Source organism: Netta rufina, assembly GCF_964035555.1.
Source record: "Netta rufina genome assembly, chromosome: 3".
Taxonomy (NCBI): Eukaryota; Metazoa; Chordata; class Aves; order Anseriformes; family Anatidae; genus Netta; species Netta rufina.
This window is the reverse complement of record NC_140125.1, coordinates 57,423,479-57,479,951: the sequence shown is the minus strand read 5'-3', so window position 1 is coordinate 57,479,951 and position 56,473 is coordinate 57,423,479. Positions and strand designations below refer to the sequence as shown.

Here is a 56,473-nt window from a genome sequence, read left to right as displayed (position 1 = left end):
TGACAGGAAAAAACAATCTTAAAAATCTCCGTTCTTATTTACCCATCGAATCAGGCAATCTAGCTAGCTAGCTACCTTGCACAGTCCGCTAACCTCACAAAGCCCAGCACCTTCTTTGTAAAACCAAAAGTAACAGCAACCTGGTTAGTAAATACCACGATACTTCTTCCTCTTCATTGCAAAGCTCACAAAGTATTTTGTTCACACGTTATTTTAAATCATGTCTTTAAAATAACCCTAGTGTCAGACAGATGGATGAGTAGCTTTCTTAGAATATCATCTCAAGCTGTTCTAAAGGAGATGAGAAAACCAACATGGTCACTTCTTAAGAGAGGGAGGTGTGCACGCGTACAGAGCAATCTGAGAAGACTGCGCTCTTCTCTCTTAAATCAAACTAAGGTGGTATGTAATTGTGTAACTGGAGGTTAATCAGAAGGCCTAGGACAAGTTAAAGTGCAAAAAGCAGCATATTTTATAAGTTTTTAAGCTTACAAATGCTTGACTTAACAAGCTTCTTTCTCTCAAAGCAATTTTGCATGTAATGTGATATTGAACTTCTTTCTCCCTCCTTTCAGATCCTTAAGCATTAACAAAATAATGACCAATAAATAAGTACAAATAAACCAATCTTCTAAAGATTCACAGAGCCTTTACTGACCTGAGGTAATTGGATTACTCTATCCATTAACCCAAAAGACAGATGTAATACATCAGTAGCTAGGACACCTATTCCGGAGGTTCAGAATAAAAACGTTCACAAATGCTACTGGAATGTATGGCTATTTTACATTTTGTAGAGGACAATCAAATACATTTAATCTTAGTTAAGAAAATTATAAGCATTAAAGACACTATTTTAAGTAGCAGTTGTGGTCTTTCCATAAAATATTTGCAGTCTAACCAACGTCATTTCAGTAAATAAAAACGCATTCCCCTATGTAACGTCATATAGGACAGTTAAAAAAAAAAACGTCCTTACCTTTTCAGCAGCCATCAAAGAAAGATGCGTGGAAGTAAACGGCTTTTAAGAGATGAGTTGCACTCTTACTATTTGTTTATCTTTCCTTAAAGAAAACTGGTAGCAGTTCTCCACCCCCTTTCCTTCCTTTGACACCAAAATTAGACTGAAGTATGCAGAGAGGAGCATCCCCAAAAGAGATAAAAGCAAATGCAATCAAAGAGCAGCTCTCGTGTTACAACAGCTTCTGCAAAGTCTCTGGTTTTGTTCCCAGCAAGAGCAACTAATAATCAATGGGAAGTTATTCGTTTTTCTAACATCAAAAAGAGACTCAGCACAACAGAATATGAAAGCTGACTGATATCAGCAAAATATACTCAGTTTTCAAGCCGCACACAGGAAGAGAAGTGGCTTTTAGTTCTACATAATTTCTTTTTCTGATACTATAGATGTGAAAATACTACTAACCTCAATGTCCCCAGAACTCGCACAGAAAACACCACCCGTATCACACATGGTTCTTTCTTGAAAATAAATTTTGCAACTCTGAATAAAAAAAGCAATTAACATAGACAAACAGAGGAAAGCACACAGTTCAAAAGAATTCATTTTTATAGACTAGTGAAAAGCAGAAAATTAGTCTACCTACCAGTAGTAAACCTGACGTTTGGATGGGATATCCTAGTTCAGTCTATTATAGAACTAAGCGTGAGTAATGAATTTCAAAGTTTTATCCATTTAATTCAAAGTCTGGGAATTTGTCTGGAAGGTCCTTTCCTACAAACTAGTTCTACCAGATAAAACTGCACATAGACTACAGAAACCCTTATTAGTGTTTTGAGTGTTACAAAATATACTGCTTTTAGTTTAAAATACAGCACTACAGTTTTACTCACACGGCAAAAATTGACCAGCCTTCAATCTTACAAACTCATTACTTTCCATAGATTCAAATACTTCCACCTGTGCTCATCAAACTTAATCATGTTCTTCAACTGCATTGCTAAAAAGAGAGCAACTGCTGGTGGGTCACAGAACTAAGCCAAAAAAAAAAAAAAAAAAAAAAAAAAAGGATGATTTGGGCCTGCATTTCAGGCAAAACTTTAATTAAATGAAAGACCACAAATAAACCAGGGAGTGTAATCACCTTCAGTGACAGGCTTGTAAAGCTGGCCTGGGGGAAGAAAGTCACAGTTGTCCTGTCCATCTTTATGCCTGGAGCCAACATTGTTACATCTACCAGAGTAGGTCAGAAATAATTATCTAGATTACTTTTGGAGACTTCCAAGGAGGACTTCACATGCTTTGTTATCCACACTGCTCTCTGCCAGCGGGAGCAGCCCTGAGGAGCAAGGCAAGGGGGAGCTGAGGAGGAGCACAGGGACTAGGGGCCATCCCAAGGCATCCAAGCAGGGTGGGAGCTGCCAGCAGGTTCCATCAACAGTCCCAGTGTGAGGTGATGGGGCAGGATCTGTCCCAGGACACCGGTCAGGAGCACCAGGAGATGGGGCTGGACACGGGTGGGGATACAGGGCTGAGGTGCACCGCAGAGACAGGCCTGGTGCAGAGGCTGCAGTGGGGTGACAGGTGCAGCTGGGACCCATTTGTGTGCTCTCAAGGCCTCAAGACTGTAACTCACAGTGGTGTTAGGTGGAAAAATAGTTTGGAAATTCGATGTTTCTTCTCAGAAAGAGCAGTCAGGCATTGGAACGGGGTTGCCCAGGGAAGTGGTGGAGTCACCATCCCTGGGGGAGTTTAAGGAAAGGTTGGACCTGGTGCTTAGGGACATGATTTAGTGGGTGATATTGGTGGTAGGGGGATGGTTGGACCAGATGATCTTGGAGGTCTTTTCCAACCTTGATGATTCTTGAAATACAATGTCTAAAATTAGACACAGTATTCCCTGTGACGCCTTAGTGCACAGAGTACAACAGGAATGCTGCTTCCACTACTTCCCAGCATGGCACCTCCTTTTTTAACAGCAGCTTCACAGGTCAGACCAAGGTAAATTGTATCTGATATGCCCCTCTACACCCTGCTCCATGGCACTGCCACCCAGTCAGCTGGTCTGCACCCTGCCTCATTCACAGGGCTGATTATTCCTGCCTCAGTACAGGCCTTTGGGCATGCACCTATTAATTTATTTTCTGCTTTCTTCAGAGCATTTCTCCACTTCACCTGGCCCCTTCCGAACCTCAACAGCACTGCATATGCAGCCCCCCAGAAATTCGTATCATTGGTAATTTGGGTTATGTGTAAAAATTGCATACACGCAAGTCCATAAACTCTAAAAATAAACTGTAAAAAGGGTACCCTTTAATTCCATTGCCCAAATTTCGATTCGGGATGTTAAAAAAAAATAAGAGTGAGACAGAGAGTGGCTTGGAGCTGTAAGAACACACAGACTCTTTATGCCTTTCCCTGTTTTTTTATTCCAGTTTGTGGACGCACACGATGACCGCAGCCCTTCCTTTCAAGGTTTGCTTTCAAACCCACCAGGTCCCTCCCTCTGCCCCCTCCACCCAGCAGCTCCCAGGACACCGCCACAACCCAGCTGCCTGAACACCAGGGCGGCGCTGGGCGCCTCAGCCCCCGGGGCAGCGCCATGGCGGCGCCCACCACCCCCGGGCCGTCGCTATGGGGACGGCGCCATCTTGGGCGCGGCCCGGGAGGCGGGGAGCGGAGCGGAGCGGAGCGGAGGGGCCATGGACGACTTCCAGGCGGGGGACGAGGTAACGGCCCAGGGGGGCTCCGGCCCCGGTGCGGGGTGCCGGGGGGATGGCGGGGTGTGGAGCCCTGCCGGTGGCGGTGGCGCAGGCTGAGACAAAGCCGGGGCCGTGCCGTGCCGTGCCGGGGGTGCTGCTGCTGCCGCAGGGGGGCCTTTGCCTCGCTGCGGTGGGCGATAGCGAAGCAGCCGTGGGCCTGGCCTGTGTCGTGCGGCTGCGTTAATAAGAGATAATTAACAATTCGAACATCATTGTGATACCTGTTTTTAGAGAAGTGTTCAGGATTACGGAAAAAAAAAAAACCCGCCTTGCAGTTGGCGCTTGTTGCCCGGGAACACCCTTTCCAAACACGGTGTTGGGAACGGAGGGGTGGCTCAAATCACCAAGCTTCTGTGCTCTTCCCTTTTATTTTTGAAAGAAAAAAAAATATTTGGATTGTCTTGTTAAAAGGTGGAGCACTTGTATTGTTTGGCACCTTATTCACGACACACAAATCGCAGTGCTGCATATCAGGGCTCAGTGCCTCACGTATTTAATCCCATGTATGTTTTCATCCTAAACAAGGGGATGGTTGTGGGAAGTAGCAGAGCCCCCCGAACCAAATTCTGAAATTTATTTATGTCTCTCCCTTTCCCACTTTTTTGATAGAAAAACCAGAACTAAATACTCTTGGGAATGTGGTCTGAATTTAATTCATCAAACCAAACTGAATTATGTTTGCTTACTCAGGCATTTCAGAGCAAAGTTCTAGACTTCGTGGAGAAAAAACGCATACAGCTTGTCATCTGGCCTGGCAGCATGCTGCATGTCTGCCAGCGTCTGGCATGCATGTTCTCAGTTTCTGCTCTGTGGGAAAGTATACAGTGATAAATCTAGCTCTTATTTGGGTAAATACAGTGATGCTCCTTAACGTGTAAGCACCTGTAAAATTAAGTAGTGTGAAAATGAATGCAAATTATTAAATCAAAGTCAAGAAGCTGAAAATAAAAGCAAATTTGCTATGCAGTATATGAAAGCTTTGAGGTGTGCTAGCAGGTCAGTGCCTCTGAACAGTTATTAAAAAGGCGTTGCCTGCCCTTCTCCCTTGGCATGTTGCTGCCTTTGTCATGGAGAATACTCAGCTGCTTGCATCTTTCTGAAGTCGAGCATCTCTGAAGCTGTCTAGAGAGTTCACCATCTGACCAAGGCCTGAGTAGGTATAGATGTGTCATCCCTGAACACCCTAATTGTGCTTTTATTCGTGATTGCCAGCTAGAGAAGCTGCGAGACCTTCAAGCGAGAGCTTGGTCAAAAAAGAGAAGTCAGAAGTAAAAGCCTGGGCGCGCACGAGCGTCAGCGGGACTTTGTGGCAGAGCTGCCGTGCCCAGTGTCACCGCGCCCCCATGCTGTTGTGACCAGGGCAGGAGGCTGGCTGCCTGGCTGTGCTGCTGCCAGCATTTGAGAGCCAACAAAGGGCATGGTAGCAGCTGAGGGACTAGAACAGAAAGGTATCCTAACCGTGCGGGAGAACAGGTACCAGTTTTAAGGTCAGTAAAATGCTGGGGCCTTCCCTGTGCAACTTCCCCTTGCTTCATCTCTGCTGCCTGAAGCCCGAGAGAATGATGAAGGTGGTAGGAAATGCAGAAGCTAGATTTCCCCCTCTTTTCAAGCAGTTTTCTTTGTATCCCAGCTGAAATTGTAGTGACAGCTTTTCCTTGAGCTGGGAATCGATGCTTTGTCCACATCACTGCCCTGAAGATGTGGGTTTCACTTAACCGTGAGCCGTGTCTGTGCACTGAGGTTATCTCTGCAGCCCGGTCAGTGAACCATAGGCATTAATGCTTATTGTAAGATGGGCTTATACGTGTATGGAAATGCTATACGTATTATTTTAAAGTACTTTCTAGTTAAAATTGGAAAACTTTGACTTAGAAGTCCAGCCGGCGTTACTTCGTCTGTTACTTTCCATTATTTTGTTAAGAACGTTCACTTGACTGGATTCAGGTAAGTATGGTTAAGTTATGAGCAAAAAAGGAAGAGTAGGCATCATCTGACTTGCAATCAACCTATCAAGCATGAATTAAGCTTGAAGTCTATTTTCTTTACAAAGCTTGAACTGTGTAAATGGCAGAATGCGTTCACTGATGATTTACAATTTTGCTTCTTTGTAGACTTCCTTTGTCGTTGATGAAGTCAGTAACATCATTAAGGAGGTAAACTAACATTCTCACTTTGGTGTGAAAGGATGGTATGTTGTGTGCTGTGTGCTAAAAAAGCATTCAACAAAATCTGGTGACTAGTTAGAGGCAGGTTATTATGGAAGTGTAGGTAATCATTGATTAATTTAACCACTGTGCACCCTTTAAGTGGAAATGATACCTAGCTGTGGTTGTGATGTGTATTACAAACCCAGAAGATGATTGAAATAATTTCCCCTGCTCCTCTCTGCAGTATATGCCTACTTCTAGGCAGCTGTTGTATGCTAAAGCCTGTACAGATTGCATGTTACCAAAGCATAAAACCTGTGTTCTCTACGAACTGTCTGCATATGCATGTTACTGTGGTCTTCTGAGATGCTTTTCCTCTTAAACAAGTTGTTTGAAACAACTCTTCTGGTTGTCACAAAACCTGAATTTCCTGTCCACAAATTTTCTAGAGAGGTTTGGGTTTTGCATCTAGAGTTCCTCTCCTAGAGCAGACAAGCACCTTTTTTTTTAACATGTTGCAAAACAACCAAAAGATCAGACTTCCTGTAAATTGTCTAGGTGTGCTCTAATACCTGTTCCTGTCCCTTCTGAATCTGAAATAATTTTGTGGTTATTTTTTAAACAATTTCTGGAAGAAAAAATATATCAATGAAAAAACCTGCAACTTTAATGTACTTTTGTGCCTTAAAAGGGAACTCTCCTCATTAGGAAAATGGACTGTTTGGCTAAAGGCTTCTGTTCTGGTAGTAGCCAGTAATTACATGGGTATTTTTGTTTTGATTTTGTTTTCCAAAAATGATTTCTGCAAAATCTGAAGACCATTTCCAAAGCAGAATATGTGTGGATGGGCCATCATTCTGTGCATTTTTTTCAGTCTCTTCCAGACTGTTTAAATGCAAGACCCTTTTCATAAGTCTGGCTCCAGGACATTAGGATAGGAATTAGAAAGGAAGAATCGAGATACCACAAAGTGAGAAGAGGAAGGAATATATTGTTGTACCTTCTGTGCCTGGCTCAAACTCTGAACTACAAGATCTGTAACATTTGAAAACAGTTCCAGCAATCTGTACGGACAAGTAGTATTTAGGATATTTTCTACGAGTACCATGTCTCATCCTCAGTGTTCAGATGGATAAACGGGATCCTCGTGGAGTGACAACAACGGGGCTTATTTTGTGTTTGTCACCAACAGGCCATAGAAAGTGCCATCGGTGGCAATGCCTACCAGCACAGCAAAGTGAACCAGTGGACAACAAGCGTGGTGGAACAAACTCTAAGCCAACTCACGAAGCTGGGGAAACCCTTCAAGTATATCGGTGAGCTCTACTTTGTTTTCTGTTTAAGTGGGTAGACAGCTAAGAATTTAACAACAACACTGCTTAGCTAGAACCATGGCTATTAACTACTCACAAGCACGTATGTACTGTGCTAAGCATAAATGTAGCTAGATGGTAACTGATGATAACAATAAACTAATAAAAGCTTCTCTGCTGACAAACAGTGACCTGTGTGATTATGCAAAAGAATGGTGCTGGGCTACATACAGCGAGCTCTTGCTTCTGGGACAACTCCAGTGATGGTAAGGAGCAAAACTGTTGGATGCTTCAACTTACAATGTTAACGCCAGTCCCCTGGAGACTAGGCCGTGTCAGTTTTCAGAGTGCTATTGTTCTGGAGCAGTAGCATACAGCATGGCCTTTTTTCCATGTGGCTGTGATGCTAACTCTCCTAATACATGAAACGCTTTGCTGTTGTGCAAGCTACAATCTTGAGATTCTTAAACAAATCTGCATACAAGAGCATGCATTTTCATATTAATCACTGTAAGTGTCTCCTGTCTCTGAAACTTTTTTTTTTTTTGTCTTTGTAGGAACTTGTACTGTGAGATGGGAGAATAAGACCATGTATTGTATTGTCAGTGCCTTCGGACTTGCAATATGATTGCCTTGGAATCGGTCATCCCTCAACTCTTTTCTACTCCAGCACTTGATTCCATCTCAGCTCAAACTGTGAATGCACTGAACAACTGGTTTTAATATACTTTTTACGTAACTTTTTTCAAATGTGAAAACATGCTGTTACATGGTTTATGTTTGTACTTGGTATCGTACCAGTGTCGCCACGCTGTCTTAACACTTCAAGAACTTCTCTTTAAGGTGCTAAATCTGAAATCTGCTGCAGTGTAAACACTTTCTCTAGATTTCTTTTTTAAGACCAATATAAATAAGACACTGACTTTCACACTTTGTACTCTTGGTTAGCATTAAATTATTGAAATTCATAACCATTGGTGTGACTTGTTTGAACTTAACCCTTCTGAAATTTTTTAAGAGTTCCAGTTCCCCTTCGTAAGCTGGCTAGCATGTTTCTTGGGAATAGTAGCAAGCAGTCCTTCCCTCTTCAGGCCCAGGCAATAAAAAACACTCACCCACCCCAATTCTCTGGTGACTCTGTGCTGACACAGCCTCCTAGATTCAATCCCTATACATGTTCAAACTGGGTTACTTGGATAAGAAAATACTATAAGTAAAAATGTGTTTAAGTGGTAGTCATTCACAAGAAGGGAAATAAAACCAAGATACGATATAAAGATATAAAACTTTATTCTGAGTATTTAACAATGCTTATGCACACGAAGTCTTCAAGAAACCCAGTACTCAACTTTTGCTTGAAATACTTGTTTTGCTTCATATTCCATACTAGGATGATGTTTTCCAACATAATGGACAATTTGCTATCATTAACACAATTTCTAGACAGAATATTTAACACGTCCCCATGCACACTTTTTCAAAGCAGCATTTAATTTACAGCTTCTCATTAAACAGAGCATTTATCTTACACATTTTATACCATTTTGGTACACAAATATTCCATATTTTATCTTAATTTTACATATTTACAAACCTCTAAAATTTTTACAGTAACACAAAGGTTATTACTGGCATAAGCAAAAAAAAAAATGGGCAAAAACTAGGTGGTTATGGATTCAAGGTTGTGTTTTGGCTCAGAGATAACCGATCAAAACCTTTTCTAGCTGGAAACACCTTTCCATTTCTCCCCCATATTAGTTCCGCAGGTCTGATGGACTAGCTCTTCCTTACTGCATGGAGCCCTATGCTTCCTTCCTATTCTTCGCCAGCCCTAGGAATTGCAACTGCATTTTTAAAGCACATACTACATGTACATAAAACCGCTGCCATTAATGGGTTCATACTCAATTATAATCGCTTTCTTAAGAGTCTGTCTTGAGCACAATGTACATGGAAGTCTTGCAGTTATTTAATAGAAAGCATCTCCTGTAGGGCAGTACCTCTATACGCTGTGAGGCCTGTTTGTATACTTTTCTCATTTTACACAGCTCCAGGAGGGCTGGAGATACTGAATTCCTTTAACTGTAGCTAAAGGAAAGCCAAATTAGTTTCTTACCCAGATCTCCTCTGTTTTACCCTTAGGTTACAACATACTACTCAGCAGTGAATTTATGCCATCTACTCCGAAGCTGTTGGCAATCCATTCTGTAATATTCCTCAAATACTGCCTCTGCTTTCCAATTGTTCACTGATAAGGGGGGTGAAATCAACATTTCTTGCTAGCCGAACTACCTGCTTCACTGCTTTTGCTTTTTCACTATGCATTGAATTTGACATGACAGTTCTTCAACCAACCTTACCATTGCACTCTAGCACATCTAAAATACAAAACTATTTTGTATGGCAAACATTGCTCAAATATAATCTCTAAAAAAAATTAGCAAGGAAATTATTTTTGGTGAGATACTTACTTGCAGTGCACATTTCCCTATCTCAGCTCTCCTGTTTTCATTTTGAATGCAGTCATGTAGAAAAGTGAGGGTAGACAAAATGGCAAGTAAAATGGGCTGAAAACAGCTTTGGAAATCATTATTTCACAGTTAGATCAGACATGTTTTTCGTTAATGAGTTCACAAAGCATGACACTATTTCAGGGTCAAGTGTAACAACCAACTCCAACTGTCGTAAGAAGCAGTATACTTTGCACACTTGTCAAATCAAGTATTTTATCAATTCAAAACAGCACAGAAGAGAATTAAACAATATGAGAAAGATTTGAATACATAAGGATCACGTAAATCAATTTTTGAAGACCTAATTCCTGTACTCGCTTCAATGGAAGTCAAAGGGGCTTGGGATACACAAACATTGTCTAGCTGGCTTCAGAGTCTGACTCTGCAAATTCAAACACCCGTATGCACCAAGAAAAATCATCTAGGGAATAATAAAATGAGAACGGTATCTCCTGTAGTATAAGAGGTCAACCCCTATACTTGTTAAAAAAAAATCTGAAAATAAATGCCAAAGGTACAGCTGAGTACAGTTCACTGACAAAACCCCCACAGACTTGCATACCTCTGTAATGGTTTTCCTGTATGCTCTAAACTGATGCCAATTAATTAAGACATTTACCCCCACCCCAGCATTCTCTTTGTTTTAGCATTATTGTATAATGGTGCTTTGGCTTCTAACAAATAAATTATCTCTGTTACAGTAAGTTTGAAATTCCAAATATCCTCAAAGAATTCAGAGGTCTGCACTGCTTACACACACGCATACACAATCTTACCGTACTTGTCTTTAACAGATCACTGACTTAATCTGAACTATTCTTATGACAGCAAGGATGCAACCACATAAAGCAGTTCCTTTGGTCTTCTGTAAGCAAATTGCTCCCTGTGAGGTCTCCCTTTAATGCTCCCGAACAGCTACAAGGAGGTTACTGCAGTTGCAATGGCCTAAAACCGTTGCACAGAAGCAGAACAAATCCACTTTCCCCCCCAGTATAATTCAGCAAGTCTAGCAGGACTTCATTGCACCGTTCAGCTTAAACTAGTTCAATCATAAGCATGATTTACTAGTGTAAGCCAGCATCATTTTGTGCCTAACATATTAACAGTACTTCTTACTGTCTTCTACAGCAGCAGGGCAGAGAGATTCTACAAGAGTAAGCTGTAGTTGTGAATCCATTTAAAAAAGGAAAAAAAAAAAAAAAAAAAAAGACTTTCAGACAGGTCAAGTACTTGAGAACATAAAAGTAGTTAGAAACAAATAGCATCCACTTAAATACAGAGCCGAACAGTAGTGTGGGAGGATAAAAACAGCTTTGAAACTGAGAAGCAGCAGCATTGTACTAGGAATCATGAATTCCCATGTAATTGTTCCAGCACAGACTGGAATACAGATCATCGTAAAATGTACTCGTAAAAATTTCAGGCAGTAGGGGCGGCAGCTGTGCTGTGAGAGAGAAGTTTATGCACAGAGCATGCTCAGCTGTTACAGAAGTTCAGTACATGAGCAGCCAAGCAGATAACTGCCTATTAATACAACTTCATGAACAATTCTGATGTAGAAAAAGCCTCTAAAAATGAAACGTTTGGAAATATGAAATTGTACTTCGCTATGAAACTCTGTACCATATTCTTGTAAGTGTAACAATCTCCTCCAGCACACAATCACAAAAAAAAAAAAGTACTGGCTTCCTTCTGAGATTTGTTGCTGCCCAAATATTTGCATTTGAGAGGACTGTTTAAAAACAAAACAGAACTAACAAAACAGCTTTGCTGCGGTGACAAAGCATGTTATGAAACCTATGTTATACAAATAATTTTGGACCACAGACGATTTTGGCTCACCAGAACTTGACTACTTGCATGTATCTCACACGTAGAACATACCTAGTAAATCCAGTTAAATGAGTTAAAAGAATGGTTTTAAGTCTATACCACCTGTTAGAAGGAATGGAAAGCTTGTGTTTTCCTGCACGGGGGGGGGAGAAAGAGAAACCTAAAGCACATCATTCCCTGCCTCCAGTTCAAATGGCAATGACTAAGGTACAAAATTGAAAGGGAAAAGAGGCACTTCATACAGCAGAGGACAATATACAAAGGAGCTAGCAAAATGCAAGAGATTAAAGACATTTTGTTCCACATAATCCCAAGGGGGGAAGAAAAACACCAAGCAGCAAAGAAGCAATTTTAAAATCAGTATACAATCAATGACACCTTGAAATTGAATTAGACTCAAAGATTTTAGTCCACAGACATCCTGCCTGCCGTCAGACATTTTATAAGATGTGTATAAATTTTGGTTTCCTAAGTTTCCACCACAACCTTCTCAAGTGTTTTTTTTTCCCAGTTTTAACTTTGTAAACAGAAACAAGATGTCCTTCCCAGGATTTGGATAACAGCAGACTGTAGGAAAGCCAAGGAAGTGGTCCTTCTAGGAAAACTTCATAATTGCTTTAATTCCAGCTGAACAAGTCTCTTGACATCAAAATCAATCACTGTCTGATTCCTCTTTATATTTGGCTCTAATAGCTTGGCCATTCTGAAGTGGCATTTCTTCATAGTCACTCCTGTGAAACAGATTTTTTATTCATTTTTTTTTTTTTAACTGATCACCATGTTCTGAAGTTTTGTTAAATCTAAGCTAAACAAGGAAGTTCGAAAATGCACTGAAGCAAACTGTTACTTGAGTAAAAAGTTTGTATTTGTTTTGCTTCCTTGTTGGGTATATGAAAAATATATGACTTCTCTCCAGAGACTGGTATATAACAAAATGTATCCCAGCAGCTACAAGCCACTACTGACAAGGACCAGAGTGCAGAAACGGGCTGGTACTACCACCATCTAACTAAGCAAAGGCAAGCCATTTCAGAAAATGCTAGTTGTTCTAGCACAAGCTTGTTCAAGTTGGAATCACAAAATGCTTTGGGTTGGAAGGGACCTTAAGGACCACCTAGCTCCAACCCCCTGCCCTGGGCAGGGACACCTCCCACCAGAACAGGTTGCCCGAAGTCCCATCCAGCCCGGCCTTGAGCATCTCCAGGGATGGGGCACCCACAGCTTCTCTGGGCAGCCTGTGCCAGGGCCTCACCACCCTTTGAGTAATTAATTTCTTTCTTTTATCTACTCTATATCTAGCCTTTTCTCATTTTACTCCTTGTCCTATCACTACACTCCCTGACAGAGTCTCTCTCCAGCTTTCTGCAGTATTAACCCATCTTCACTGTTGAGCCACTTCTGTGTTCTTGGTAAAAGGTGAAAACATCAAGGGCAGATAATGAATTTGTTCAGCATCTAGCAAAGGCAGGCATGACCTGGATGGGTTTTTAAGGGATACTCTATTTTTTATATTACATAAACTCACACAAGTCCCGGAAGTTTTGCTAGACTGGGTTATTTTTATTTCAGAGAGTGATGGACAGTTAAGAAGAACGAGCTTTTATCCTTCTCTGCAGCATTTCTGTATGAGCTGACCCTTTGCTAACTCTACCTGACTCCTGTAATCTTTCCCAACTTGAAAGGAATTCCTTCCCTTTCACATCTCTTGCTGCCTTCACCCCATGACCTACCAGCATCCTAATACTTAGCTGTTTGTATCAGTGCCATGGCAATCCCTTTGAGAAACCAAAAAATAAAAACCAAAATAACACACATCCTCATTGCATTTCTGTTTCAGAATAAGGCTGTTTCTGTTCTTTAGGCAGCTTATTTTCACTAACAACCTATGAAGCCTTCAATTATTTAACAAATATGGAAAAGAACATTACAAAAATAACATGGAAAAAAAAAATCCTCTCTACAGGTATTCTATAATCTTACCCATAAATCACATCATCATCCGAATCATTCAGCATAGAAAAAGCAGGATTGTCTTTCAACTGTGATTCTGGAAAATACAAATAAGAGTTAATTTAATGCATTAAACGTAGAAACATGGCTGCACTTCTCATCTAACACTAAAGCAACAGACTCAACAGCTTCAAAGGCAGTCATGACTACAATGCAACAAAGCTATCACAATTCTTTCCTGTAAATTCTTTACCATTCAGCCCACAACATCATGATGTTCTTAAGATTTAAGGAAATGAAGTAACTCTTGCTTTGTATTTTTAGATAGATAATTCTCCATGTTGCATAAGCAGATTTCCTCTGTTCTGCTGTTTCATGTTGTATTAGTTCAACTTGCATATAATTAAGTCATACTTCATTGTTCTGATTATTCAGAAGTTCATACTTATTTAAAAATCAGTCTTCATGAACTTGTTCATTCTAAGTTATAAAGACAGTAGACCAAAGTTGTAATCCCCTGTACGTAAGTCAATGACTAGCCAGTTATTTTTCATCCTTGCAACAGATGAAGGAAGGACTTATTGTGAGATAAAAGGAAGCACATACTTTCCATTAGCTATTTAAGACAAATCCCTCTGCCCTGTTTCAAGACCACAGTTTCTTGTATAATGTGTTCCTCCTTAGCTGCTGTTCGTAATTACACACAAGTAAAATTCAATCCATCAACTTGTCAAAAACATCTTTTCCTGGAAGGTTTTTACTTCATAACTTCTGTAGGCTGATGCTTCTTGCAACCCTTTATCCTCACCCAACCGTTTGTCTTGTCTTTAACAGAAAAAAGAGCATCTTTACGTAACGGTTCAATTCATCTCAAGTCTAAAAAGTTTAGAGAAAGGAGAAAGCACCAGCAGAGAATGCACTCTGTATGAATATCTATTTTACAGAATCTTTATCTGTTAGAGAGGAATAATGCTTCATAATCATCATACGAATCAGATTACATCTTCTACTTAAGGGAGGGGAAAAAAAAGCACTACAGGTTTAATCATTTACTTCCCTTTAAACAGGGGCTGTGCAACCCTCTCTCCACAGCACATTCCTCCTAGTTGCCCCCATATTATAGATCAGCTTAAGTCCTACTTTTCCATCACCCTGTTTTTCATATTTCAGTCAAGTTCGTCAGCATATCAGTATATTAACTTTATTTTTACAACGAAGTATGAGTGAAGTATTCTTGCTCTTTCAGAGCTGTCCACGAGTAAATTACAAGTTTGAGCATTATATGCAAACATACTGACTATAAACTTCATCAGAGAAGAGCAAGAGAATTCAATCTAGCTTATTAGTTGTATAGATTTTAGTATTCCTTCATATTCCCAATACTAAATTGCCCAGGAGCAGTGCAGCCTCTGCTTATGTCAATCCAAAGCAAACTGAAACAGTAATGAGGCAAGAAAAAGATAAGGATATCACACAGTACAAACTAATACGCTAGATCTTGTCATGTCAGTTTAACAAACAGTTGCTTACACTCACCATATAGTGCATTCTTTGAGGGGGAATACACGAAGGCTAATGTGTAGAGATAGAAGTTCAATAAACCATAAAATGATAAGAATTCTGCTGGTACTAAGTGTCAAGGATTCTACTCAATGCAACTCCATACACATTAACTTTGGAAACAAGATACAAAACATATGTAAATTGCTTCAATGGAAAGGATGTTTATCGTACTAACGTTTGAGAGTATGACTGACTAAACGCAACTGCATTTTGTTTGTTTTTAATTTAATGACAATTGGTGTACTCGAGCTCTTTCTAGGTATAGCTCTAACTGAAGATAAATCTTTTGTTTTAACACAAGTAAAATTAGCAGAGATAAGGCCTACTCTTTAGTGGAATGCATGGTATAATTGAATAGTTCAGTTTTCATTACTAAAATAAAGCTGAGTTCAGGGAGTGAGGTGCTTTTTTATTATTATTTTGAAAATGGAGTTCTTGTGGGCATATCAGTTGACAAGGAAGAAGGACTATGTACAGACAGAACTCAAGGTGGGCTCTGCCTTCACTTTGGGAATATACTAGAGGCTTTGCTCACTGATCTCTACTAGCACCCAATGCATATCTAAAGCTTATCAGTAACAGGATCAGTTGCAGTCACACAGACACTTTCAGAAAGTACAATGGACTAGGATCTTATGGTTCAGATTCAGAAATATCCTTTGTAATTCTACTGCCAACAGACATCAGAAATAGTCTCTCTCAAGCCAGTTAAATTCTCTGATATGACCTCTTCCACATGTAGATTGCACCAGTACACAAACACATTTTTGGTGACTTCTAAACTGTTAATTTCTCAGGTATTTTGGTACACCCCATACCAACTGATGGGTTGAATTCAAGCAGAAAATAGTCAATTTTTTCACAATAAATTGTTAAAATTACTTGAATACATGCATATATGGGCCTTCATTCCTTCTGAAGAGTATCAAACACAGTTGTGGTTTATTTGATGGAAACAAATTAAACTGAAACTCAGCTCATAACCTTTACAAATAGCCATTAGAAAATGATGACAAGAAACCTCAATCAAAATTGATTGAGTATCAAAAGCACACCTCGAAGGCAAAGGACTCTGTCCTTAGGTACATCATCTTTAAGTACCTTCTAAATAAAACCAGATTAATGCTCCTAGTTGAGCAGCATCACAACAAAAGGATATAATTCTGATAATGAGTTGATAGCTCAGCAACAAAGTTGTCCTGTAGCACTTGTGCTCCAAAGCGCAGATAGAGTATAACAATGCTGTGGGGGGAAAAATAGTGAGAGCATATATACTATGCCTTTAAACTTCAAAATTGAAATGGTAGCTTGATTGAACAGTGTATCAGAGAGTCATAGAACAGTTTGGGTTGGAAGGGACCTTAAACATCACGTAGTTCCAATCCTCCTGCCATGGGCAGGGACACCTCCCACCAGACCACGTTGCCCAGGGCCCCATCCAACCTGGCCTTGAGCACCTCCAGGGATGGGGCATCCACAGCTTCTCTGGGCAGCCTGTGTCAGTGCCTCACCACCCTCATGGGAAAGAACTGCTTCTGACTATCTGATCTAAATCTACCTTTTTTTAGTTTAAAACCATTACTCCTTTGTACTCCTTATGGTGGTAGCGGAAATAATATAAAGCTAACTTTAAGAACCTTAAGAAAGGGTTCAAAAAGTAAGAAGTGCTAAACACAGCTGTCATATCAAAATGACATGTCTCAGTTTCACTGAAGATTTTTATTATCAAAAAATATATTTATAACATTCTTTTCAGGGCTTTGAAAATTAGAGTATTGAGAAATGTACTCTGAAATGCCTTACCTAATGACAAGCACTATGAAGGTTAATGCAGTCAAGAATTTTAACCTGAGATCTGAAAAAGATTGAGAAAATTTATTAGAGAATTTAGACCTTTGTGTAGAAGACAACAGCCTGCTTAGTGAAGAACCCCCCAAAATACTTACCAACATAAGGCATGTTACGAAGTTCTGAACATGCCCTCACTATCAGGAACAAAAGGTAAAGAATGTATGTGGTTGCCACCACAAGGAAGAAGATCTTCATTCCCTATAAAAAGAACATTAGTTTTTATTATTTAACAAGGTTTGCTCTATTCTTCCTTTCTTCCTTTACGTCCTACAAATAGAAATAGTTTTCCAAAGCACAACATGGAATGGTGCATTTATTCAGGGAAAGTATGCTCATGAAAGGATGGCTATATGTGAACGTAGGTTCTTGAGGAACATAAAGAAAGGATGTTTAACAGAAGAAGTAATTTTGTTCACTGAATTCACATGAGTGCTGAATCTCAAGGATTATCTAAAAACAGATTTCCCGAGAATGATACAAGAAACCATGTAAATTATATCTTGCCCTTCAACAAGGAATTCCTGAAACTTACTAGGACAGAGGATTTTGGCAGGAGTCAAGATATACAAAGCTGACTTAATAAGAGGCTTAAAAAAATTGTCTTTCAGTCCCAACAGTTGTAAGTCCATGACTAAACTTCTGGTATTGAGTTTCCAGATGCCCAAGGTTATTGCAAGACAATTACTTTTCTCATATGGGATGGAGCTCACTATGGCTTGTGCATGATCTGAACAAAGATGTAAAGTACGCTAGTCAAAGTTAGACCACCTGGCCAGCATGTCCTATTTTCTAAACTGTGGTTTAAATTAAACAATTTAAAAGCAAGGTAACGTTTCTGACTTACCTGGAAGTTACCTGTGTCAACCCTGTATTGGTATGTAGGATCACGTACTTCATTGACACTATAAAAGATTCAAAATGAAAAAAAAATGGTTGTTACATCATTACAAAAAACAAGGTTTAAAAAAAATACACTAACAAAGAAAGGGTTTAAAGTTACTATAAAAAGCTTATAACTAAAGACCTTGGCTGTTTAAATTGGTGCAATGCCATCGATTCTAATGACAGCATACAGTACATGACATTCTCCTCCTTTCTAAAACTCAATTTGCAAAGGATATGGAAGATTTCAGTAATCAGCATGTCTAGTCTCCCCACTCATATGCAAAGAGCAACTAAGCTGGTGAAGGGACTACAAGGAGCAAGTGATGGCATTGGAGTTGTTTAGTCTGGAGAAGAGGAGGCTGAGAGGAGACCTCATCACTCTCTACAACTACCTGAAAGGAGGCTGCAGTGAGGAGGGCAGCAGTCTCTTTTCTCAGTTGAGAAGTGATATGATGCGAGGCAATGGCCTCTGCTTGCACCAGGAGAGGTTTAGATTGGACATTAGGAAGAACTTCTTCACAGAGAAGGTTCTAAAGCACTGGAATGGGCTGCCCAGGGAAGTGGTGGAGTCCTCCTCCCTGGAGATATTTAAGAGATGTGCGGATGTGGAATGTGGTTTACTGATGGGACTCAGTAGGTCAGGCTGATGGTTGGACTTGATTATCTTAAGAGTATTTTCAAAGTAGATGATTTATTTTTCTACCTATTTTTTAGAAAATGTATTATCTTGTAAATTTCCATAAGCCTTCAGGATTTAGTGTTTCAATTTTACCCTTGGTGATAAGAACCATACCTAAATAATAATTGCTGTTTAAGCCTTTAATTCATACAAATTCTGCTGACAGGACATTAGTACCAGCATTCCCTGCAATTGCACTGCTTTCATTGTACACAACGCACAACGGCATAGTAAAGGCTTTATATATATTGAGAAATAAAATAATAGGCAAACACTTCAGAGAAAATGGTTCCAAACCTGAGAAATTTTTCTGTATGGGGAATATTGACAGTATTTTGTGAGTGAAGCAGAGAAAGAGAAGAGAAACACTGAACATGGCAAAAGAAGTTAGTTTTTAGGAGGATCTGGCTATGCTCTGTCAACTGCAATCGTGCAGGTTGAATTGTTAAGAAAGTTTTATCAAACTGCAATAATTAACTGCAGAGAAACTGCTGCTTCAAATACTAAAAGCTAACTGTGAGGGTGTGTTGTAGGGAACCATAACCTACTGGCAAAGTAGCGATCTCTAGCTTTCACTGTAATTTATAAAACTATGTACTTCTAGATTGTCCATGAAGACTTCTATTTTCTAATCTGTCACGTTTTGCGAAATAGAAAATAAGAATTTGTACTCTACTCCTCTACCACAAAGTATTAAGAAACAGATATCATTAATTATAAACAATCTTCTAATGAACTGAATAATTTCAGTTCATTACTTTTGCACCAAATTCTAAATTACTTACGTTTGCCATATTCCTAATGTAACAGAGGCGAGCCACAAGAGTCCAACGATAAAGAATTTGGGCAGATAGAAAGTTAAGCACTTCCTTTCTCCCTGTTAATAAAACAATAGTGTAGTCAAAGTGTGAACTCACATTTGAGATTTGATTCATTCTTGACAGAATAAATAACCATTTTATTTGTTTCATTCAAGATTAGAACTAGATTAAGAAATCCATGTTCAGTACTTTTAACATGCACAGTTAAGTGCAGAATACAAAAAGCTGTGTAATCACTTGTGTTAAAGGCAAAATACAAGAGATTTGGGACATCCCATTCATAAGGTCCCACATATTTTACTGATATTGAAACTATAGGAATATGCTCTAGAGTTCATATTTCTCTTATGTAGCATCTTAAAGTCATTTTTAAAAACAGTAACAACAAAACCAACCGCCACCACCAACAACAGCAACCTTCAAACAAGAGCAAAGCAAATGGTATAACAACTCCAAAGGCTGGCTTGCAATAGTTTGGAGTGGACTGTCCCAACTATCTCATTTAGGTGCAATTGTCTCACAACAAGCTATTTCACCTCAAACCATTTTAATTGTTTGTCACATGGTACTTTACCATTGGAATGTCACTTTTTTCCTTAAAATTGGTTTTGCATTGGTCACTTTTTGGGAGAACTGAACAAACCAGTACTGTCTTCCCAGTAATTACTAGATACTGTTGCACCCCTACCTGTACTCTTATGCCATGGTAGACACAAAGCCAGAACAACAACAATGCGCACAGAAACAGCGACTGGAATAGATCATCCAGCATTCCAGGAAACCAACTGTTCACCAGAAAAGAAAGGGGGAAAAACGGATCTGTAATAAAGTAAGAAAAAAAAAAAAAAGGTTAAACAGAAGTGAAAAAGCACACACTTTTTATTATGAAAAGTAGAATTCATCTTCGTAGGAAAGAGAAGATACAAAACCCACAGATTTTACAAATTACACCAGTAAATGAAGTTGAAGTCTGCTGTATTTTAAAGTAATTTGCAAAGGAAATGGTGCCTCCAGCAGCAATATTCTATACTGTAAAACTAGTCTAAAATAGTTGCCAACATTTCTAGAAGATTTCATGTTTTATAAGACCTTCTGCTAAACCACTGTTCTTGGTGATAAACTAAAAATTACCACAGAATGACTGAAAGGCAAATATTCTTCGGTACTGATAGAAGTCCTAGAATTTGATGTACTTTACAAGACCAAAAGCAACTTCCACTTTTAAATAAAGCATGCATATCTTAAGAATAAAGAAGTGAGGCTTATCAGGCAAATACAGAAACTGCACTTACATATGAAAGGTTCATTATGGTTGCAGCCTTCTATTCCCATCAGTTTTAAACAGAGTTGACACTCATGGGAATGAAAACAATGAAATCTACCTATTGATTATGCCCTTAAATTTGATACACTTAGAAAGGGTTGCTTTCTATAAATGAGCTTTCTGAAGCCCTATAAACAGCTCCTTGCAAGATCAAGGCCAAACAGCCTTGTCTGTCTTTCTTTTTATTATTTATTTATTTATATTTAAGAGCTTTTATAAAAATTCCAGGACACAACTACCGTTGTAAAGGAGGAGGAGAGGAAGGAGGATGGACATCCATTTCTGTTCAATACCCCAGTCTCTCATGGAGAATTTTCGTAGAGAATGTGCAAACAGACACTATAAAACAAACAAAACCCCACAATCTTACACAGGAGAAAAGCAGCCTTAATGGTTTTATCACAGTAAATAGATACTACAGCACATTGCAAACACTACTTCACAAGGTCTGACACCGTTAACAGTAAAAGAAGAGGCACAGCTCCTAGCTTCTACTTCTGCATCAACTTTGCTGGCTTACCCCAATGCAAATTACTCTATGGCAAACTGAAAAGGAAACCAGCCACTAGTTACTGGTCACACACTATGAACAACTTCCACTTAATTAAACTCACTCATTAAAAAAAACCCAGATACTACGCTAACATTCACAGTTGCTCAGTGAGTGACATCACGTATGTGAAAGAAATGCTATGTAAATATTAAGTGCTATACTACCCTGGTATGAAAATTCTGCATTTTAGTTGCCTATGTTGTTTGTTTTCCCCAAAACACGTCTATTCCAGAGGCAAAACTAGGAGAAGATGAACCATCTAAAGCGCAGTGTAATTTAGGTTTGTAAGGGACCTCTGCAGGTCTCTGGTCCACCCTCCCACTCAAGGCAGTGACAATTGAAGTCAGATGAAGGTTTATGGAGTTAAATGGAGCTGGTGACTGGTCACAGGCGGTGTTCCCCAGGGGTTGGTGTTGGGGCCCATCCTCTTTAATATCTTTATTGATGACTTGGATCAGGGAATTGAGTGCATCCTCAGTAAGTTCACAGATGACACCAAGTTGGGGGGGAAGTGTCAATATGCTGGAGGTAGGAAGGCCCTCCAGATGATCTAGGAAGTCTTCCAACCCTAATGATTCTATGATAAGGTCATATTCAACTGAGTTTTGCCCATTTTCAAAGACAGTGAGCCAACACACACTCTGGGCATCCTATTCTAATGTCTGAGTCCACCTGCACTGACAAAAAATACTTTTTTTCTAGCATCTAATCAGAATTTTACTTATTTGAACAAAATTCTGTCTGAAATTTAAAATTAGTGTTTAAAAAAAACCCAAGCTTTCCTCATTTATTCAATTTTCTTCATGCCCCTTCAATGCCACTTACAAAACCATAGAAGCAGCAACTAAGTAAGTATTTTAGAAACATTTTTAACACCCCTTCAGCAGTATCTCAACTATACTGCCTGGGGCTAAGTTACTAAACACAGCACTACAGTGCAGCATTTACCAGCTGCCTACATAATATTCTCCAAAATAACTGGAAGAAAATCTTACCGTGACCATAAAAGTAAGAACTACAAAAACAAATCGGAACCAGATTTCTACTTGTGAAAAAGTTGGATTGTAGGTCTTCCACTACAAGAAAACAGAAGAAAAAAAGTTTAACATTTTCACATAACACAACATCAATAATTAATACACTTTGCAGTTACTGAAAAGTCTTTTGGCTTTTCAAAATTTGAAGGTATAACCAAATTCCACCAAATCACTATGGAAAGACAAAGATAAATTCATACCAATTTTCTTCCAAGTTAAAGCTTTCTCTGAATAAGATGGAAAAAAAAAAAAGGGGGGGGGTACGACTAACCAATGAAAAGATAACCAAGATAACCAAAGCAGCCTAGCATCTTTGCTTCTCTTTTACCCAGCCACTTTGCAACATGCTCATTGTGCTGTCATATCTTAATGCACTTCTCAGATCGAAAAGAATGTTCTTTATTGACTTCTGTTTCATATTCAAAGTTTGAACTTCAATAATTGAATAAATCCAGTGTGTTTTTCTTCATTACCAAGGTCAAATGCATAAACTGATTATGAAGATGATGATAAGGTGCAGTTGTACTTCCTGTAATGAGTCTGTGTTCTTAAAGCTCACTCTATTTTCAGTGAAACGGAAGATTTAAGTAAGGGAAGATTAAATGAGCTAACCAGAAATGAAGAACTTTTTCACAGGTTAAACAGCAAAAGCTCCTTTAGTCCTCTAATTATTCTGAGGCAGAGATATTAATTATAACATGCCAGTTTGCATAAGCTCTGTACTGTTGACAGATTATGTTATACCTGGCATGCTTCTCTTTTGAAACCACTTCCGTAATGCACATGCTCTGCCCATCGGACAAGAAGCTTTACCTTTCAATTGATTTAATCTGTCAGCCTCTGTCTTGTCTTTTTAAATTGCAAATGCAAAATGAAAATTTGATGTGGAGAATGCTGATATACAAAAGGAAATCAATTATTTCAACTGGGATCAACATAAACCACTGTACTAATTAAATAAATTGGAAATTTTTCTTGCTGTGGGAAAGCAAAGCTTTTGAATTAGGTTTTTGGTTTTGTGTACAAGTCTACATTAAAGGAAACCTGCAAAGCAAGATGATAAACCATGCAACTATAAATAACTATAAATGCTCCAACATTGCATCCTGCTTAAATCTGGAGCAAAGCAAAGAGCTTGTGAGATTGCTTTGAACCCTCAGCTTATTTTTAATGATGCACTTTACAAATTGGAGCATTTCAAGTATCAATATTCAGGAAGCTCATTTAGTATATAAAAAACATGGGTGATTTACAGTAGCTTTTGCTTGCCGCCTGCCTACTCTGACCCACACAACATTATATACAGGTAGAATACAAGACAACAACCTGTACAGTAAGCTCAGTTTAATTTTCTCCTAATGCATGTTTCTGAACTTTTTGGAGTCACCCAACACACACTGGTGATTTTAACTGTTTCAACAAGCAACTTTTACCACTATGAACTGAGCTAGACGTTCCACTAGGGATTGTCTGCTTATATTAACTAAACAAACATTTTTCTCTTCCTCTTAAGCAGAGATGAAAAAAATTTCTTAATTTGAGTCTGTTAAATCTTTCTGGCCCTAGAAAAAGTCTGGAAAAATCTTGTTGATTCAGATACACCTACTGGAAAAGACTGAAAAAGATACCATTCTGTAGAGAGGCAACATCTCCGTAAGGAACTGCAGAAAACTGGAATTTCTAGTCTAGCCTGCCTACTGTTAAATATTTCCCAGGAATTACACTAAAATTATCCGTCCCAGAAAACAGCACTAGAGTTCTGGAAGGAAAACGTTTCTTTATAAAAAAAATATTGGATTAGATCATTATTAATAGCAAATGATAAAATAGTTCTGAAATTAGTAGTGACAAAAAGCTTCATTACGATGAAATGAGGTAACTTTTTATTACAGTTAAAGCATGCTTTTACACCATCAGTAATTAGAGATCTCTTTTGCTAGTAGCAAACTTTATACTTACTGTGAAAGTGATATTCTTGGCGTATGTTAATTTATTTAGATCTTCAAAGCTAACAAATATGTTGTACTGAGTGTAGTTCAGGTAGCCAAGGTGAGCAACAATGATTTCACTGCATTTCTGTGAACACGTACAAGGAAGAATAATATGTAAAAGCCTTCAATTTGTTCTACAATATTTACTGGTAGCACAGGTTGGAGAATTTGTTTCTGAATAGGCAAACATAAATGATGTTTATAATGTGTCTTACCAAACTTGATCAGTCAAAGTCAGATTCAAACAAGACCCACAGATAAAAATTCCTCGAAAGATAACAGATATCAGTTTCTTCTTTCTTTATCAGAAGAAACTGATAAGGTGAGTCAGCAGGATCAAAAGTTGAACTGATAAACAAGCTTTTGACTAAAGCTGGTGAAAGAAACTGCCTGCAGCACCAGGGAGGATTTGGATAACTGTCAGTCAAGGTCTAGCTCACTGAACTGTGAGATGTGGCAATCTTGTACTAACTTATTATAAAGGTTAGCAGGAAGAAAGAGAAAACCCAAACACACTGCTCTCTTGGCTGCGTGCAACTAAATTTGGGTTCTTGAATTTCTGTAGACTTCTGCCTGTGCATACACACACACAAATTTGATTTGCACTTTATACTTATCACCAAAAAACTTCAGCTCTTCCCTTGCTAAAGGATTCAAATATGACAAGTTGTTTCCAGTGTCTCTAAACTCAAAACTTACAGTTAAAATTACACTAGAAATTCAAAACCATCAACATCCCTTCTCAGGTGGAAAGAAAATCGATATTTTTTTTTTAAAAAAACAGAACACAAATGCTAGCTGAATTAAAGCAGTCTTTGTGCTAGGCAGTGGACATAAATTTGTCTCTCCTCTGAAGCCTTATACTCAATCTTCTAAACAAATATTCCTTTTTACAGTATTGTTAATTTGTTGAAGTGTCCAAGCAGCACACACTGCTTCATTGGCAGAAGAGCTGTGCTAACAAGAAAGAGGGGTCTTTTAGAGGTAATAGGCACAAACCACAGAAGGAAACAAACAAGAAAAAAAAAAAAAAAGATGGATAGACAGATAGATATCTTGCTTAGCATTGCTAGCTAGGTTGCAACTACAAATGAAACCCTACTCTGGAGTCTTTCCTGAGATGTGCTTAAAGATATCTTCTTCTCATTGACAACATAATGTAGCATGAACACAAATATTTAAAACAAGAAGCATCAGAGCTTTCTTCAAGCAGACACATACTTGAGCGCAGCTGAGTAACCTTGTCCGGTTGTGAACTTGATTATTAACATATGGCGTACTTCCATCCTTCACCACTCCGAGCACTTTCACTGTCATAGTAACATTTCTTTTGAGTGACACTGTAATTAAAGAATAAAAGGTTAAACTATTGTTACATGCGGAAGTATGGAACTCAAAAAGAGTTCCAAATAAAGTTTAAAATACATACGGTATCCAAAGATTACTTGGTTATACCTTGCAGAAGTAAGGTTCTATTATATTAATTAATAATAACAACAAAATACACCAATCTTTTCATTATGTATTTAGGCATAAATGCCCTGTACTGAATCTTAACAAATTAAAGAATTCCTGATTGCATTATTACAGGGAGGCTTTACTGTGCAATTCATATCATTATATATATACAAATATATAATCTCCCCAAAATGAAGAAACAGACACACATTCTCTGCATACTACTGTTTTCACAGAAATAACAATCAATCTATCCCATAGAACTGTTGCATCCAGTTCTCAAAATTAGTTGAGTCCATGCCTTTACTGAGGACAAGGGGTGAAGGGGAAGAGACTGTGTCAGGGAAAACCCATTACCGGCCATAAAGCAACAAGGTCACATACGTGGCAGGTGAAATTAAAGAAATTATAGTATACAAAATTAGGTTGTTATAACAGTTTCTTTAAAACTAGGTAAGATTCTCACCATCATGCTGATCCAATTCCACTACACAGGTCAGCCACAGTTGCTGGTTGTAAGTAGACAGTGGTGGTGAACTTAAATTAAAAGGCTTTAGCTGTAAAAAAAACAAAACAAAACAAAAAACATCACAAGGTTAGCACCAGTCATTATTCTATTACAAGATGCATCTGCAGTAATAATGATAAAACGTATGTTAGTGTCAGTATTTTTGGGAATAGATTTAATATACGCTGTGTGGACAGTATGATAAGCACCCCAAATTTAAGTCTTCCAGAGAAGTAGCTAAAGCAGCATATGTATTTTGACCAGCAAAGTAAGAAGTAAGGCATGAGTACTTAAAACACATAAAAGCATCAGCAATAAAAACAGTTCAGATATGAAAGTCAAAAACCTAAGACTTAGCCTGAGTAAAGTATATTTCTAGCACTTTACATCAAGTGAGATTTGTGACAACCCCCATCCCCATCTGCTACAGAGTTGAAATGATTTAAAGCTTAAGTATGAAAAAAAAAAAAAAAAACCACAACTATTTTCCATTAGGTTTTCTAGAAATTCCATAGTCAAAAGCAAGGGAAATACAGTTAATGGATAAAATCTATGTGCAGGAAAGCCTTTTCTTATTTTAATTATTATTTTTTTTTAATCCACCCATAGCACAGTACCAATTCAAGCTATTCGCGTAATCCAGCACTATTTTATCTGTTCTTACCTTTAGGCTGTTATTTAAGTCAGTTCTTGCTACAGAAGTTTCAATTACATTAGGACCTGCAAAATATTTAAAAAGAAAGACAATAATATTAAAGTAACAATATAAATACAGAATTTCAAAACACTGTACTAATTACCTCCCCATAAAGCAGCAAAATAGTATCCCACTTTGCAGATGTTTGAACTGAAGGGTAAATCACTTCAGCATCTCAATAGCATTAATAATCTTGGCCTGAAAGTTTTCCACCACTGACTTCCTTTAAGGAAGCTCATTCTCAATTTCAAAATTTCAATTCTCAAGTACATACAAACTGCCTGGACAGCTTTTCAGAAAGCATTTTTGTTATGAAACACATAATTGAAGTTCAATAAGTGCTCGAAGTTGATAAATCATCTTATTTCAGTAACTGTTAACAAAAACAATAGAATGAGCGTGTTTTTTTTTTTTTTTTAAAGATACTGGAGCAGAGATCGTAATCATGGTTTTCAAGAACAGCAACCCAGACAATAAGGAGGTTCTGCTGCCATAACTGCTGCTCCTTTAGCAAGCAATATACTAAAGCTTTCTAAAGCAGCTGACTAAAAAATGCTGTGCTCTTCCTAAAAAGATAAAAACATACACACAACAACAACAAAAAAGATTAAACTACATTATTGTTATTACTTTTAGTCTTGCTAAGTTAACAGAGTCCTGTCTGAAAGCAGGAAATCACTCTGAGGTGGGGAACATGAAAACTGCATAGGTACAGAAAATGAGTTCTGTACTCATCTCACCCAGAGACGACAAGGACACATTAGGAAAAGGGAAAGAGAGCAAGTGGAAGTTGGGAAAAAAACAAATCTGCATCTGATTTGGGTTACAAAATCCAAAGAGCAACAGTCACTTCAAATTAAGCTATCTTCTTTACTCAGATGTAAGACATCTGCGACCCTGCAGACAGACATGTTGAGTATGGGGAACAGCATACACAGGCATCACAGAAAATCTGAATGCATCACCTTTCCATTTACATAGTGGGTTTGGTGAGTTTTACTCACTCTGTGCCCTTTGAAGGGTGAATACTCTATTGTTCATGCCCCTCCCTCTGTTCACAGCAAGCATGAAATTGTCAACAAAAGCCATTAAAAATCATTGCAGTTTAAGCATTAAGTCAATGGTTCTCCTCCCAAGGTAAACACCTTTCTTCCAAAAATAATTTAATTATTATAATAAACTGCGTCCATGCTTTGTCAACAAAGCCATCCAGCAAACCAAGCTCACAGGGACAGGAATTCTTCAACCAGGCCAACTCCTGAAGGGAATGGCAGGCAAGTCCTAGAACCCCAGCCCCGTGCAGATGACTGAGCCTTGCTTACAGCAGCCAAGTCCTCCCCAGTTTGGGGGACTCGATAAAATCCTTAAATGGTTGTTAAATGGGGTCAGGTTGCTTAAAGAACACAACCAGTCCCTCCCTTTCCCTCTCCCTGTCTGCTGTTTAACTTTTCTGCTGAAGCTATCCTAACAGCTGAGTGTTAGCATGCTAAAACTTCAGTGATAGCATGCAGACTCCTCTTCCAAGTACATTTTAGACCCCAAAAAGTTCTCTGACATGAAATGTGGGGAGTTCAGACACTTCCCATATGTACCCTGCATCTTTGTAGACCAGACTTCCAGAAGTATCTCTGATATCCAGGACAAGATCCAGCCACTAAGCACTCAGCCTCCTAGATCTTATCATGACTCCCACAGAGGTCTTTGGACTTAGGGACCTGAGTTCATGTGTCCAACAAATGAAGTTTGTACTATTACATTACTAAAATGTAAACATTTTTAATTTCTGTTGCACTTACACCTCAAAATTTAGAAGACTTTATAGTTACGAACTTCCCTCAAAGGAAATCCAGTATTAGCACCATTATTTTACAGACTAAAATGTAAAGAAGAAAATTAATGTAGTACTCAGCTGAAAAATTATGTTATAAAGGTTTTGTTTTGTTTCTCTTTACTGACTCCCCCTGCAAAGCAGTTGCACATACCAAATCTGTGCAGGTAGTAAGTACCCCTATGAAAAAAATGTGACATACAAAACACCTCCCTCTCCCCGTAAAAATAATATTTCCTCAGATACCTCAAGGGCAGTAAGCTCATTAGCACTTACACACCCCTGTAAATATCAACACATGTAGATAAAGCATGCAAAAACTTTTTGTTTTAAGAAGGCAACATCCTTACCTGCTATTCCTATGAAGACTGTCAAACCAAAACAGATGAAGAATACTACAAAGACCAGGACAAAATGCCTTTTGGATAGTGTATATAACCGCATCGGTGCCAACCTATGGGAAGCAGAAGAAAGCACAGAATTAGCCATCAGTCATATTTCTAAAGAAAAAAAAAATCCCATTCACTATCCATTCCTCCACAAAGAAAATCAGACCAATCGCTGTGGTAACATGTAACACTAAAAGAAAACACCTTAACACTACTAGGGATTATCAGACCTATGTATGGGCACTCACACACATATCCTGAAGCAGACTCATTTTTGCATGTATTTTTCACACTAGGATTTTCCATTGTCCTAAGACCTGAGTAAGAAAGTATTTTAACTCAGAGAAAAAGTCACTTTTTTAAGTTCATAAATTAAACATTTAAACATCCAGAATACCAGATTTGCCACAATGCCAGCTTAAGATAAAAGAATTGACATCACTAACTTGCTTACCTGCAGAGGATCTTGTGATCCAGCATTTAGTTTTGAGTTGTGTCAGAACTGAGCTATGGCATAGTTAATTTTCTGCTGCTATACCAGTCAATAAGATCATAGAAAGCTGCCCTGTTTATACAGGAAAGTTGTAGGATTTGGGAGCAGTGGGTCTGGAGGGTTGTTGTTTTCTAATAAAGCTGTGGGAGCGATACACAACTGCACCACCATGGAAAGGAGTGAAAGCATTACGACTAAGCACAGTGATCAGCTTGGGATAAAATTTCTTTTCACCATCCGACACTGGTGTTTGTACTGGCCAACCAGATTAATGAAGAAATAAATGCATTAAAACTGGCGGCATCCTTTCCAAAAGCCCATCCCAACTTCTGGGAGCAGGTACCCCTGGGCCTGCATGCCTGGGAACACGCAAGGCAAGCAACTAATTCACTTTTAACCAGCAAAAGCATGTAACCATAGAACCATTCAGGCTGGCAAAGACCTCTAAGATCATCAAGTCCAGCTGTTAACCTAGCTCTGCCAAGCCTACCGCAAAACCATGCCCCTAAGCACCACATCTACACAGCTTTTATACCTCCTCTTGAGTCACCTCCAGGGATGGTGACTCAACCACCTCCCTGGGCAGCCTGTTCCAACGCTTCACAACGCTTTCCATGAAGAAGTTTTTCCTAATATCCAACCCAAACCTCCCCTGGTGCAACTTGAGGCCAGCTCCTCTCATCCTGTCACTTGTTGCTTGGGAGAACAGACTGATACCAACCTCACCACAACCTCCTTTCAAGTAGTGGTAGAGCATGATAAGGTCTCCCTGAGCCTCCTCCTCTCCAGACTAAACACCCCCAGCTCCCTCCTGGATTATGAGGGCTTCATTCTGCTCCCACCCCTATCTACCACCTGAGGGGCTGAGCACCCAGAGAACAAGTGGTCTTGCTGCTAAAGACCAAGGCAAAGAAGGCATTAAGTTCCTCAGCCTTTTCATCTCCTTGCTGTGCTTCCCCCCACATCCAATAAAGGATTGAGTTTCTCCTCAGTGCTCCGTTTCTTGTTTATCTATTTATAGAAGCATCTTTTATTGGCTTTAATGGCAGTAGCCAGATGCGCTTTGGCCCTTCTAATTTGGTCCCTGCACAGCCTCACATCATCTTTGTAGTCCTGAGAGGCCTGCTCCTTCTTCCAAAGGCTATAAACTCTCTTTCTTGTCCTGATCTCTAGCCAGAGCTCTGTTCAGCCAGGCCAGCCTTCTTCCCTGCTGGCTCATCTTTCAGCACATACAGTCACAGCCTGCTCCTCTGCCTTTAGGATTTCCTTCTGGAAGAGTGTCCAGCCTTCCTGGACTCCTTTGCCTGTCAGAACCGCCTCACAAGGGACTGGGATTATTAATCATAGTGTAAATGTTATTTAAGAATCACTGCAACCTTTCCAAATGAGGTGCTGCAGAACAAGTGACATCTGTTTTGCATGTAAGATCCAAACTGCAATTTAGGTCACCAAGGCGGGGGGGGGAATGAAAGGGGAAAAGAAATCCTTCACGGAAGAGCAACCACTGGGGCTATTCAATACACAGAAACCAGGTCTGAAATTGGAAAGCTCCTGGCTTGAGAACGACTGCAGACAGGAGCCTCATCATGTATGCACAGGGAAGTGCCACATAAGCTCATGCAGATCTTAACAGCTTACATCTGGGAACATGCCTAACAACTACAGTCTGGTGCAGGATACTTCTGACTCGCTAGGCATATTTCTGATTCTTTTCATGAGCCTCCCATTCCCCAAGGTTTTGCAGAGAGGTGTATGATGTGAGCATGAAAAGCAGCTTCATCTCCACAGCCCTTAGAGGCAAGCTGCCAGAGCTCACTGAGCCGACACTCAGCTATCAGCAGTTAGCACCTTGGCTTACTCCTGCACCAGAGCACAGACTGCTCACAGTCTTTCAAAGAAGCACGTTTCAGACATTGGCTCGTTCTTTATTCCAGCATCTCTGGATGGTGCAACACCTAGCAGTCAAGATGGGTATGAATACACATGAAGAACAGGCGTGCTGACACTTTACAAGGAGAGGAGATCACAGAGCGTGGACATGGTGTGCCTTTTTCTCTCTTCTTTCATATGGGTACTCTTAAAGACTCATTTCAGCAACTGAGTGTACGTGCTATTGCACAGGTCAATAAGGCTGCACAGATCTGTCCAGAAGAATTGAAATGGCAGAAGATCAGGATAAGAAGAAAAAGGTGAAAAACAAACAAAACAATGAAATCCTCCAGTCTGTGGGATCCTGTAACAGAAGACTTTCAGCTCTTTGAAAGAAATCCACTGATTTCTGGCCCTCAAAGTTTGAAAATACGAACTTCTGGAGATGCAAGAGCCAAACACAAGATACGTGGAACACAAAAGGCAAGCTACTCGTATTTTATTTCCTCATTTCTTGCAACTGAGTGCAATGTTTGAGCAAGCTGGAAGTACCAACTACATATAAAAAAACCCCACGCACACACATCTTCTGAAAAGGTCATAGCTGCCAGCAAGTCAGAGTTCAGAAAGGACAGAAGGAAATGAAATATTAGTAACTGAGAGTCAAAGTTGGAAAGTAAAACCAACAAAAATAGAAAGGGGAACAAGAACAGTAAGTCAGACCGACAGAACACTTCTGTGGGGTTTCTGGTAACTTAAAACTCACTGATAAATAGTGACCTATGTCAGATCTGATGGAAACCCTGCACCTGTGGACTAAAACCTTATGTGATCAGGTAGGATAACTGCATAGCCTCATTCCATAAACCAGTCTGTGAATCCACCACAGCGTAGCATGCAGCTGGCCGGCAGAACCACACTACGCAGAAAGCATTTGCAGACATAACTGGTTGTGGGACCATGTTGATAGTGGTCCTTCAGAAGTGTCTATGGACACAGCAGCCAAGTCCGTCCTGGTGCATTCTCTAAACGTTTATATGAATAACCTCACTCACCTCAGAAGTTATTTGCTCTGAAGCCAGATCTTAAACTAAGCAGTCAGGTGGTGGTTTATGCCACAATACAGGTAAACACCATGACTTTTACTCACAAAGGCAGCAACACTGGAACCCAGCAGCTCACACCCCAACATTTCCACCAGTGTTCAAGCCATACGAGTGCTGTGCCTGACAACTTCCAGAGACGCTTGGTGAAAACACCTCACTGTTTTTAAGTCACGGCAATCATGCAATGATTTTTCTAAGAGCGAATGAAAGAACTCAGCCAAATCTTAACTGCAGCTATCATGACAGCAAAAAATAATATTTAGTGTTCCTATAGGGTGCTGTATTCCTCATTGTCCCTGCCTGCAGTAACACAAGTTCCTTATCGTGTTGAAGTATCTCCTTAAACCTACCCCCAGCCGACATAGCAGGCAGATAAAGCACTCCTCCCGCACGTTTGTTGCTCAGCAGCTGCCTTTTGGGGAGAGATTACACAGAATTCACGGACAGGTGAAGGCGAGCGGATGACCTCCCCCCGGCAGCTTCTCTCTGAGGGGCCTAACGGGCCAAACAGCGGGGAGGCGCTGACGGGGGAAGCCCAGCGAGCAGCCTCGTCGGGCCGAGCACAGAAGATGCTGCCAGCCCCGGAGGAGCCCCCTCAGCCCTTTTACCGCTCTGCCGGGCGGCTTTCAGCCCCGCACCGACCCCAACCGCCCCCAACCGCCCCCCGCGGCCGTTACTCCCCTCATGCCCCCCCCCCGCCGCCCCCACTCACGGCTCCATGCCGGTGCCGCATGCGCAGTGCGGGCGCCGCCCCCCCCCCCCACCCGCCTGCGTCACGCGGCCGCCACGCGGCGGGCCCACACGTCACCGCCGCCACGTCACCGCCCGCCGCCGGGCGAAGGGCGCCGCTGCGGGAGGGGAGGGGGGAGTGGGGGAGTGGGGGGGTACGGAGCGCCCGAGGGGACACGGGGCTGAGGGAGCGCTGCGCGAATGGCGGCCAGCGGGCTCTGTTACTTACAGGGGTATGAGTGAGAACAAATCCTGAAGCTGCTGTCAGAAATCAAGGGCTGACAGGGTTTGTGGCAGTCCCCAGGACTGAGAGCAGAATGTGTCACTTTTCCTTCCTTCTGTGAGCTTACCTCCTGCACCGTGCATCTCCTGGTGCATCGCAGAGTAACCTGCGGCACGGACACAGTCTGCGCCAACCTTGTATTTGGGTCACCAATGAGGTTATTTAGTATCACACGCCACTGATCTGTAAACGTCTCTTTTAGGAAGCGCCACGTCTGCCCAAGGGAAGTGTTAACCCAGACAGACGGCATTAATCGCTGCGCTGAGACACGGCTGGCCCCGCTCGCCCCGTCCTCTGCCTTCTTCCACTTCTGATTCCCCTCTGCCCTAAAGCCTTCCAGTTTTGAGTTTTCCTGATCCCTGTTGGCACCCCAGGAAGGATGTCCTTACAGAACGCAGAAGTGAGACTACAGCAGCCAACTTTTTATTAATCTTTTCTTTTCTGGAAAATATTGATTACTGGCAAGCTAATGCCTTGCCACACCCCCTTGTTCCCTACCGCTTAATAGACTGGAGATCTCAATTTCCTTAAAGGCAATGGAAAGTGCCAGCTGATGCCAAATGGCTTGCTCACCCAGCGGGAGGGGAGTTAATAGCCATACTTTGTGGACACAGTGTGTGAGAGGAAAAAACATATGGTTTTACTGTCTCTTCACCTTGTTGGTCTGATACAAGACGTTATTTGTTCTTAGTAACCTAATTGCTTCAGACAACGTTAGTAACCTGATTACTCCAGACATCCATCCAGAATGCTAAGGGGAAACACTCACGAGAACAGCAGGCATGCAGAGACAGCATCAATAAACTTACTCCACATTAGGTCAGTTAGGCGAAGATCCTGGGGATGCAGAGGAGTAGTAGCATGCTGCCTACACCATGAAAGGTTATCTCGTCCTCAAGAGCACAAAATCTCTCAATTTCATCACCTTTCATCCTACAGGTTCTCCATCTGATACCTCTCGGGACACCCTCACTGAAAGAAGGGCAATCTAGCACTAAATCCACGGGCCCATTTGATTCAGTGGAGTCACGTCTTCTCTGTTCAACGCAGAAGGGCCTTCCTTACACACTTGTAGTCATCAAAATGACTAAACGGGAATCTACGTCAGAGAGCTTGGCTGTCTTCTGGCAACAAAGCTGACCACGTGCATTTCCCAGGGCCTCTCGTTTGTTAATCCAAAGCTTATTTCTCCCTTCTTTCCTCGTTCTAGTGCCAATATTCATTACTGTACACTCATCATGCCTTGTTGCCCCCCATGACTTCACACGCCAGGCTCAGGTACAAGGAGCCCCTGTTCTGACCGGGGCACAGTGGTTGTGTTAAACACCGCCAAGCTGCCAGGCGGCGTTTCCAACCTGCGTGGCTCTCTGTGGCCTTTGCTACTGAGAAAAACCGAGTGGGATTCAGCATGACAGACCACATCCTTCGCTGGGGAAGGCAGGCACGGCACGCTGAAGTCCAGCGGTGTAAGCAGGAGAACTGGCATGCTATTTGTGCTCAGATTCGTGGTAAAATTGAGCTGGGAGGGACCTCGCCGGGGAGCTAATCTCCCCTTTTGTCTGAGCGGCGTACCCACCGCATCTGCGTCTGGCTTGGTGCGCGGCTGTTTGGCGAGGCGCTGTAATTCCCATCCCCTTTTTGTGGGGCAATGTTACATAACTCCTCATCACCAACCCGCACCCGTGCCGCTCCTGCCACCTCTCCCGACTTACACGCCACCCTGGGGCCCCTTCCTCTGACCCCAAGCTCCCATCTGACCTCCGCCTGCCTTCGTGTCACCTCCCACCCTCCTCTCCCCGCTCCCGCCCGTACCGGTAGTAGCGGTCATCCCTGTAGGGCGTGAGGTCCTCCTTGATCTCCCTGTAGGCCTCCCGCAGCCGCTTGCAGAAGCGCTTCAGCTCTCCGCAGAGCGGGCTGCCGAAGGCGGCCAAATCGGCCTCCATGCCGCCTCAGGCGCCGCGCTCCGCCATGGCGCCGCCCCCCCCACCCCTCACGGCGGGGCCGCTTCAGCACCGCGGACAGGGCCGGGGCGAGGCGGCCGGGGGGCGGCCTCCGGCGGGGGACGGCCTCCGCCAGCACCGCCTCCCGCTCCCCTGGGGCGTGGGGGGTCTGTACCTGCCTGCCAGACCCACCCCTTGCACATACACACACAGGGATATTTAATAAATTCCTTCGTTTCTTAAAAGCATCCCCAAATGCACCAGTTAAAAACATCGAATCCTGTCACGAATTAAGTTGCCACCAGCTGTGGCACACGCACTGCAAATGAAACCATCCTGCTGGCCATCCACCATTACATTTTCCACAGAGTATATAACTACAAAGACAGAAGCCTGCTTGAACACCCCTCCTGTGGAAATACCATCCCCGTTTGGGTTCGGAAGCTGGGTTGGTTTGGTTTTGGTTGGGTTTTGTTTGTTAGTTGGTTTTTGTTTGTTTCAGCCTTGGCCTCGGTCTGAATTTTATCCCACGCTAACACTACAGCTTGCACCTGTGAGTAGCAGCCCGCTTCCATATGCAGGGTGCAAGGTGTCGCTTCGGGTGGAGTAAAGGGAGAGGGACGATATGTCTGCCACAGGTGGGGTAGACAAAGGAAAAATCACCTTTAAATGAGAAATTCTTCCTAACTCTGAACATTTCTAAGCCCCAAAAGACGTAGCAACATCAAAAGCCACGCACCCCATTAGGCTGGAAACTAGAGGGCTACAAACACCTTGGGACTGTTCCAGAACAAGCTCCAAAGAGGAGCAAAGAGCCTCACTGCTCTTAGAGCAGAGCTTGATCAACCTCTGAAACCACTCCAAAAGCTGGGGAGAGGCCTCAGCAGCTCAGCAGGTCCCTCACACCACACTGTTTTTCTACGTTTTACTACTTCTGAGCCCATCACGATACACCTGGCTGATGCCATCATGTAGGACTTCCCTGGAAGTGTTTATTCCAATGTAAATGTTTCGGTCGTGATTAAGACTAAACCATGTTTTCCCTCAAAGCAAGAATTTAAATTCTTTGTTGTATGTGATGAATATCCTGCTTGCAGATCTCAGGCTCAGAGGTAGGAGTTATCAGTGGGATTTTTAAATATTTACCAAAAGGAGGAAATTAAACATTTAAGGCTTCATTGGAGTAAAAACACATTCACTGCTGGGAGTTATGCAATTAGTGTAGCAATAGCAAAGTAATAAAAAATATGCTCAAAGATTAAAAACTGATTACCATTTAATTACTTACAGCTAAGCGATCTTTACTGCATTTATTTCTCAAAAAAAAACACAGGGTTTACTTGAAGGCCCAGAGCAGCACCATTACAGAGATGCAATCTAGTCTCCTCCCTGTCGTGCTGAGCATTACCCTGACTGGCTTCAAACCCTGTCTTTCTCCTGCACCATCCTGAGTGCTCTCTGGTGCCAGAGGAGGATATCACAGCCACTGTAGAAGGATGACAGTCGAGCTGGTAGGTTACTTGCATGGAGAAAGCGTTAGCGCTGACCATCTGTTATTAACCTACCAACCTCCACTACCAAAACCACCACCACCACCACCAACAAAATAAAAAAATAAATCCAGGCTTATGAATGGTGTAACTGTGTGAAGACACAAGCTAAGTGCATAATCTCACTGTGGACCATATTAAACTTTGAAAGACTCTAAGAGGGAAAGGGATTCATTTAGAGTTTCTGAAGGTCAACAGTTTGATAAAACAAGCAATACATGAAGTTGTATGCATGTACTAGCATCCACATCAGATGTTTTCAGTGTATGGCCTCTTCTGCCTGGGGAATGACCAGACACTGAAAGCAGGCAGAGCTGCAGTGGCATGCCTTGTGCAGTCAACAAAACAGCTACAGGCTAAGAGCATGTGTGGTTTGGGAAACTCAGCCACTTGAAAGTGATTTTGAGAAAATGATGCAGTAGTTACAAATCTGCTCTGCTGGTATTTTCCTCCCTTCCTTCCTTCCTTCCTTCCTTCCTTCCTTCCTTCCTTCCTTCCTTCCTTCCTTCCTTCCTTCCTTCCTTCCTTCCTTCCTTCCTTCCTCCCTCCCTCCCTCCCTCCCTCCCTCCCTCCCTCCCTTCTTTTTCTTTCTTTCTTTCTTTGCAGTTCTTGATACACAGTAGCAGCTCCTAGGTACCATTTTTAAGGAAAAAAGTATATTTTTCATCCAAATAATTTATTCAAAGAAATTTCTTTTTTTTCTTTCCTTTTTTTTTTTTTTTAATTTTTAGTGAGAAAAATATTAAAACGTACTTCATATTAAACAGTCACTTCTATTAAAGCAGCCAGTCTGTTTTCTTTAGCCAAAGCCTAATGAATGGAACACTTTAATTAGCTGTTCAAAAAGTCATAACCCCTCCAATCCTAACAGATCATGTTGTTACCTTTATTGGTTGTCATTCTTTCCTGTCCAGTACAGTCATGGCACAGAAAAGCATTCAGTTCTGCAGGTGGGATGACATCAGTAAAAGCAAAGGGGGATCAAATTTTCACAGACAGCTTTGACAACAAGATGCAAGAGCAGCCAGCCAAATACCTGCACAGGGACTCAGCAGCACAACCTGCCAGGTGCACTTCAGGGCACCCTAGCACATCTCACCAAGCACGGCAACTTCTGTGTCAACCCTGTTTGTGCTGCTTCTTACAGCACATGATAAGAGAGAGGCAGCATTAGATTGCATTGAGGACCAAGCCAATCTACAGAGGTACCAAGAATCCTGTAAATCTCCACTAGAAGCTAAATGCCTGGAACTCCATACATCCCCTGGGTGCTCCCAGACTCCAGCGAGGGGGAGGAAAGCTCCAGGAGTCTACGGCTAAGACGTGATCAAACTCAGCATCTGTTCAATGCAAGCAGCACATCATGTCATGTAGACAGAGTTTATTTTGGAGGTGGAGCTTAACAGAAGTCACCGGCATAATTTTTCTTTCTGATTCTCCCCCTGAGTATAATTAGCATTTTACAGCATCAGCCACTTGTGTTAGATTGTGACAGTATCTAAACACAAAGCTTGGCAATCCAAGTAAATGCATCAGGTTTATTACTCTGGGCTCTTTCAGAAGGAATGGCAGCTGGTGCTGAGAAGGTAAGGGAATACATGCCACCAACTGAGGTCCCTCTTTTTTTCAGCAGGGGAACAAAACCCACAAACAGACACAGCTGTTTAGCAAATACTTGTCCCTTCAAAATTGTTCTGAGCTGGAGAGAGGCCATAGTGGTAGCTGCAGACTGCAACAACTGCTGTTGTCCTTCAGAGGGGAGCTGAGGACTGACACATCAGTTTGCACAGAAAAGAGTGCATATTCATGCTGACTCTCCCAAGGTAAAAGAGTGTAAGCTGCTGTCATCACGCTGCAAATATGCTTCTGAGTCTAGTTGCCCACAGCAGTTGTCAGTGAACATCCCTGAACTGGATGAGTAGAAATCATGCTAAGCCCCAGAGGATCCTCAGGGCTGTGGTCTATCCTGCCATCTGCTTCACTGCTGCCTTGATTCTGGAAGAAGATAACCCCTGCCTCACCCCAAACCACTGTGGTTTGACCATTTCCTCCTATCAGAAAACCACTTGGTCACAGCTAATCCGTTATGGGCCTGCAGCCATAGCCATGTAATCCTTCCTGCTCCTGCAGAGGATCACAGGCGCATGCTGGGGACAGAAATATCAGGGAGAACTCAGCAGGAGCAGTGTCCACAGTGATGCAAGGCTTCTCCTTTATTTGAAGAGTGGCACAGAAACATCAGCTGGGACAGCCCCTGACAGATCATCCTTAACAAATCATCTCTGAGCTGACGGAGGCTTTGGAGCCATGGCTGGGCTCGTCATCGCTGTGAGGAATGAAGCTTTACACATCTGGCTGCAGCTGGGAGTCCTGACCCTCAGATCCATAGCAAGAAACGTTCATTTCTCTTTCCGTCTTTGGAGATGAACCTTTCCTGAATCTAATCTGCTTTGAAGAGATGTGAGGACAAGAAAATAAAAGAAGATTTAAAATCTCTTTTGATCAAAAGATAAGAAGAATCTCTTGAAAGGTGATTTCAAGGATGGAAAAAAGGGAAACTAATCACAGCTGATTCACACTCTTCTGTATCTCTTAGTTTGGATTGGCTGCTCTTTTCTTGACCATCACACGGAAAGCAAAGGGAAGACTGAAATGGCCTAATTGGGAGCATGATGAAGCTTTCTGTCCTATATATGCAAATTTATTTTAACATGGTGTTTCAGTATGATTACTGCCTTTCAAATGTCAATTATACTTAGAATAAAAATTTCCAATGGCATACATTACCTTAAATATCTCACTTGTGTTAAAAGCGACACTTGTAAGGGAAGATAAAAACTCAACAACTTGTGATATCCAGATAACAAACAGTGAACACAGAAGAGTATCCACCTATTTTTATTTACAGTTTAACATTTGTGTTTTGGTTACCTCAACCAATGAAATAAATCACCATTTTTATTTTTCAGTTCTCATACAGCATATTGCCTCAAGCATACTTCAGATAAACTTTGACAAACAACGTTCAAATGGCATAGCTTTATTTTCCAAAAGGTTTAAAAATGTTTGAGAGAATACAGGTAATGTTAAATGCTGCCAGTTTAATTGTGTCTATATTACACAAAATACCTTTGTGTTGATTTTAAGATGCCCATAAGAGTCCCCTCCATGGGCAGCACACCCTTTGGCAGGGTGCCCACCTGGGAACACCTCCTCCTCCTCTTCCCCTGGCCTTGGTGATCCCCTCCCCTCTCTGTCCGCCATTTTGTACCCTCCCCATACACCTTCCCCATGGCGCCGCCATTTTGGAGGCGGGGCAGCTGGAGCCAGCCCTGTCGGGCTTGGGGCAGCACCAGCCCGGCCTCACAGAGGAGCCCTGCAGTCCTGCTGCCACCACCTTGCTATTTAAGCATTAAACAATATGTTATTATTCCCATAGAATAGTTCATGATTCTTTTTCATTATTTATGACACTAGTGTTTGTTTCTGGACTGTTTTATGTTTATCTCAAGGGAAGCAATTAAAAATAATGTGGAAATAGTGAAAAGCGCCAAGAACTTTGGAAAGCTTCTCTTCCCCTTTTTATTGCCTACATACACAGTCACACATGCATTAATGACAGGGACCTTTAGGTACTGCTACCTCGAACCAGAAACACACAGTAACACAGGGATCTTACTTTGTGCCTGGGCGTCTCCTCTCTCCAGCCAATTCTGAACCGCAAAGCTGAATACAGTTATAAACAACACACAACATGCAGTAACATTTATTTCAAAAACTGCAATAGAAAAATGTAGATGATACCAGCTTTGCAGAACATGTTGCAGAAGTACCAACACAGTAGAGTGAACTACCTCTTCCCTGCACAACCCAACAAACGTTTCCTACTCAGCCATTTATGACTACAGCTAATTTGCAGGAATTAGGTGTATTTCTAAGCTCCTGGATCTACGCATGTGTGCAGCTAAATGAGGAGCCCCCACAAGGCAGGACCTTCTCATCCTCAGGCCCTTGTTTCGCTTTCCCCTGAAGGAAGGAAAGAAATTTGGGTGTGCAGACAGTGAAGGAACCAGGAGCATCCTTCAGCCAGGCCAACACCTGGCTGATGGGGACACCAAGACCTTGGCAAATACTGACCTTTGTCTCTGGAGCCAGTTTGCCTTTTGCGATCATGTGTTTCACACATTTAACCCATCTATCCAAAATTCATTTGAACAAAGCAGTCTTGATTGGAACACTTTACAGGATGGAGAGCACATCACTTTCTTGAGTTTGTTTCAGTAATAATAATTTTCATCATTGAATGTGTCTTACTTTTCTTTGTACTTGTCTTCAGCCCCCAGTCATTGGTGCTTGATTTACTTTTTCCTGATGAAGTGCCTTTTGATACCAATATTTTAGTTCAGTTAAGTTTATGAAGATACTGAGAATTATTTAACGATGCTCTTCTCTGAAATAAGCTAAATAAACAAAGCTCTTGCTGCAAGGTCTTTTATTCAGTCTTTGAACTTCACATTTTTGACACTCCCCCTTCTTCCAAGATAGCTTAAAAGCCTGGATGTCAGAAGTATACCCAGTATTCCATCAGGTGAAATCAATTTCCTGCTTTCACTGCCCTCCTTACCAACTTAAGGATTGTGCTATCTCTTTCTGCAAGAACATCTCATGAGATTGCTAACATGCCACATTGAGACACTTGTCCATTCTGACCTGTTCCTCCTCATCAGACCTGCCACTTTCGCAGAATCACAGAATCACAGAATTGTCTAGGTTGGAAGAGACCTCAAGGCCATCGATTCCAACCTCTGACCTAACACTAACCAGTCCTCCACTAAACCATATCCCTAAGTTCAACATCTAAACATCTTTTAAAGACCTCCAGGGACGGTGACTCCACCACTTCCCTGGGCAGCCTGTTCCAGTGCCTCACAACCCTTTCGGTAAAGAAGTTCTTCCTAACATCTAACCTAAAACTCCCCTGGCGCAACTTAAGCCCATTCCGCCTCATCCTGTCACCCAGCATGTGGGAGAATAGACCAGCCCTCACCTCGCTACAGCCTCCTTTAAGGTACCTGTAGAGAGTGATAAGGTCACCCCTGAGCCTCCTCTTCTCCAGGCTGAACAAGCCCAGCTCCCTCAGCCGCTCCTCATAGGACTTGTTCTCCAGGCCCCCCACCAGCTTCGTCGCCCTTCTCTGCACCCGCTCAAGCACCTCGATGTCCTTCTTGTAGCGAGGGGCCCAAAACTGAACACAGTACTCGAGGTGCAGCCTCACCAGAGCTGAGTACAGGGGGACGATCACCTCCCTAGCCCTGCTGGCCACACTGTTCCTGATACAAGCCAGGATGCCGTTGGCCTTCTTGGCCACCTGAGCACTGAGTGGGCTGGCTCATATTCAGCCGACTATCCACCAATACTCCCAGGTCCTTCTCTGCCAGACAGCTTTCCATCCACTCAGCCATCTTCAAACTTCCAGATCTAGAGGAACACGCTGGCTGCAGCCTAAAAGCCATGTGTACGGAAGCTCCCCCAAGCCAGCCAATCTTCTCCCCACGACCTGCCAGAAAAGAGCTGTCCTGGTTTCAGCTAGGATAGAGTTGATTTTCCTCCTAGGAGCTGGTAGGGTGCTATGTTGTGGATTAGGATGAACACAGAATCACAGAATCACAGAATTTCTAGGTTGGAAGAGACCTCAACATCATCGAGTCCAACCTCTGACCTAACACTAACAGTCCTCCACTAAACCATATCCCTAAGCTCCACATCTAAACGTCTTTTAAAGACTGTTATAAATGAGGTCTCAACTCAATCTGAATTTTGTAATATTTATAAAACAAATATTTCTAAAAGGTATAAAAGGCAAGTAAACAGCGCTGGGTGTGCGGGGAGTCTACGCTCCACCAACACGCACACACAAGCATCAAACATTCTAAATATAGAGAACATTGCTTTACATACTAAACACAAGTATGCCTATACATACGTACAATCAGGAAAGGTAACGAACAATCCTTTAAGTTCCATGACTTAAGTCTCCATTTTCCGTTCCTTTTTTTGATTACTAACAAGTCTCCATTTTCCATTCCTTTTTGTGTGGATGTATTTATAAAAAGATTTTTTGTTGTCTTTAACGGCAGTAGCCAGATTGAGCTCCAGATGAGCTTTGGCCTTCCTAATTTTGTCCCTGCACAGCCTTGCAACATCCTTATTGCCCTCCCGAGTGGCCCGCCCTTTTTTCCAAAGATTATAAACCCTCTCTTTTCTCCTAAGCTCAAGTCACAACTCTTTGTTGAGCCAGGCCGGTCTTCTTCCAAGCCGGATCGTCATTGGGCACGTGGGGACAGATCGCTCCTGTGCCATTAAGATTTCCTTCCTGAAGAGCGCCCAGCCTTCCTGGACTCCTCTGCCCTTCAGAACCGCCTCCTGAGGGACTCTACCAGCCAGTGTCCTGAGCAGCTCAAAGTCGGCCCTCCAGAAGTCCAATGAAGTCTTTCAGGGTGTTCTGGTTTCAGTTAGGACAGAGTTAATTTTCTTCCTAGTAGCTGGTAGAATGCTATGTTTTGGCTTAGGATGAGAAGAGTGCTGATAACACCCCGATGTTTTAATTGTTGCAGAGCAGTGCTTGCAGCAAGCCAAGGACATCTCAGCTTCTGGCTCTGTCCTGCCAACGGGCAGGCTGGGGGTGCAGCAAGAGCTGGGAGGGGACAGACCAAGACAGGTGACCCAAACTAGCCAGAGGGGTATTCCACACCATCTGACATCATGCTAAACAATATTTAGGGGTGGCTAGGCCGGGGAGGGGGGCTGGGACTGTTCAGGGTTAGGCTGGGCATCGGTCAGCGGGTGGTGAGCAATTGCACTGTGCATCACTTGTTTGTACACATTAGTAGTAGTAGTAGTACTATTATCGTCATTGTTGTTGTTATTATTATTATTGTGATTATTATCTTCCTGTCTTAATAAACTGTCTTCATCTCAACTCACGGGCTTCACTTTCCTGTTTCTCTCGCCCATCCCAGAGAGGGAGGGGGGAGGGTGAGCGAACGGCTGTGTGCTGTTTAGCTGCCGGCCGGGTTAAACCACGAAACAGGGTTAAAAAAAAACACATAAACTGTAAGTCTTTGTGACAGTAAGAATTGCTCAGCAGGAATATTTTATGGCCTTTTCACTTGAAAGAGAGATGATCTTCTGATTGCTCTTCACCAGGGATACTGAGGCAACCTGGCCCAGGCTGGGGCCCCAACCTGTTGGGTTCTTGCTGTACAGGTGCAGAATGAAAGCAGCTCTTGAGAGCACAACATTCCCAATACAAAGAGTAAGATTAACATTTGCCCTCTTTACAAATTGCTCCCAGCTCTCCTAAAGGGCTCCACACATTTTCTTTCTAGGTGCAAAGTGCCTCCCTGCCCTGCTTGTGGGGATCACAGAATGAATCCCAGAACTGTAGGGGTTGGAAGGGACCTGGAAAGATCATCGGGTCCACCCCCCCTGCCAAAGCAGGTTCCTCAGAGGGCAGGCAGCACAGCCCCAGCCAGACCCCAGCACGCTCGCACAGCTGCCTGGCACGGCCCCGCAGCCCTGCCCAAACACCTGGGCACCTTTTCCACCGCCCGGCCTGGGCCTGGGCTCCGCATCACCTGCTGCCACCCCCCGCGGGTGGGGATGGGGATGCAGCGCCCATGTCACAGCAGGCAGGGGGTGCCCCATGTCACAAAGGGGTGGGGACAGCCTTGGCCCCAGAACGCTGGCCCCAGCGGCCACGCAGCCCTGCCATGGCTGCCCGTGCTGACGGGGAGGCTGCTCAGCTGCCTGCTCCTGCTTCAGCCTCAGCTCTGGACACAAACTCCACCAGAGGAACTCAGCTCCTCTCTCCTCTCTCTTCAGGCCCTCACTCAAATGGCTCTCAGCGCCCTACAGCACACGGACCCAACTAAACCATGGCATGCTCCTGGCCGCTCCTTGCCAGCACTGGGCCAGACAATTCTCCATGCCCTACAGGACAGGTAAGATCGCCCCAACCCACACCCACCAGGCTCCAACAGCAAGCAGGAAGGTGACAGAATCGGGCCAGGACGGGAGTCAACCGTTGCATCAGGATGATGGGGCACGGACAGCCTTGGTGAGTCACTAGAGACTCTTGGGCACAGAGGCAGGGGCTGCCCGTGGTCACAGGGGGATGCTGCTCTGTTGTTCCTTCTCTTCTTAAAGCTAGAAACAGACAGCGATGGGACCAGACCATGGCACACTCCTGGCCTCTCTCCCCTTGACACCTCAGCTGGAAAATGTGTCAACGCTCTACAAGACAGATAAGCTACCCCCAACCTATTCCCCACCATGGTCTCAGCACCTGTGGAGTTGGTAAAACATGGGTAATTCTTGGCCAACATAGAGCAGCTGGATGGACGGCACTGTTGTGAGGCTGGGAGAGTCTTAGGCTGGGAGGCAGGGGCCCTCATTGTTCCCCCGGCACAGCTCCAACAAGCCTTGAGCGAACGAATGGCTGTGCGAACGGCTGTGTGGTGCTTAGCTGCCGGCTGGGGGAAACCACGACGACAGCAATGTAGTCATGTAACCAAATTAAAGCCAAAACTTTCAGCCCGGTCCTTGACCTGAATAGGGAGTGAGGATCCGGATCCTGGCATTTATACGTGATAGTTTATATGCAGCCAAAGTAAATACTGCAGTCGGAGGTCATGGCGCTAGGTTTTGAAAAGTCCTGCATAAAGAAGCGATCTCAGAAAAGCAAATTTAAACAACATTAATGTCAAGTAAAGTCTTTCTGATTGCTATATTCTTTATCTGTTGTGACTAGACAGATGAAAATCTATGACACCAATTTTGCCTTTTAGGTCATTTCCTTTTTTCTTTTATTTATTTCTTTTATTTATATTTATTTTTCTTATTTTAACAGGCTCTGTACTACTTTTCCTCACAGAATGACTAGCAGAAATATGACCCTTACATGCCTTTTGTATTTAATTCATTAGGTCAACTCTAATCACTAAGCTCCTTGTCAGGTTCTTTCTGTTAGCAATAAGGAGCAATTGAACCTTAAACATTGAAACGAGGTTGATGAGCCTATTCCACAAGGTCTCATGACTCCACACATGTGAAGTGAAATCTGCCAGGTGGGGATCATTTGACCTTTGCTATATAGGAAGCATGAGGAGTCATGGGAAGAATTGCCACTCCAGGGGAGTTTGAGGTTCAGGTTACTGAGGGTGCTTTTCCATCCACTGTCCTGGTGAAATTGACTTGGTGTTCCGAAGTAGACTGTTTTTTCTTTGTGTTGTCTACCATCTCTGTGAAATTGTTCTGAAGATGCTATAAGATATTACCACGGTGGTGAAAAATCAGAACAGGAAAAAACTGGTGGTGTTACTTCCCTGTGAAATTGTTGGGCAGCTGGTCAAATTCAGAAGATGGCAGGTGAGTGTTCCTGGTCCCCAGTCCTGGTCCCCAGTCCTGGTCCCCAGTCCTGGTCCCCAGTCCTGGTCCCCAGTCCTGGTCCCCAGTCCTGGTCCCCAGTCCTGGTCCCCAGTCCTGGTCCCCAGTCCTGGTCCCCAGTCCTGGTCCCCAGTCCTGGTCCCCAGTCCTGGTCCCCAGTCCTGGTCCCCAGTCCTGGTCCCCAGTCCTGGTCCCCAGTCCTGGTCCCCAGTCCTGGTCCCCAGTCCTGGTCCCCAGTCCTGGTCCCCAGTCCTGGTCCCCAGTCCTGGTCCCCAGTCCTGGTCCCCAGTCCTGGTCCCCAGTCCTGGTCCCCAGTCCTGGTCCCCAGTCCTGGTCCCCAGTCCTGGTCCCCAGTCCTGGTCCCCAGTCCTGGTCCCCAGTCCTGGTCCCCAGTCCTGGTCCCCAGTCCTGGTCCCCAGTCCTGGTCCCCAGTCCTGGTCCCCAGTCCTGGTCCCCAGTCCTGGTCCCCAGTCCTGGTCCCCAGTCCTGGTCCCCAGTCCTGGTCCCCAGTCCTGGTCCCCAGTCCTGGTCCCCAGTCCTGGTCCCCAGTCCTGGTCCCCAGTCCTGGTCCCCAGTCCTGGTCCCCAGTCCTGGTCCCCAGTCCTGGTCCCCAGTCCTGGTCCCCAGTCCTGGTCCCCAGTCCTGGTCCCCAGTCCTGGTCCCCAGTCCTGGTCCCCAGTCCTGGTCCCCAGTCCTGGTCCCCAGTCCTGGTCCCCAGTCCTGGTCCCCAGTCCTGGTCCCCAGTCCTGGTCCCCAGTCCTGGTCCCCAGTCCTGGTCCCCAGTCCTGGTCCCCAGTCCTGGTCCCCAGTCCTGGTCCCCAGTCCTGGTCCCCAGTCCTGGTCCCCAGTCCTGGTCCCCAGTCCTGGTCCCCAGTCCTGGTCCCCAGTCCTGGTCCCCAGTCCTGGTCCCCAGTCCTGGTCCCCAGTCCTGGTCCCCAGTCCTGGTCCCCAGTCCTGGTCCCCAGTCCTGGTCCCCAGTCCTGGTCCCCAGTCCTGGTCCCCAGTCCTGGTCCCCAGTCCTGGTCCCCAGTCCTGGTCCCCAGTCCTGGTCCCCAGTCCTGGTCCCCAGTCCTGGTCCCCAGTCCTGGTCCCCAGTCCTGGTCCCCAGTCCTGGTCCCCAGTCCTGGTCCCCAGTCCTGGTCCCCAGTCCTGGTCCCCAGTCCTGGTCCCCAGTCCTGGTCCCCAGTCCTGGTCCCCAGTCCTGGTCCCCAGTCCTGGTCCCCAGTCCTGGTCCCCAGTCCTGGTCCCCAGTCCTGGTCCCCAGTCCTGGTCCCCAGTCCTGGTCCCCAGTCCTGGTCCCCAGTCCTGGTCCCCAGTCCTGGTCCCCAGTCCTGGTCCCCAGTCCTGGTCCCCAGTCCTGGTCCCCAGTCCTGGTCCCCAGTCCTGGTCCCCAGTCCTGGTCCCCAGTCCTGGTCCCCAGTCCTGGTCCCCAGTCCTGGTCCCCAGTCCTGGTCCCCAGTCCTGGTCCCCAGTCCTGGTCCCCAGTCCTGGTCCCCAGTCCTGGTCCCCAGTCCTGGTCCCCAGTCCTGGTCCCCAGTCCTGGTCCCCAGTCCTGGTCCCCAGTCCTGGTCCCCAGTCCTGGTCCCCAGTCCTGGTCCCCAGTCCTGGTCCCCAGTCCTGGTCCCCAGTCCTGGTCCCCAGTCCTGGTCCCCAGTCCTGGTCCCCAGTCCTGGTCCCCAGTCCTGGTCCCCAGTCCTGGTCCCCAGTCCTGGTCCCCAGTCCTGGTCCCCAGTCCTGGTCCCCAGTCCTGGTCCCCAGTCCTGGTCCCCAGTCCTGGTCCCCAGTCCTGGTCCCCAGTCCTGGTCCCCAGTCCTGGTCCCCAGTCCTGGTCCCCAGTCCTGGTCCCCAGTCCTGGTCCCCAGTCCTGGTCCCCAGTCCTGGTCCCCAGTCCTGGTCCCCAGTCCTGGTCCCCAGTCCTGGTCCCCAGTCCTGGTCCCCAGTCCTGGTCCCCAGTCCTGGTCCCCAGTCCTGGTCCCCAGTCCTGGTCCCCAGTCCTGGTCCCCAGTCCTGGTCCCCAGTCCTGGTCCCCAGTCCTGGTCCCCAGTCCTGGTCCCCAGTCCTGGTCCCCAGTCCTGGTCCCCAGTCCTGGTCCCCAGTCCTGGTCCCCAGTCCTGGTCCCCAGTCCTGGTCCCCAGTCCTGGTCCCCAGTCCTGGTCCCCAGTCCTGGTCCCCAGTCCTGGTCCCCAGTCCTGGTCCCCAGTCCTGGTCCCCAGTCCTGGTCCCCAGTCCTGGTCCCCAGTCCTGGTCCCCAGTCCTGGTCCCCAGTCCTGGTCCCCAGTCCTGGTCCCCAGTCCTGGTCCCCAGTCCTGGTCCCCAGTCCTGGTCCCCAGTCCTGGTCCCCAGTCCTGGTCCCCAGTCCTGGTCCCCAGTCCTGGTCCCCAGTCCTGGTCCCCAGTCCTGGTCCCCAGTCCTGGTCCCCAGTCCTGGTCCCCAGTCCTGGTCCCCAGTCCTGGTCCCCAGTCCTGGTCCCCAGTCCTGGTCCCCAGTCCTGGTCCCCAGTCCTGGTCCCCAGTCCTGGTCCCCAGTCCTGGTCCCCAGTCCTGGTCCCCAGTCCTGGTCCCCAGTCCTGGTCCCCAGTCCTGGTCCCCAGTCCTGGTCCCCAGTCCTGGTCCCCAGTCCTGGTCCCCAGTCCTGGTCCCCAGTCCTGGTCCCCAGTCCTGGTCCCCAGTCCTGGTCCCCAGTCCTGGTCCCCAGTCCTGGTCCCCAGTCCTGGTCCCCAGTCCTGGTCCCCAGTCCTGGTCCCCAGTCCTGGTCCCCAGTCCTGGTCCCCAGTCCTGGTCCCCAGTCCTGGTCCCCAGTCCTGGTCCCCAGTCCTGGTCCCCAGTCCTGGTCCCCAGTCCTGGTCCCCAGTCCTGGTCCCCAGTCCTGGTCCCCAGTCCTGGTCCCCAGTCCTGGTCCCCAGTCCTGGTCCCCAGTCCTGGTCCCCAGTCCTGGTCCCCAGTCCTGGTCCCCAGTCCTGGTCCCCAGTCCTGGTCCCCAGTCCTGGTCCCCAGTCCTGGTCCCCAGTCCTGGTCCCCAGTCCTGGTCCCCAGTCCTGGTCCCCAGTCCTGGTCCCCAGTCCTGGTCCCCAGTCCTGGTCCCCAGTCCTGGTCCCCAGTCCTGGTCCCCAGTCCTGGTCCCCAGTCCTGGTCCCCAGTCCTGGTCCCCAGTCCTGGTCCCCAGTCCTGGTCCCCAGTCCTGGTCCCCAGTCCTGGTCCCCAGTCCTGGTCCCCAGTCCTGGTCCCCAGTCCTGGTCCCCAGTCCTGGTCCCCAGTCCTGGTCCCCAGTCCTGGTCCCCAGTCCTGGTCCCCAGTCCTGGTCCCCAGTCCTGGTCCCCAGTCCTGGTCCCCAGTCCTGGTCCCCAGTCCTGGTCCCCAGTCCTGGTCCCCAGTCCTGGTCCCCAGTCCTGGTCCCCAGTCCTGGTCCCCAGTCCTGGTCCCCAGTCCTGGTCCCCAGTCCTGGTCCCCAGTCCTGGTCCCCAGTCCTGGTCCCCAGTCCTGGTCCCCAGTCCTGGTCCCCAGTCCTGGTCCCCAGTCCTGGTCCCCAGTCCTGGTCCCCAGTCCTGGTCCCCAGTCCTGGTCCCCAGTCCTGGTCCCCAGTCCTGGTCCCCAGTCCTGGTCCCCAGTCCTGGTCCCCAGTCCTGGTCCCCAGTCCTGGTCCCCAGTCCTGGTCCCCAGTCCTGGTCCCCAGTCCTGGTCCCCAGTCCTGGTCCCCAGTCCTGGTCCCCAGTCCTGGTCCCCAGTCCTGGTCCCCAGTCCTGGTCCCCAGTCCTGGTCCCCAGTCCTGGTCCCCAGTCCTGGTCCCCAGTCCTGGTCCCCAGTCCTGGTCCCCAGTCCTGGTCCCCAGTCCTGGTCCCCAGTCCTGGTCCCCAGTCCTGGTCCCCAGTCCTGGTCCCCAGTCCTGGTCCCCAGTCCTGGTCCCCAGTCCTGGTCCCCAGTCCTGGTCCCCAGTCCTGGTCCCCAGTCCTGGTCCCCAGTCCTGGTCCCCAGTCCTGGTCCCCAGTCCTGGTCCCCAGTCCTGGTCCCCAGTCCTGGTCCCCAGTCCTGGTCCCCAGTCCTGGTCCCCAGTCCTGGTCCCCAGTCCTGGTCCCCAGTCCTGGTCCCCAGTCCTGGTCCCCAGTCCTGGTCCCCAGTCCTGGTCCCCAGTCCTGGTCCCCAGTCCTGGTCCCCAGTCCTGGTCCCCAGTCCTGGTCCCCAGTCCTGGTCCCCAGTCCTGGTCCCCAGTCCTGGTCCCCAGTCCTGGTCCCCAGTCCTGGTCCCCAGTCCTGGTCCCCAGTCCTGGTCCCCAGTCCTGGTCCCCAGTCCTGGTCCCCAGTCCTGGTCCCCAGTCCTGGTCCCCAGTCCTGGTCCCCAGTCCTGGTCCCCAGTCCTGGTCCCCAGTCCTGGTCCCCAGTCCTGGTCCCCAGTCCTGGTCCCCAGTCCTGGTCCCCAGTCCTGGTCCCCAGTCCTGGTCCCCAGTCCTGGTCCCCAGTCCTGGTCCCCAGTCCTGGTCCCCAGTCCTGGTCCCCAGTCCTGGTCCCCAGTCCTGGTCCCCAGTCCTGGTCCCCAGTCCTGGTCCCCAGTCCTGGTCCCCAGTCCTGGTCCCCAGTCCTGGTCCCCAGTCCTGGTCCCCAGTCCTGGTCCCCAGTCCTGGTCCCCAGTCCTGGTCCCCAGTCCTGGTCCCCAGTCCTGGTCCCCAGTCCTGGTCCCCAGTCCTGGTCCCCAGTCCTGGTCCCCAGTCCTGGTCCCCAGTCCTGGTCCCCAGTCCTGGTCCCCAGTCCTGGTCCCCAGTCCTGGTCCCCAGTCCTGGTCCCCAGTCCTGGTCCCCAGTCCTGGTCCCCAGTCCTGGTCCCCAGTCCTGGTCCCCAGTCCTGGTCCCCAGTCCTGGTCCCCAGTCCTGGTCCCCAGTCCTGGTCCCCAGTCCTGGTCCCCAGTCCTGGTCCCCAGTCCTGGTCCCCAGTCCTGGTCCCCAGTCCTGGTCCCCAGTCCTGGTCCCCAGTCCTGGTCCCCAGTCCTGGTCCCCAGTCCTGGTCCCCAGTCCTGGTCCCCAGTCCTGGTCCCCAGTCCTGGTCCCCAGTCCTGGTCCCCAGTCCTGGTCCCCAGTCCTGGTCCCCAGTCCTGGTCCCCAGTCCTGGTCCCCAGTCCTGGTCCCCAGTCCTGGTCCCCAGTCCTGGTCCCCAGTCCTGGTCCCCAGTCCTGGTCCCCAGTCCTGGTCCCCAGTCCTGGTCCCCAGTCCTGGTCCCCAGTCCTGGTCCCCAGTCCTGGTCCCCAGTCCTGGTCCCCAGTCCTGGTCCCCAGTCCTGGTCCCCAGTCCTGGTCCCCAGTCCTGGTCCCCAGTCCTGGTCCCCAGTCCTGGTCCCCAGTCCTGGTCCCCAGTCCTGGTCCCCAGTCCTGGTCCCCAGTCCTGGTCCCCAGTCCTGGTCCCCAGTCCTGGTCCCCAGTCCTGGTCCCCAGTCCTGGTCCCCAGTCCTGGTCCCCAGTCCTGGTCCCCAGTCCTGGTCCCCAGTCCTGGTCCCCAGTCCTGGTCCCCAGTCCTGGTCCCCAGTCCTGGTCCCCAGTCCTGGTCCCCAGTCCTGGTCCCCAGTCCTGGTCCCCAGTCCTGGTCCCCAGTCCTGGTCCCCAGTCCTGGTCCCCAGTCCTGGTCCCCAGTCCTGGTCCCCAGTCCTGGTCCCCAGTCCTGGTCCCCAGTCCTGGTCCCCAGTCCTGGTCCCCAGTCCTGGTCCCCAGTCCTGGTCCCCAGTCCTGGTCCCCAGTCCTGGTCCCCAGTCCTGGTCCCCAGTCCTGGTCCCCAGTCCTGGTCCCCAGTCCTGGTCCCCAGTCCTGGTCCCCAGTCCTGGTCCCCAGTCCTGGTCCCCAGTCCTGGTCCCCAGTCCTGGTCCCCAGTCCTGGTCCCCAGTCCTGGTCCCCAGTCCTGGTCCCCAGTCCTGGTCCCCAGTCCTGGTCCCCAGTCCTGGTCCCCAGTCCTGGTCCCCAGTCCTGGTCCCCAGTCCTGGTCCCCAGTCCTGGTCCCCAGTCCTGGTCCCCAGTCCTGGTCCCCAGTCCTGGTCCCCAGTCCTGGTCCCCAGTCCTGGTCCCCAGTCCTGGTCCCCAGTCCTGGTCCCCAGTCCTGGTCCCCAGTCCTGGTCCCCAGTCCTGGTCCCCAGTCCTGGTCCCCAGTCCTGGTCCCCAGTCCTGGTCCCCAGTCCTGGTCCCCAGTCCTGGTCCCCAGTCCTGGTCCCCAGTCCTGGTCCCCAGTCCTGGTCCCCAGTCCTGGTCCCCAGTCCTGGTCCCCAGTCCTGGTCCCCAGTCCTGGTCCCCAGTCCTGGTCCCCAGTCCTGGTCCCCAGTCCTGGTCCCCAGTCCTGGTCCCCAGTCCTGGTCCCCAGTCCTGGTCCCCAGTCCTGGTCCCCAGTCCTGGTCCCCAGTCCTGGTCCCCAGTCCTGGTCCCCAGTCCTGGTCCCCAGTCCTGGTCCCCAGTCCTGGTCCCCAGTCCTGGTCCCCAGTCCTGGTCCCCAGTCCTGGTCCCCAGTCCTGGTCCCCAGTCCTGGTCCCCAGTCCTGGTCCCCAGTCCTGGTCCCCAGTCCTGGTCCCCAGTCCTGGTCCCCAGTCCTGGTCCCCAGTCCTGGTCCCCAGTCCTGGTCCCCAGTCCTGGTCCCCAGTCCTGGTCCCCAGTCCTGGTCCCCAGTCCTGGTCCCCAGTCCTGGTCCCCAGTCCTGGTCCCCAGTCCTGGTCCCCAGTCCTGGTCCCCAGTCCTGGTCCCCAGTCCTGGTCCCCAGTCCTGGTCCCCAGTCCTGGTCCCCAGTCCTGGTCCCCAGTCCTGGTCCCCAGTCCTGGTCCCCAGTCCTGGTCCCCAGTCCTGGTCCCCAGTCCTGGTCCCCAGTCCTGGTCCCCAGTCCTGGTCCCCAGTCCTGGTCCCCAGTCCTGGTCCCCAGTCCTGGTCCCCAGTCCTGGTCCCCAGTCCTGGTCCCCAGTCCTGGTCCCCAGTCCTGGTCCCCAGTCCTGGTCCCCAGTCCTGGTCCCCAGTCCTGGTCCCCAGTCCTGGTCCCCAGTCCTGGTCCCCAGTCCTGGTCCCCAGTCCTGGTCCCCAGTCCTGGTCCCCAGTCCTGGTCCCCAGTCCTGGTCCCCAGTCCTGGTCCCCAGTCCTGGTCCCCAGTCCTGGTCCCCAGTCCTGGTCCCCAGTCCTGGTCCCCAGTCCTGGTCCCCAGTCCTGGTCCCCAGTCCTGGTCCCCAGTCCTGGTCCCCAGTCCTGGTCCCCAGTCCTGGTCCCCAGTCCTGGTCCCCAGTCCTGGTCCCCAGTCCTGGTCCCCAGTCCTGGTCCCCAGTCCTGGTCCCCAGTCCTGGTCCCCAGTCCTGGTCCCCAGTCCTGGTCCCCAGTCCTGGTCCCCAGTCCTGGTCCCCAGTCCTGGTCCCCAGTCCTGGTCCCCAGTCCTGGTCCCCAGTCCTGGTCCCCAGTCCTGGTCCCCAGTCCTGGTCCCCAGTCCTGGTCCCCAGTCCTGGTCCCCAGTCCTGGTCCCCAGTCCTGGTCCCCAGTCCTGGTCCCCAGTCCTGGTCCCCAGTCCTGGTCCCCAGTCCTGGTCCCCAGTCCTGGTCCCCAGTCCTGGTCCCCAGTCCTGGTCCCCAGTCCTGGTCCCCAGTCCTGGTCCCCAGTCCTGGTCCCCAGTCCTGGTCCCCAGTCCTGGTCCCCAGTCCTGGTCCCCAGTCCTGGTCCCCAGTCCTGGTCCCCAGTCCTGGTCCCCAGTCCTGGTCCCCAGTCCTGGTCCCCAGTCCTGGTCCCCAGTCCTGGTCCCCAGTCCTGGTCCCCAGTCCTGGTCCCCAGTCCTGGTCCCCAGTCCTGGTCCCCAGTCCTGGTCCCCAGTCCTGGTCCCCAGTCCTGGTCCCCAGTCCTGGTCCCCAGTCCTGGTCCCCAGTCCTGGTCCCCAGTCCTGGTCCCCAGTCCTGGTCCCCAGTCCTGGTCCCCAGTCCTGGTCCCCAGTCCTGGTCCCCAGTCCTGGTCCCCAGTCCTGGTCCCCAGTCCTGGTCCCCAGTCCTGGTCCCCAGTCCTGGTCCCCAGTCCTGGTCCCCAGTCCTGGTCCCCAGTCCTGGTCCCCAGTCCTGGTCCCCAGTCCTGGTCCCCAGTCCTGGTCCCCAGTCCTGGTCCCCAGTCCTGGTCCCCAGTCCTGGTCCCCAGTCCTGGTCCCCAGTCCTGGTCCCCAGTCCTGGTCCCCAGTCCTGGTCCCCAGTCCTGGTCCCCAGTCCTGGTCCCCAGTCCTGGTCCCCAGTCCTGGTCCCCAGTCCTGGTCCCCAGTCCTGGTCCCCAGTCCTGGTCCCCAGTCCTGGTCCCCAGTCCTGGTCCCCAGTCCTGGTCCCCAGTCCTGGTCCCCAGTCCTGGTCCCCAGTCCTGGTCCCCAGTCCTGGTCCCCAGTCCTGGTCCCCAGTCCTGGTCCCCAGTCCTGGTCCCCAGTCCTGGTCCCCAGTCCTGGTCCCCAGTCCTGGTCCCCAGTCCTGGTCCCCAGTCCTGGTCCCCAGTCCTGGTCCCCAGTCCTGGTCCCCAGTCCTGGTCCCCAGTCCTGGTCCCCAGTCCTGGTCCCCAGTCCTGGTCCCCAGTCCTGGTCCCCAGTCCTGGTCCCCAGTCCTGGTCCCCAGTCCTGGTCCCCAGTCCTGGTCCCCAGTCCTGGTCCCCAGTCCTGGTCCCCAGTCCTGGTCCCCAGTCCTGGTCCCCAGTCCTGGTCCCCAGTCCTGGTCCCCAGTCCTGGTCCCCAGTCCTGGTCCCCAGTCCTGGTCCCCAGTCCTGGTCCCCAGTCCTGGTCCCCAGTCCTGGTCCCCAGTCCTGGTCCCCAGTCCTGGTCCCCAGTCCTGGTCCCCAGTCCTGGTCCCCAGTCCTGGTCCCCAGTCCTGGTCCCCAGTCCTGGTCCCCAGTCCTGGTCCCCAGTCCTGGTCCCCAGTCCTGGTCCCCAGTCCTGGTCCCCAGTCCTGGTCCCCAGTCCTGGTCCCCAGTCCTGGTCCCCAGTCCTGGTCCCCAGTCCTGGTCCCCAGTCCTGGTCCCCAGTCCTGGTCCCCAGTCCTGGTCCCCAGTCCTGGTCCCCAGTCCTGGTCCCCAGTCCTGGTCCCCAGTCCTGGTCCCCAGTCCTGGTCCCCAGTCCTGGTCCCCAGTCCTGGTCCCCAGTCCTGGTCCCCAGTCCTGGTCCCCAGTCCTGGTCCCCAGTCCTGGTCCCCAGTCCTGGTCCCCAGTCCTGGTCCCCAGTCCTGGTCCCCAGTCCTGGTCCCCAGTCCTGGTCCCCAGTCCTGGTCCCCAGTCCTGGTCCCCAGTCCTGGTCCCCAGTCCTGGTCCCCAGTCCTGGTCCCCAGTCCTGGTCCCCAGTCCTGGTCCCCAGTCCTGGTCCCCAGTCCTGGTCCCCAGTCCTGGTCCCCAGTCCTGGTCCCCAGTCCTGGTCCCCAGTCCTGGTCCCCAGTCCTGGTCCCCAGTCCTGGTCCCCAGTCCTGGTCCCCAGTCCTGGTCCCCAGTCCTGGTCCCCAGTCCTGGTCCCCAGTCCTGGTCCCCAGTCCTGGTCCCCAGTCCTGGTCCCCAGTCCTGGTCCCCAGTCCTGGTCCCCAGTCCTGGTCCCCAGTCCTGGTCCCCAGTCCTGGTCCCCAGTCCTGGTCCCCAGTCCTGGTCCCCAGTCCTGGTCCCCAGTCCTGGTCCCCAGTCCTGGTCCCCAGTCCTGGTCCCCAGTCCTGGTCCCCAGTCCTGGTCCCCAGTCCTGGTCCCCAGTCCTGGTCCCCAGTCCTGGTCCCCAGTCCTGGTCCCCAGTCCTGGTCCCCAGTCCTGGTCCCCAGTCCTGGTCCCCAGTCCTGGTCCCCAGTCCTGGTCCCCAGTCCTGGTCCCCAGTCCTGGTCCCCAGTCCTGGTCCCCAGTCCTGGTCCCCAGTCCTGGTCCCCAGTCCTGGTCCCCAGTCCTGGTCCCCAGTCCTGGTCCCCAGTCCTGGTCCCCAGTCCTGGTCCCCAGTCCTGGTCCCCAGTCCTGGTCCCCAGTCCTGGTCCCCAGTCCTGGTCCCCAGTCCTGGTCCCCAGTCCTGGTCCCCAGTCCTGGTCCCCAGTCCTGG

At 46.8% G+C, this 56,473-nt stretch overlaps 2 protein-coding genes across 3 annotated transcripts; one reads left to right on the top strand and one right to left on the bottom strand.

The window, feature by feature from the left end:
* The first annotated feature begins 3,635 nt into the window (after window positions 1-3,635).
* DYNLT1 (dynein light chain Tctex-type 1) lies at window positions 3,636-8,005 on the top strand. The gene is made up of 5 exons (XM_084283499.1): window positions 3,636-3,690; window positions 5,835-5,876; window positions 7,063-7,186; window positions 7,372-7,449; window positions 7,741-8,005. The coding sequence occupies exons 1-5, from the start codon at window positions 3,664-3,666 to the stop codon at window positions 7,809-7,811; spliced, it is 342 nt and encodes a 113-aa protein (XP_084139625.1). The 5' UTR covers window positions 3,636-3,663; the 3' UTR covers window positions 7,812-8,005.
* A 2,759-nt stretch (window positions 8,006-10,764) lies between these two features.
* TMEM181 (transmembrane protein 181) lies at window positions 10,765-33,272 on the bottom strand. 2 transcript variants are annotated; one of them, XM_084283441.1, is made up of 17 exons: window positions 33,244-33,272; window positions 29,025-29,128; window positions 26,814-26,869; window positions 26,108-26,198; window positions 25,405-25,523; window positions 24,152-24,268; window positions 22,151-22,231; window positions 20,842-20,941; window positions 19,967-20,097; window positions 19,243-19,334; window positions 17,738-17,795; window positions 16,989-17,091; window positions 16,846-16,897; window positions 16,202-16,284; window positions 15,016-15,105; window positions 13,510-13,576; window positions 10,765-12,260 (listed from the first exon to the last, which is right to left on the bottom strand). In XM_084283441.1, exons 1-17 carry the CDS (start codon window positions 33,249-33,251, stop codon window positions 12,182-12,184), a joined length of 1,431 nt encoding a protein of 476 aa, XP_084139567.1. In that variant the 5' UTR covers window positions 33,252-33,272; the 3' UTR covers window positions 10,765-12,181. The 2 variants fall into 2 exon arrangements, with proteins under 2 accessions (XP_084139567.1, XP_084139568.1); XM_084283442.1 differs by lacking the exon at window positions 33,244-33,272 and adding an exon at window positions 32,882-32,997.
* Between the last annotated feature and the right edge of the window lie 23,201 nt (window positions 33,273-56,473).

What these genes read in the sequence shown, in the direction of transcription:
- DYNLT1 (XM_084283499.1), top strand. Translation starts at nt 3,664, where the DNA reads ATGGACGACTTCCAGGCGGGGGACGAG. An exon ending in TCAGTAACATCATTAAGGAG is followed by an intron (nt 5,877 to 7,062) that starts GTAAACTAACAT and finishes TGTCACCAACAG; the next exon opens with GCCATAGAAAGTGCCATCGG. An exon ending in CTGGGACAACTCCAGTGATG is followed by an intron (nt 7,450 to 7,740) that starts GTAAGGAGCAAA and finishes TTGTCTTTGTAG; the next exon opens with GAACTTGTACTGTGAGATGG.
- TMEM181 (XM_084283441.1), bottom strand. An exon ending in TCGTAACATGCCTTATGTTG is followed by an intron (nt 16,898 to 16,988) that starts GTAAGTATTTTG and finishes AATCTTTTTCAG; the next exon opens with ATCTCAGGTTAAAATTCTTG. An exon ending in ATCAACTCATTATCAGAATT is followed by an intron (nt 15,106 to 16,201) that starts ATATCCTTTTGT and finishes GACACTTAGTAC; the next exon opens with CAGCAGAATTCTTATCATTT.